The sequence below is a fragment of the Athene noctua genome, chromosome 11 (genome assembly GCF_965140245.1).
Source record: "Athene noctua chromosome 11, bAthNoc1.hap1.1, whole genome shotgun sequence".
NCBI lineage: Eukaryota > Metazoa > Chordata > Aves > Strigiformes > Strigidae > Athene > Athene noctua.
The window spans coordinates 13,168,168-13,239,175 of NC_134047.1; the positions used below are offsets into that span (position 1 = coordinate 13,168,168).

The 71,008-nt window shown below is 49.2% G+C and overlaps 1 protein-coding gene and 1 long non-coding RNA gene across 2 annotated transcripts; both read right to left on the reverse strand.

Moving 5' to 3' along the window:
* Positions 1 to 528: 528 nt before the first annotated feature.
* Positions 529 to 43,207, reverse strand: LOC141964419 (uncharacterized). Its single transcript, XR_012634332.1, has 3 exons — positions 43,140 to 43,207; positions 7,671 to 7,740; positions 529 to 725 (listed from the first exon to the last, which is right to left on the reverse strand). It is a non-coding gene; the product is annotated as an uncharacterized LOC141964419 (long non-coding RNA).
* Positions 43,208 to 46,081: 2,874 nt separating this feature from the next.
* On the reverse strand, positions 46,082 to 47,833 carry LOC141964558 (brain-specific homeobox/POU domain protein 3). The gene is made up of 2 exons (XM_074915116.1): positions 47,664 to 47,833; positions 46,082 to 47,091 (listed from the first exon to the last, which is right to left on the reverse strand). Exons 1-2 carry the CDS (start codon positions 47,781 to 47,783, stop codon positions 46,183 to 46,185), a joined length of 1,029 nt encoding a protein of 342 aa, XP_074771217.1. The 5' UTR covers positions 47,784 to 47,833; the 3' UTR covers positions 46,082 to 46,182.
* Positions 47,834 to 71,008: the final 23,175 nt, after the last annotated feature.

Consider the following 71,008-nt stretch of genomic DNA (forward strand, 5'->3'; position numbering starts at 1 on the left):
TTATTCCCAAGTGAGAATTTGCATACAACAAAATAACAAAATGTAAATAACAATATGAGTAGTTATTGGGGTAAATATATGCATCATCCAAGGATGGCCATGGCTACAGAACTGCCCTGCCCTTGAGGAGGAGATTTCTGCATTTTCATCTCTACGCACCGTAGATTGACGCCTTTGGCATTTTGTCAAGTAAAGACCAACCTCACTGAATCCTGTGAACCAAGGAATTTGTTGTTTATTTGTTAAAATTGTGCTTCAGCTAAACACAAACTGTTAGACTCAGCTCAGGAGCATCCTGATGAAACCCTATGGTTTGTGGTGCAGAAAAGACTGATGTATCTTCCAATTCCTGGGACGTCCAGATTTTTGTTACAATCAGTGGAAAAAGAACAGTCCCTTTGACAGGTGTTTTCTTCCATCTGTCTCAAACTTCAAATTCAGGGTGAGTGAATCAGCTTTGGGCAGCACTGCTGTCCCTCTCCACCAGTTGCAAACGGATGCTTAGACTCAGAAGCCTTATTTTTGGATGGGTGAAGCTGTGTGAGGTATATTTTGCCTGTGAGGCTCTGGGAAAGGCCTCTGGCCTGCAGCGTCAGTGTTTGAATTGAGTAGGAAGATGCCTGGTGACACCAGGATGCTCAATCTATCCCATCAGATGTTCTGCCAGCAGGAGAAGGCAAGTTGCTCCCTCTTGGCCATCCTGACTGCAGAAACAGCCTAGACATCTGTGCGGTGGTCAGAACAAGAAGTTTGGGTTATTGTCCTAAGTCAGATCCAGAAGGTCCTCCAATACTTCCCTCCAGTTATCTGTGAAGTTCAACCATTTCTCACATCAATCCCCTTTAACCACCTGTAAAACCCAGATATCCCTCACAACATTGGCTTTTTTTCTGTCATCTTCTGACACATCTGGTGATTCCTTCTGTGAAGACCGGTAGTTTGAGCTCCAGCCAGGAGCTCATCTGTGGCTAGTCATTTGCCTGGGCCACTCTCCAGAAAATGCAGTTAGGTGGCAAACAAATTGACCAAGCGCCATACCATGACAGACAAGGTCAGGTGTAGACTGTGCTGGTTTTCATCCTTCTTTTTACTGGTGCTGCAAAAGCAGATGAGGCAGATGGCTGACCCCATCCTTTTGAGATCTCCTACAGATCCTCACCGTGCAAAGGATCCCTACAGCAAACCTTGAATATCCCCTCCACCCTTCCCACCCTGGGCAAAACTGGAAGCCAGCATCCTGGCTCACGTGCCTGCCGAGCAGTAGCAATGCCACAACTAACGATGCACTCTCCTTCCAGACCTGGCTGGGGGCTGACCTGGCCCCCACACCAGTGACCAACTCTTCTGTTGAAAGCAGATGGATTTTGGCATGCTCCTGTAAGGGAAAGGAAATCTTTTTTTCTTTCCCCTTCTTCTTCTTCTTCTTCCCCTGCATTTTGATGGGGCTTGAGATCTCTCGGAGGAAGACGCTCTTCCCTTTTTATCAATTAGGAGCACACACGCACGCTCTCTCGCTCTCTCTCCCACCCCTACTCTGCTTTCCTCCCAGCTCCCCTTGGCTGCTGGTTTCAGACAAAGATGTGTGAGTTCTTTGATCTGCCTGGCAGCCACCGCTGGGGGATTGGCTTGGAGGTTAATTACACACAGGCCGTCTCCAGCTGTGGCAGGGAGCCATTCGGCTGGAGAGGGAGCTGTCCCTTCTCCCCCCCAGCTACAAACTTCAAGGGGACAGGAGGGCAAGGAAGGTACCACTGAAACCCCTTTTGATATGACAAACGGGCTCCTTGCTTGCCTCTCTGGTTCTTGTTTTGTTTGTCTAACTGGTATTTGAAATATGGATGAGCTCTCAGTCCTGAGGGTCCAGCCACTGTCTTAACAAAACCTGTTCTTCTTCTCCCCCCTTCCCCTTCCCTCCTGGGCAGAGCTGGAGTTTAGTTGTCCTGTCTGTCTGTCTTGCCTGTCTGTCTGTCCTTGCCTAGGAGCCCTCTGCCAACCTGCCCGTGACTCAGCCCATGTCGCAAGGAGATGCAGGAGCTGGACCCTGTCCTCAGCCCACGGTCAAGCAGCGCTCTGCAGCTGTGGCAGAAACGGGAAGCCTTGTCCAGCAGAGAAAAGTCATTTGAGCTGATGGCTGGCACCCAGGAGGTTTGCATTCAATCCCTCTCTCTGTAGCTGACTTACTCTGTGATTATCTTCTTTTTCTTTCTTTCTTTCTTTTAAAGCCACTTAAATCCCTATGTGCCTCAGTTTCCCAGTTTCCACAATAAAGGCAAGAAACATTTATCTGCTCCTGAGGGTTGGATTGAGGCTGATTGATTTGCTTGTCCAACATCCCAAACAAAGTAGTGCTGCAGAAGAGAGCTGTTGATGTAATCCCCCCTGCATTAACAAAATCCTTCCCAAAAGGAGCATACATAGATGCTTCAGGGCAGGGTGTGGTTGGATTTCAGCTGATTTTCAGTGGCTCATGGGCCCCTCTATTGTCTTCTGGGGTCCCCCACCATATCTAATTGTGCAGCTGGAGTCAAAGGATGCCATGCAGTGAGCAGAGGGAACTTCAGGCAGTGAGATCAACCCCTCAGTAAGATCAGAAGTGGGCAATAGTCTGTATCCTCAAGGGCATCACGCAGCCTAGACTACACCCATACCAGAGTGCAACCCTGTGCTCAGATCTGGGCCTTCTTCCAAGCAGATTTAGGGCAAGATCCAAGTTCCTCATGCAAAACGCTTTTCTACTGCAGTTGAGAACTACAGCCAGCTCTGCTGCCTGTCAGTGGAAAATATCAATGATTTGGGGCAAAACATGCCTGTCTTGAGAATTTGCATGAATCTAACCTGCTCATGTGCTTGTTGGGGACATGAGCAGAGCTCAGAGCCAAGAAAGCAGAGGGCACACATCTGCATACACATTTTTGCCAGCAAGCGGAAGTTCAAGTATGACCTGCACAGACCTATGGATGCATCCTGAGCCCTTGCACACCATAAAGGCATTTGAACAACTTCTTAGATGCAGGGGCTGCTGGTTTGGGCAGCAAAACAGTATTGAATCTGATATTGGTTATCTTGGTTAAACTAACAAGTGGCTGTAGTTCAGCCTCTTCCTCTGTTCCCTCTCCCTTCTCTCAGTACCCACAGACTGCCAGGTGAAAGAGAAAAAAAAAGCTCAGCTGCTTTCTCCATCCATCCATCCATCCATCCATCCATGCTAAGGAGTGACACCATGGGTGACGAAGAGCTGGGGAGCAGCACCCAGGGCAGTGTGCATGCTGGAGGGAAGGGACTTCATGCCCCTCGGATTGGACCAAGCTGCCTGTCTCAGCTGCCCAGACTGAGAAGCTGTTCCCATCACGCAGCAGCAAAGCGATTGTTCTGTGCTGCGGGCCTTTCACGGCTTCGTAATGAATAGGGACACGGCTAACATTTTACAAAACGCTCCTTCTCCCTGGGAGACAGCCAGCACTGACACTTTGAAGCTGTTCCAGAGTCAACAGATTCAAGAAATGAGACTAGTGGAAGGAGACGGGCACACAGCTTCCTAGCTGCAGGCAGAGGAGGAGGTGCCATCCTTCAGCCTCAAGTGCCACCCAGAGATGGTGACACTGGGGGATGCTTGGGTGAAGTGCAGAGCCCATTTCTGCCCTTGTTCACGTTTGTGGCAGGGCTTTCTCTGGATGGAAGCAAAGAGGGAGCTGCAGGTGATAGAGATGATGGCTTGCTGCCCCTGTCCGTACTGTCCAGACCTTCCTTATGGGCTGTACTGAGGCTGGTGTGATGTCCTCCCTAGCTCATCATGTCTGTTTGAAAAGTTGCTGTGTGGGCAGGGGACACATCTGGTGCTTGAAGGCCCACTGGAGACAGCACTGGAGAGGTAGCTCACACCAGCTCCCACCACCTTAGAGTCCTCACTGCTCTTTCTCGAAAGGCCAAATTACAAATGCATAGACCAGGTACCTCAGAGAAAGTCCCTTCCCTTTCTCAGCCCTGTCCCTGCTTGGGCTGTCACCTTGCTGCTGTCACCTTTTGCCTCCTGCCCTTCTCCTCCAGCCACCCCACTGAGTTTCTGCTCTGCCAAAGCAGGAGATGGAGGAGGGAGAGATGGGAACTCCCTCTTCTGCTGTCCAAATCTCAGCCCCTTGCAGTAAAGTTTGTAATAACAGGTATTGAAGGAGATAAGAGCACCAAGGGGAGACTGCTGCCTTGCTACCTGTAGAGGCTTTTCTGTCTCTTGCTACAGAAATTTGGATAGCAAAGGAATCAAAGCAACTCTCTTCTCCTGCCATCATACCCCAGTGAAGGGGCATGTGAAGGACACTGAGGCACACACAAGTACAGGCACTCTATTCTCTATACATCAATCAAAGTATGAATGAATGAGCATCCCAGGCCAGTGGCAGGAACCATTTGCCTGTGAATCCATTTTAGAAGATCACAGGACATATTTGTTGTTGTAATTTCCCCACTGGGGTTCTGACAGAAGCAGTGAGAGCTGTGGTTGGACCATGTCCTGCCACCCAGGCTTCAAATGAGCAACAAGTCACCTAGAAACTCAGAGACTTTGCGTCCCCATTACTGCCAATAAAAGGCAGCACGGTCCAACAGGTCAATCCGTTTTATGTGGGTGATCAATTCACAGAGACTGCCATGGTCTGGCAGGTCTGGGTGAGGAGATAGTCTGTATTGACCATTGCTTTATGGACACAGCCTGTCACTAGTGTTGAAGGTCTTCCAGATCCCTGTGTGATCCTCCAACTCTCTCCAGCTGCCTCCAGTGGATGAGTCACTGCTCATGTTGACTCTGCCAAGTGGTGTTATTCACCATTTGCTTGTTAAATGTTTCTCCTCAAGTTGTCTGCAAATGAGTGTATTAAATAACACATCTAAAAAGTTAATCCCCTTCTGTTTTACTTGGCCAGAGGACGTCTGTGACCCTGGGGGCAGGTGGGGCAGGAACGGAGAGGGGAGGATCTGAGGAGACAAGTTGGCTCAGAGAGTCTGTACTTGTGCTGAGATATGTGGGAGCAGGTCCCCAGGGCCTGCCCATGTCTGCATGGGAAGCCCTGGGTACAGAAATAGGCTTCGGGGGAGATGTGGAGGTCAGCAATGCCACAGCAGCAGCTGGTTTGTGCAGAAATAGCTGTGGAAGTTGTTCTTGTGTGAGGCCAGAAAGCTCTTACTGGAGCTGCCTTTCCTTTCTGGAGCTGAAGCCTTTCTCCTGATTGCCCAGGCTGTGGGCACCTCTTCCCTGCACTTTCCCGTAAGTCACATCCCTCAACCCATGCTAAGTAAGATCTCGCCTCCTGCAAGTACTGCTGCACCCCTCTGCTCTGTGATGGGGGAGGCAGGAGCTGGGGACCCCCCTGAGAGCAAGCACGCCCTGGGCAGGGTCCCAGCCAGGGAGGGAATGGTTAATCTCCTGAAGCGTTGAACCCTGGTGGGCTTTTTTTCTGCAATAATGAGAAGTGGAGTGTGCACATCGCAGTGTGATTATTACCTGTTTATTTTTTCATGAGGCTTCTCCACTGTGTGTCACTCTAGTGTCATCATCCGTAAACACATTGATTTAACCATTACTTTGGAACAGCACTCGCCTCCTCCACAGGCTGGATACTCGTCCCCCGGGAGGACCTGGAGTGACGAAGCGGGCTCAGAGCTCATCCTCAGGCTCTGCTTCACTCCTCCTGCAGTATTTGCCCCTCCTCTAGCTCCTCTTTTTCCGTTCACCTCTCTCTTTCCTCTTCCTCTTCTTTACTCCCTGCTCATCTCTTGCTCCACCTCCCACTCCCATTCAGCTTTCTGTCCCCTTCGTTTCTGCCACCTGCATTCAGCCGCAGGCAAAGGACAGCCACGTCTGCTGCCCCAGCCTCACGCTCTGCAGACTCGGCAGCAACTCCAGGGATCACCCCCTGCATTTGGCGAGCATCCCTGCCTCCCTTCCAGCACAGTCATGAGGGATGCTCCCAGGGGAGCTTTCCTGCTTTTTTTTTTTTTTCCATCATCTAAGGAGAGAACAGTTACCACAGGGACATCCTAAGGGGGTTCCCCAGGGAGGTCCCTGGTGCTCATTGTCCCTGGATAAGAAGGGAACTGGCTAGTTTAGATTTAGAACCCCTCACTATTAACCACTGGAGGTAGATAAACTCAAGCCACCCTGGGGGACCTGCTGTACTGGCTTCTGCTCACGCTTGCAGGTGCTGGCATATGGAGCACCTGGGCACTGGGCTGCTCTCGGAGGAATCAGACACGGTTTTAACGTGAATTCCACGCATCATGGGTTGGGGGAAGCTCTCAGAAACTGAGTATCACCACATAGGGTGTTAGCAGAGTTCTATCTATTCCGAGGGGTACCTTCCTCTCTTCTCCTATCCCTGTACCTGTAAAACATGTCCTTCCTAGAAAACTTTCCCCAGGCAGCCTGTAAGTCAGAGACCATAAAGGATGGCGGATTAGGAGGTTTACTATCTGGTGGGGTTGTCATACTATGGATGTTGTCATTATAAAGGACATAATCCAGACCTTTGCACCCGAAGAGGATAAAAAGGGTTTCATGTACAGGACCGTGGGACAGCCAAAACTGAAGACCAGCCATCTGGTGCCATTATTCTAGGTTCATGGGTGAGTTTCTTTCCACAGCTATTGCTCTCCCTCCTCTTTCTTTCACTCTGCAGTTCAGGTCTGTTAGGCTTGGAGCCAGTACTTGCTGTGGTACAAAGGGAAAGCCTCAGGGGAGGTGCATGAAGTATTTTATTTTTGAGAATTCTTCAAAAATATTTGGAATGAATTGAGAAAAAATAGGGAAGAATATTTGAACTTGAAGCTTTTCAACAAATCCATTCTTCTGATTCTTTTTCCCTGTTATGATCCCCAGAGCAGACAAGGGCCAGGGAGTCTGCTTGCCCCTCATTTCCACTCCATCAATGGACCAGTTTGCTCCCAGCCTACTGTCACTCTGGGAGGGGAAAGGGCCCAGGAGTACAACTAGTGTCATTTGGAAGCAGTGCAGTGCCCAAAGGGGATGTTAGGCAGAGCCAGGCACAGCATTTACCAAAATAATTCCCCTCCAGACACCTTTGTGCTTAATTCAGTCTGAGGAACTGGGGACACTGGGGACATGCCACAACATGTGCAGCCATGTCTTACTGCTCAGGTGCCACCAGAATCACTAGGAGGCACATCTGTGTTAATCATCAGAGAGCTGGGGACCACTGAGGTGGACCTGGCTTGGATGCTGCTCCACAGTGAGTCCCACCTGCTGAAAAAGTGTCCTCGGGTAGAGTGGTACCAGCTGCTGCTTTGGCCTTGAGTCATGCCAGGATACAGCCCTGGAGCTCTGCTCTTGAAGTTATTTAATCTGCTGCATGCTTCCTCTGCCTGTGCAAAACGGAGGCAGGTCCTACCCCACCTCTGCAGTGCTGCACGCATGAATCCATTAAAGTCTCCGCAGTGCTCTGATACTCTGGAGCTGAAGGACCTATCAGTACCTTGCTAAAATGGCTTTGCTAATCCCTGCTGCTCACGAAGGAATCAGCAACGGTCCCTGGGGGACGCTTTTGTTCTGCTGTCAAGGCCTGGGCTTCTTAGCTGAATCTAACAACCCTGAATGCTTTTGCAGGAAAGCTCCCTGTGCATTATTTATTATTGTCAGGATTGTTACACTTAATAGTCACACTCACCTGCCCACTGCATGCTGCAGGGTGATATGATGCCTTCACAGCTCTGGTGCTGCTGATGCACAGTCCTGTCCTGCAGTGATAGAAAGGTTAGTATGAGTGTGGCAAGGTCATGGTAGATCAGGGTCTTTCTTGGTCAAAGAGAAGGTCTACACAAGTGAGGGATGCTGCAGTCAGTGCTGCTTTAGGAGGTAAATGAAGGAAAGCATTCAGTGAGGCCATGGCCTGAAGGGAAACAATGAGGAGAGTTTACAGATGGAAGGGAAAGCATCTTCTCCTAAGCATCTTCCATAGCATGGCAGAAAGTCCTCTGTCTGAAGGCTAGTGAGGAATTCCTGTCTCCAGAGCAAGCTTGGGATGTTCAGGGAGAGAGGGTGAAGAGAATAAGAATGGAGATGGTTTTAAGGACTTCACTTGTGATGAAGACTGAGGAATTTCAAGGGGCACAGCCTCCCTCCCCCAGAATTCTTATGAATGTCAAAGGCTGATGGCAATGTCCTTCTGGGGACCTCTCAGCTTATGTGGAAACAGGACTTAGGGGCACAACAAGCTCACAAATCTCCTTCAGAAATGCACAGCCACATGAACCCATGGTATATTCAGGAAAAGTCCTGCCTGTCTCCTGTGTCAGAGGGGAAGGGGTTCTGGCCCTGGGGACTTCTCCTTTCTTGGAGACAAGCTGCAAGGCTGGGCTGCCCTTGGAGGATGGGTGGATTGAGGGATGCCTGGTGTGGATGCCTGTGACACTGGCCTCATGCAGTGCTGCAAGGGCAAGCCGGGTCCCACCAAAGTTTACATGCTGTGCACCAGGCAGTCACCATCTGGTCCCCACCACTCGATCTGGTCCCCACCACTTGCAATGGCCACAGCCAGCCAGGCAAGGGGCACCCTGGAGGGAAACATCAAGAGCAGAATGTGGGAAAGAGGAACAGGGAGGCAATGGAGAAGAGGAAAAGGATGCAGAAAAGAGGAGGAAGAAGGGAAAGCAGGGAGCAGAGTAAGAATACACACTGGAATCCAGAATTGTTTTTTCCCTCCCAGAAGCTGCCCAGTTTTAGCAAAGTCCTTTTCCGTCTTTAATGAATTCTGGCTCCCTTCCCCCTGCTGACCCTGGAGAAGATGGAACATATCCAAGAGCAGGAGGGAGGGAGCGGTGAGAGGGGTTTGGAAATAAAATTTAAAGGAGAAAAAAAAAAAAAAAAAAGACAAGACTCCTCTTTAAAAGTCACTTTGCATCCCCTCCCCGAGCGGGAAGGGAGCACGGGTCATGTCAGAGCCCTCCGCCGATGTGCCTTGCCTTTGCCGCTTTGCTAATGACACTGGAAATATGCTAAGGAGCTGGCTGCGAGGGGCTTTTCTAATGCGGTCACTTCCTGGGACCTCAAAGAAGCTTTAATTGCAGGGCCGCGGGGACGGCAGGTGTGCTTGTCATGGCTAATCAGCGCGCTGGGCGCACTGGGCCGCCCGCGCCAAGAAAGAGGGTTTCTGGCGCTCCCCCTCCCCACCTCGCCCTTGTACCCCCCAACTTTTCAACCATTGCACACCTGTCAAAATGATTATGGGAATGAGACTCCATCATGGGCAGAAAGAGCAGATTTGAAGGAAATCCTCTTTCTCACTCACTCTCGCCCTTTCTTTTTTGTGTGTGTTTTTTTATTCTTTTGCTCACGTTCGCTCAGCTCAAGAGGGATTAAGAGAAGGGGGGAAAAAATCCCCCTGGTAAATGGATCCTAAACACGCATTGTTGTCGGTAGGTTTTTTTCCCTGATACATTCTGGAGTCGTTAGCAAGGTTTCCACACCAGGAACTCATGGATAAAGCTGTAATGCACCAAATAAGAGGCAGCTCTTGTGAGAAACACCAGCCTCCTTGTACACTGCATCTCTTGCACACATACACATACCCACAACACACACATATTCCCCAACAGAGAAGCCCAGCACTTGCACACACACAAAAATATAGTGCACAGCTGAAATTGGTTGTGTCCTTGTTTCCCAGTGGCTTGGGAAGCAGCACTCAAAGGCACAACAACCTTCACACAAATGCACACACACTTACGCACACCAGCACACATGAATAAAGGACCACAAACCTGTATTCACATACATGCACCGAGGCTTTCCCCACCTATAAGTGCAAATACTCCAACTCAGCCCCACATGCATACACATATACCTGCCACTAAGCAGCTTTCCTCCACTTTGGTGATTTTAACTCAAGTGGATGACACTTTCTCATTAAATTCCTTGCTAAGTAACAATTAGCAGTGAACAAAGCATATAAACGCAGTGTTGGTCTGTGCAACCTGCAGCAGCGCTGGTGGTTGCAGAGGCAGGTCTGACTCAGAGGTTGGGTTGCTCCTTGTCACGCACGGGCATCAGAAAACCAGTGGGATGGTTTATAAATTAAAACATGTGTTAGAATAAATCACAGTCACCCACACAGGCCTTTTTACTGAATCAGTCTTTTTCTGCCCACCCTCATCGGACAGACTGAGAGACACCAGCCGAGGTGCAGCCATCCGTTGAGATGTCAGCCTGCTGCAGGCGGACAGCTGTCTCTGCAGATGAACGGAGAAGTGTCGAGCTCTTCTGACATGTCTCAGTGTGGGGGGGCTTATAAAAACCCCTCTTAGACTGTACCAGTCCTGGAGGTTGTTGCCACTCTGCTAACCTTTTAGCACAGGCTTTGAGCGATGCTTGGGCTGCCCAGGTGATGGGACCTGCTTCTAAACCTGCAAATAAAGAAATCCCACCAGGAAGCAAGGCAGAGGTTGGGAGGAGAAGCAGGAGTTGTTGTACAGGTTGTAATGTGGTGCCAAGTAAGGTGGGGGAGCTGCACTATATGTATATTTTATAGTACATGTAAAGTGACTTTTAAAGCATCTCCAGTGATGTTGTGATGCCAACTGAGCACAAAGCTGCTCTGAATCTCAGTCAGTCTTATCTTGGGTTGTTTGGAAATAAATTCATTTATTCTGCCTGCCTTCCCCTGACTTCTCCATCCCCTCCTCTCTGCCTCCCATGCCTCCACCACTTCTGTTTGCTGCTTCTTTCTTTCCAGCCTTCTGCTTTGCTTTGTGGAGTCATCTCTTCTGCTGCTCCAACCTGCTGGATCTTGTGTCTGGCCATTGTTCTTTCTCTGCACCTCCAACACAAACGTGCAACACTCAGTGAATCCCTAAGGCTTGGGAAGCATCAGCCAGTGGTGCTGCTCTTGCCATATGCCTACAGCTCCTGGATTCCAAGCCATGGCTGCTTTGAGGTAGAAGGAAGCCATCATCAGCAAGATTTAGCAGCAAGCCTCCAAATTATTCTTAATGGAGGAAATGTTCCCTGCTCCTCTCCCCTCTTGAAAGCTTGTCCCAACAGCTCCCTCCTTGTCCCATGCCAACACCGTAACTCACGCCTCCCCTACCTAATTACATTCCAGACCAAACACCAGCCTCTTCCTTTCTCTCCTTTTCCTCAGACCAAATCCTCCCCACAGAAGCTATGATCACTGCCACATTGACCAAGAACTGACCTTGCAGAGTATGACCTCAGTCTGTACACCAGCCATGCCACCAACCCACTGCCATTGTTGTGCACAGGGGCTTGACAGCTTTACTTCACAGGATCACAGAATAATTCAAGCTGGAAGGAACGTCACTGGGTCTCTAGTCCAAAGTCTTGTCTGAATTTGGGTCAGCTATGACCCTCAGGGCTTGATCTAGTCAGGTGTTGAGTGATTGCTCAGCTTCTCTGGGGAATTTTATGGTGATTTTTTTTTTTTTTTTAATTATATCCAGTCTGAGCTTCTCTTGTTTCATCTTGTGTCCACTGTCTCTCATCTTCCCACCATGTACCACTGTCAAGAGCCTGGCTTCATCTTTTTGGTGACCTCCCTGTAGGTATGAGAAAGCTGCTATCAGTAGGATGGCAGCAGCTGAGATGGCCAAAGCTGTCTCTTCTCCAGGCTGAACATGTCTTCAGAGAGCAAGTGCTCCAACCCCCCAGCCATCTTGGCGGTCTTCCACTGAACTTGATTCAGTTTGTTGTCTTTCCTGTCCTGGAGGGTCCAATGAGTGTTGAGTAGAAAGGATGAGCACTTCCCTTGATCTGATGGCCAAACTCCTTTGCTGACAGCCTGGGCACACTGGTGGCTCATGTCCACCTTGCCATCCACCAGGGCCCCAAGACATTTTCAGCAGAGGCAGTCACTCCCCAACCAGTGCTGCTTCAGGGGCTTCTTCCTCCTGGGGCAGGACTTCACATTTTTTCTTCTGACTTTTATACCAACACCAGGGCACAGAGTTATGTCCTGATGATGTGTCCTAGGATGCCAGCTGTCACTCACATTGGTGACCGAATATTTTGAATAATCTCTGCACCAGCCTTTACTTCCTTCTCAGTGCACACTCCACAGCTATAACTTATATCTCTTTACCAAGGCATTTCTTTTCTGCTGTGAGCGCTTGCTGTACCTGATCAGCTCATCTTTGCAATGTCACTTTGATGATCCAGACAGAATACTGGGAGTCCAGTTCTTATGGTTTCTAATCATTCCTGTGTTTTTTCTTGAGTGCCTTCCAGTGCAACAGCAGCTCCTGTTGCTTTTACACTCGCCTGTCAGCCACGGCTGTACCACTGCCAACTCAGTATCCCCCACCTTCTCAGGAGCAGCATCATGTAGCACATCCTTCTTTCCATCCTTCAGATGATGAGCTTGCTGCAGAGCAAGGGGAGGGGAGAATGTCACATTCAGATATTTATAATATGGGATCCTTCAATGGTCCAGAGCTCTACTGTGCTAGGTAACAAGATACACAGAAGAAGAAAAAAAATTCATCTCAAAAGTTTTTTTAAATCCAACATTTGTCTTAGGGGCCTTGGTCTCATTAAATTAGTGGGCAAGAAGCATAGGAGATAAGAGACAGAAAATCTCATTCACCACTATCAGGAGTAGGAAACAGTGGCTAATGGTCACCCAGAAGGTCTTCAGAAGGTGTGGAGAGCAGACCTTGCTTTCCCCAGCCTTATCTCTGCCAGTGGCTTTTTGTGTTGATCAGGGAAAACATTTCCAGAGACAAAGATTAGAAGGCTGTTGATAAGAAGCCATGACCATAGCTCTAGGCACATTTCAATGCTTGGCGGACCAGTAATAGCCTTAAACACATGTTCAGACATCTGGAGTCCAGGTCTCCATTTAACCTCGCACCTCTTACCAAATTCAAGAGTGTGAAAGAAAGGAAAAGCAGAATCTCCCCACATGGGAGGCACCAGTGGCAAGCAGAAATGGGTAAAGAAAGAGAAAACACAAGCGAATGAATGAGGACAGAAGAGCTCATTTTGTCTATTGAAAAGATTCTGTTTAATAAAAAATTGATGACATTTCAGTCTCTGAGATAGGCCTGTTCCCCTTTAAAATGAATCCCATCACTCTATTTTTCATTTCACTTAGTTCCTTTCTGATAATCAATCAGGTATTTTTTCCATTTCCCTCACATTGTGGGATCCACCAGAGACTCTTGCACGTGGCCCCTTTTGAAGTGGGCACTGCTCGATGTGGGAGGGAAGAGTTAGTCCTAAATAAATAAACTAAGTAAGTATACTCTTTTTTGTTTTATTCCTATAAGGAATAATGCAAAGGATTTCAAAGAAGTGGGGAAAGAATCGTTAAAGCAAAGAGAACAAACACTCCACGCTTCATCCTGAGAGCACAGGCACTTCAGAAATCACCCAGGTCAGCCAAGTCCGTTACGTACAGCACCTGACTTCTCCTTTTCCATGTTAACCCTCAGAGTCACTGGCTGGACATGGGAATGGTTGTTTACATCTCTCCTAAGATAAATCTGGGACCCTCCACATGCAGGTGGCAGGTTCAAAACAAGTAAGGGGACTTGGTAACACATGTGGCAGAGTGAAGCTGCAACACTTATGTCAAAGGTTTGCATGGGTTCAGAAGGTGATCAGAGAAATCAGGCAATAGACATCCACGGGGTGAATGAAATATAAAAATACCACTTTCTCTTGAGAAAGTCCCCAAGGCAAATGCTGATGCAGACAAGGAAAGTGCCATGGGCAGGTATCTCCCTGGGTCTTGGATTCAGTCCTGGACCCAGCAGACCAAAGGAGCTGCCTCTTAAGGCCTGACCATTGATGGGGCTCTGACATATCTTTCTGTAGAGCACTATGGCAGGTTTGAAGACCTTGTGAGATGGAGAGTCTACCACTTCCCATGGCTATTTAGATACCTTTCAAACTCAGCACTTTGGAGCTGGAGTCACTTTAGGCATTGGAATGAATGAGACACTCAAGAGAGTAGTAAGTGACTTTATGTCCTGGTAAGACACTTCTTAATGAATCATACTTCTCCAGTTAGGGCAGAATAAAAAGTTACTTTGGTCCAAAAAGACTAGGGCTTTGTACTGCCCATGGTGGGGCTGTGTATGTTGGTAAGGAAAGGGAGAAGTCACTCTAAATAGGTGGAAACACCAATTTCTCCACCAGTCCAGCTTGCACTATCACTGGAAGGTCTCCATCTCCTTCCATGGAGACCAGCTTAAACTTGTGTCCTTTCATTGGATGTACTAGGTGAACAACTGTGGGAATCAGGATTGAAAAAATCAGCCAGGATTATCATGGCTTTTTGGCAGTTTATCTCTTTTCTTCTAACTAATGGAAAAAATACCTTACCGTGCAAAGACTTTGGATTCTTCTCCAGATTCCCAGTAAAATTGTCCAAAATTTTTCATTGTATTTCACAGTGGTTTAAACTAATGTTCTTTATTTTCTTTTATTTTATCAGATCTTTCTTTTTATGTTTTCTGTTTATTCTAATGATACTTTCCTTTTCTCAAATCTGTTTTCAATAGGAAAATCAGAGGGGAAAAATTTACCAGAGATATTACTCAGAAGATTTTTTTGGTTTGTGTTCATCTGAAAAACTGCATCCCTCTTCTTCAGAGCCACACATGGCCATGGAAAGGGCAAGCACTTTGCAGAGGGTGATCCTAAAATTAACAATGTGAGATTTTGATGGAAAGGATGATGTTTGCAAAGCACAGCTGGCATTTTTCAGACTCACGTACTCACTATTCATTTTCTCAAGATAATCTCAGACTGTCTGTGCAAAAAACATCTCTCAGAGAATCCTTAATTAGCTCTTACTGGAGAAGAGATAATTTCTGGGTCCTTGTTCGGATTTGCAGGCAACATTAAAGTCCTTTGTTTAGTGTCTGGCTGTCTCCAAGACACCAAGGGGGTGTTAACAAATTAACAGCTCCTTCTCTCTATGGTTAGTCTGGACTATGTTCTTGTGTATTCCAGCAAACAGGATTTGAAACAGCAGTCCGCTGCTTTCCAGGCAGGGACTGAACCAGGCAGAGCAGATGCCTGTTTTGGGTTGCACATCTCAGCTATTGGTATGTCTCCTGCACAGACAACTGCACAACTCCAGGGGTAAGTGGTATCAAAATGAATATGAGTTTTGTGTGAAGCTTTCTGTAGAATACAGAGACACGTCAGTAGAGTTATGTTCCTTGGGAAGCACGAGAAATGGATAATAACATAAAGCATGGGGATATTCATCCTAGTAGATTACTGTGTCTGGCTGGTTTAGACTATTACTCCTCTGCCCATCAGATACAGGATAGCTTTGGCCTGTAGATATTCCAGGTTTTGCAAGGTAGCTAAATCGTAGGGAAACTAAGGAATACAGGCATATGTCCAGGTCACTCAGCAAGTCAGTGAGAAAGCTAAGAACTGAATCCACACCACCCAAATCCTGTTTCAGTGTGCTTTGTCAAAGTGAGCCAGCTGGTGCATCTTGATGGAAGCAAGCCCCCAATATAAATGAATGTGGACTCCACGATCCGGTCCTACAAATTGATTTATGTTGATATGCCATCCTCTTGATAACTTATGTCTTGTTCTTGCTATCCTGGCTGGATTAACTAGATCCCTCTGGTAAATCCTGTCTTCATTCGCTGGAGTAAAACTCAACAGGGTGTTACTGAACACGTTCAGCAAAGCACACACAAAAGCACACGAGGTGCTTCATCCAGTCCTCACCTCACTCTGTGCCATCTGATTTATTTAAAAGCAGCTTGGGAAATATCTTTAGCAAGTACTTTTCCCCAAACTATACCTCTCAGCCATTCAGCTGAAAGATAGTGTAGATCATGCGTGTCATTCTTTCCTTAAAATTTTAATCATAACTATCAAAAACCAGGAGCTTAGAGAACTAAAAAAAAAAATAAATATATATCAGCTCCAGTTAATTCCTTAGCTATGCCTCTAGCTCATCTGATCCTGTACTGAGTATGTTCACTTGGATGTTCTTCTTTGCAAACAGCATTGTTAAAATGCCAAAAGGCTGGATAAAGGTGTTCAGCAGAGCATGAGGCATTGCATGAAGTATCCCTTGCTCTGAGACTGTTCTGCTGGGAGTAGCTACTGGCTCCAGACAATTCAGTCTGTCTCTTGTTGAAGTATCAGATAGTGAAAGGACTGCAGGTTGATCATGAGACTCAGTGGGACATCCTGAAGGGATGGTCCTTGTGGCTGAAAAGCTGATGTTTGTGGAGGATCTCTTAGCCTGAAACAGCCCATGGGCAGAGGAGAGAGGTTGTGGCAAACTGCTTATTAGATGCAAGGGGAGAGGCAGAGGTAGTTTACTGTGGTACCACCAGCTGATAGAACCATTCGAGACACTGAGAATAGTTGGAGTTGTGAGCAGAGCAGCCCAAGCACTGTAGACTTTGTGATGTTTAAATTATACCATGAAATTACCTGGCCTATAAACTTCAAGCTACTACCCCTCACACTGCTCACATGTCCCAAGCTTGCACTCAGATCTATGGATGCAAGCCATAGGAGCATCCATGTCAAGGTGTGGAGCATTTCAGAAGGAAAAAATGTCTGGGAAGGACTTTCCATCTGCTCTGGGGGCAAAAGCAGGAAAAGGGCTAAGAGAAGAAGCTAGACACAGATGCAGAAGAGGACAGTCCATGAGGGCAAGGCCTGTTTTCTGCACCAAAAGGCAGTTCTGCAAGCTTAGCCTAATTGCACAGAGGTGTTGGCAGCATGTCAGTGCTGTAGAAAATCAGGAGAGGTTAAGATCATGTTAATTTGTACACACACAGGGGGATCGAGAGGACTGGAAGCAGGGGAGGGAGAGAGGGAGGGTGGATGAAAAGACGAGGAGGAGGAGAAGGAGGAGGAGGAGCAGGAGGAAGACGAGGAGGAGGAGGAGGAGGAGGGAGAAGACTTGCACACGAAAATGTTGGGTTTATGCGTGGGGGGGGGTCCATTTCCAAAGCAAGAATACAAATGATCCCAACAAAGCCCAAGCTGTCCTGAAACCCTGTAGCCAATTAGTGCACATCAATATTTAATCAGATCTCGCTATTGTGCAGCCTGGACTGTGCTACCCCAGCCCCTGCCACACTCACTCTTTCCCATCACAGACACACTGTTATGACACATAATGATATTGTCAATGAATAATTTAGAGCAGTTTTTCTCCTCTTCTCTCTCTGTCTCTCTCTCTCCCCGTGCCCTTATTAGCAGAAAATGTGGAACAACTTCTGGGAGGAGGCAAGGAAGGAGCTACTTCCATAATGTTGCTTAAGGACCAGCCCCTGCCTTCCTCAGGCATCTGTAATCCAGTGTTCAGTGCTCCCAGGATGGGTTGGAGGTGACCTGCCTTAGTAGGGTGACTGGGCAATAAACTAAGAGGGAAGTTTGACTTGGAAAAAAAGCCTGTTGAAGCTATGAACAGACTAAACTATCTTAAATGACAGGGGTCATGACCAGCAGGGAAAGAACCAGCCAGATGTGACAGAAGATGTCCAAGGAAGTGTCCCTGAAAGTAAAGGTTCAGTCTTCCCTATCTGCACCTTGGCTCTGGCACCACGGGAAAGCAAGGTCTGTCTAAGGATGCAGTAGGCAGCACTGTCAAAGATTAAATTGTAGTACAAGCTTTCATGGGTGTAGCCCCCTCATGCAGACACTTGTGTGCAAACTGTTGGTGATTTTTTTCAACATCTTTGTTATCCATTTGTATCTGGTGAAGCATAAAGGATGTCCATCCCATCTGATCCCCATCTGGTCAGCTGTGGCCAGGCACTCTCCACAAGCACTGTGGGATGGACCAGCAAAGCCCTATGGAATGTCAGGATCTCCATGGACGTTCATGGTCCTGTCTGTGTGGTCAGTGAGAGGTGTCCTCTTGCAGGGGCTGCAGGCAAGCAAAGCTCTTCCCTGAGTCATGATGGGGTCAGGGAGCGTTGAGCTGTACCTCCATTCCTATTAACCTAAGGGTTAATTTGTTACAGCTGACTGATCCTTGTGCTGATCCTTCAGTAAAATTATGGGGCAAAGGGTGGTGGAAGCACAGATCTTAGAAATTACTTTTTTTCTTAGATTAATCTGAATCTAATCAGGCAAGCCATTGAATCTGAACTATTTTCTGCTAGCTCCACTCTCTTTCCAATCCTGGCCTTCCATCAATAGCTGTTGACCTCATGTCTGCCAGGCTCTGCCTTTCTCATTAGTAACTTCTGAACCTGTTGGCTGAAGTCAGGCTGTTGGGGTGAGGAGTCTCAGGGATTATAATGTTCCTACAGAGTCTAAGTGAATATAGAACAGAGGGACTAAATTAACTCCTGCATTGTGGGAAATGCTGAATGGGATAGGTAATATAATTCCTGGTTGTCAAGTCCAATATGGATGACAAGGGAAGGAATAATTACCTCTATCAGTGTTTCTTCTAAAAATTGTAAAATGTATTTTTGTCACCAAAAAAAGAGATTCTCTTTGGCTAAAATTATTTTGGGGAAAGAAAGGCTTGTCCTGATTTCAAGCACTAGAGTGTAGGAAATTCAGTTTTCTTCTTACATGAGTCTCTGATATAGAGACCGAGCATCCATGGTCAATAACTCAGACGGAAGCCACGCTTACCTGATTTTTTGGTGCACTGTGAGCTCAAGTTAACTGTTCTGTCCTGCACATGTGGATTTACACTGGAGCGCTGCTCTCAATGGGACTGAAAACTCAGGATTGGAGCTGCAGAGATGTCTGTCCCATGATCTGCATGTTGGTGGTCCTCCAAAGTTTTCCCACAGTTTCACAATAGATGATGGACTCTTAGCTTCAGGTCTTGAGTTTCCAGATCTAAATAATGCTTTCTCAAGGAACTGAACTTGACCTGAGCTGCTCTCTTTGAAATGAAAAACCAGAACCAAGCTATTTTTCTGGAAGAAAGGTGGTCCTGAGACAGGTAAGCTCTCCCACATGTTACCTAGCAGGACTCTGGGGAGGTTTGATTTTCAAAGCCTGGAGAACTGAGAGGTTTCTTCCCCAAGCCCCAGGGAAGTGTGGTGGGCGCAACACGAGCCCAGAGCTGGCTGCTCATGGGAATTAACTGCTGGCTGTGGGGCAGAGCTGGGCAGTTCCCAGTGCTCTTGGAGTCAGGGATGACACAGATGGAGCAAGATCTCCAAAGACCTTGTGAAATTCTTCTGCTTGTGGAGACTTAGCACAGAAATGCTTGATAGGCATGAAAGTCTGGTTAAGCTTTCCAGGCAGAGCGTAGATGGAAATGATTAAGGATATCTCTTTCTGTGTGCTGTCCCAACATGCAGATGGTAAGTTCAGTCCCTGTGCCTCCGTTGGGCACTTTCTCATGTTTCATTTGCATGCTCTGAGCTAAGCAAAGCTAATGTCTGGTTACACCCGCAAGGTTTCATCTCCTTCTAGATTTGCATGCGGTGCTGGAACAAACCCAGCAACTCTCTGTCCACCCTTCCACGTCACCATCACAGCATCAAAGATCCTCCATCCTGTCTTGAAATCATTATTATTGGCAAAATAATTGCAACAACAAGACGACTAAAAGCCCTGTTTGCACTCCTTTCATCTCGGCTCAGCCAAGATCTAGCCAGCCTTCATAATATGTACTTTTAAAAGGAAGAGGAAGAAGGGGAAGAAATCTTATCCCTATCCTCATCTTTACAAGGGCATCATTGGCTATTCTCATGCTATAAAGCACAACATTATTTGAGTTTAGGGGGATTTTTTGTGTTTGTTTCTGAAGCAATGAGTGTCAAAGTTGATTATCGATTGAGACTGGGGGATCTGAGAACTGCATGAGGAGAACTGACTGATTATTCAAACCCCTTTCTCTCTTCTTTTCCTTTCTTTCCTTTGCACCGCGATTGGATTGATCGACCCTGTCTTCATTATCTTCCCTTCTCCTTTCTCTCTTCTGGCCCCTACTGGGGATTCCTGACTAAACTATGGCAGGGCTCAATTGATCCTCCGCAATTCACTCACTCCTCGCAAGGAGGAAAAACTGCACCGCTGCATAATTCAAAAAGCAAACACAGAGAGGAGAGGGAGAGAGGAAAAATCAATACGGCTACAACTGATCCTGCAGATAAATGAAGCGGCAAGCGCTGACGAGAGGGAGGATCCCTGGCACGGGCACGGCTGAGCCCAGAGAAAGTTCAGCAACTTGGAGAAGGGCTCAGGCAGAGACGGGCCAGCTCAAAGCCCTTTCGGAGGGGGGCGGGAAGGAAAGGGGACTCTTGCCTCACTCAGCAAACAACCCGGGGCACAGGAAAGCCTGGGGATGAGCAGGAGAGACCCTCTGCATGCACAGTGATGTGTCTGCAGCAGACGCCTTGCTCTCTGCTAGGGATGATTTAGTGAGTGCAGCTCTGGCTGCTCTTGGCAGAAATGTCCTTATGCTCCTCTCCCTTGTTAACCTTCAGGGCTCCTCCTGCCTTCTTCCCAGCCTGAGCTGGGCTGTTTCCATGTTGCACCCTACAACCATGGCAATTTTCTTGCCAGACTGCTTCTCCAGTGACAAAGCTTTGTCCTCTGTGAGCCAAGGAGGTTGCAGTGTGGGAAAAAAAAAAATGGAAACAGAGGGTCCCCTGCCTCTCCAGACTTGCAGGAGAGTCTCCGGGCTGTGAAATCTCAGTCAAGCCCTGAACCCTGAACCGGAGCATGGTTTCACATCTGAGGCAGCATGGCAGTCCTGCTCTGAGGGTCACTTGTTGCTCTGCACAGGCATCCTGACTCCTCAGGAAGCAGCAGCCTTGCAGGCTTGTCGCAGGAACCCAGAATATAAACCCACCAGGAACAGAGCAAAACATTGGGGAAAAAAAATAAAATAAAATCAAAGGCTACAGTTGCCCTCCTGCACAGGAAGGATGGGCTGACTCCAGGGCTGGTTGCTGGTTGTAGCCTAGTGGGAAAACAGCAAGAATTTCTTCTCATCTGGGTGGTGAGTAGGTAAAGGACTGGAATTCCCTGTAAGAGATGTGCTGGGCAGGCAAGCACCAGATGTGTGTGTTGCACTAGGAGCAGTCTCCTGTAGCTCGTCCCATGTATCTTGTGTAGTAGAAATAGGGGAAGGGAGTCAGGAAATCAGGGAGATGACATCTCTTGGATGGTCGGGCAAGGACAGCCACTAAGGGATGCCATCTAGAAGCACTGCTACCCTGACTGCACAGGCCAATGTCCTTCGTGACTCCTCCAGCCTCTTCCACACGTGTTATGCCTGCTGTTTAAATGGTTCAGGAACAGCTCCCAAACATGCTTACAACAAACCAGCAAAAAGTATATCCAGAATTCTCAAAATGTGTTTTTATTTCTGGTGGCTGAACTTTGACTCTACCTCTGGGGCTAAGAAGGGGTAGCTGACTCTCCTGGGGAGGACGATGCTGGCTTCTATATTGCTGAATGCTGCCAAATGATCAGGAAATGGCCAAGAGTTTCAGATATTGGCAAGGGGAAGGTGAAATAGGAGATGCATTCCCATCCCTGCATAGGGAGTACTGTCCTCTGAGTCTTCCTAGTGTCCCCAGTTTGCCACCCCGGTTCTTCTACCTGAGAGCGCATGACCATATATTGCACGAAAGATAAAGTGGGAGAATTGAATTGCCTGGGCTTGAAATCAAAGCCTGTGGGAGAACGGCAGGATAAAGGACATTACAGCCAAAGCCCTGCCTAAACAAGCAAGAATTTGGGTACAATCACTCCCCGAAGGTGGATTTTGTGGCTGAGCCATCCATCCCTGTCCTTAAACAGCTTAGCAAATGTAAAATGCTACCCTGAGCACAGAGATCTAATATATTAAATGACAAAAATAAGGAATGTCTGGGCTACATATGCAGTCCCATTGAATGTCTATGAATGACGTAGTGAGAAAATCTCTGCTTGTACCAATACAATGTCATTGTCAGGCAATGCCCAGCCATTTCCTGGCTTATAATGGATCCCCAGAAAGCCCCTGAGCTGGTGTCTCACAAGTGCAGGGAGCTTTGCTGAACTGCACTGAGGTTTCCTGCAGCCAGGAGAGAGAAAGGGCTTTTAAAACAATATTGCTCTGTATTTTAAAATGATTTAAGAACCCAAAGAACAGCCCAGCACTGGGCTTGCCAGCAAAGGGGATAGATTGTTGTTTTAAAAGCTTTTAAATGCATGTGATAGAAAGGGGAAATACAGCTGCCTCACTGAAAGATATTGCTGTGGTACCAGCTTCCAAGCTGCCCACACACTGCTTTAACTCTTCTTTTATTTGGATTTGAAAGACACCTTTGTTCCACAGTAGGATCTACAAGGACCCCAAGTGAATCAGGCACCCAGGAGAGGGATTTCAAAAGAATATGGATTATAAGAGAGGACGGGAAGATTTCAGTGCTCCTTAGTCATCTGGGTCCCTGAATGAATTCACCTGAAATGCTACAGCTATTCGGAGTCCCTTGCGCAAAACTTGCATTTACCATTGTCTTCTGATGGTTGCCAGGTGAGGTCCTCCATTCTGGAGTTTCTAGCAGAAACACAGAGCTACTTTTCTTTGCAGACACATTTGTGCTGACACACTGCACCCATCCAAGACATGAATCAAAGATGCTCACCCCTGTGCTGCTAAGAGAGCCTGGAGCCAGCTGAGCCCCAGAACACTGGAGAAAGGCACTGGCACCCAGTACAGGATGCCTTGGCCCTCTGCAAAGTTCAGACTTGGTTTCTCTTCATTCTCCACTTTGCCCTCAGAGCATTCATGGTTATGAAACACTGATTCAACACCTCCAAGACTGATTTTCTTCATTGCCCTGGAGCCGAGCTTGGATGAGTCTGTCTCCCAGCAATAAAATGATGAGGGCCATCCTGTGTACCCAGGACTTCGACTCCAGGTGCACCATCTGGTGCAGTCTGCAGTGCAGTCTGCAGTGCTACCCTGAAACATATTCCCGGTTACTCTGTCTGTGCCAAGCACTGTGCACTGAATAATGATCAATTTTCTGCTCTGCTCAAACTTGCAGCACAGATCTAGACACCCTCCATTCGGTTTTCCCCCCCGTCTCAGGAAAACCTGTGCACAACCCAGCTGTTCTCTCACATTAGACCCATCTGAATCTTGCATGCTGTTGACTTTAAGGCCATTTGCATTTCTCCTAGACCTAACAAAACAGCAGTTGCCCTCACCCTTCTGGTCTCAGAAAGTGTTGGATCTTTGGAAAGGGACAATCACAAGTCCTCAGCAAAGAGAAATAATCTAATTCCTAGACAAAGCCAAACTATTTCCCTCTGTACTTGTTGGTGCAGCTCAGATGCTGGGAAAGGCTCACTGAGCCTTGTAGTTTGGTTCACTACAAATTCCCATCCATCTCCAATTGACTCGGATGGTGTGGGCAGAGCAGAAAGAAGTGGTAGGCTTGGAGACAAGATACAAATTCCAACAATTATTTGTTTTCTTGGATACTGCTTGGCCACCTGCCCACGACCAGTAGTCATGAGAATTTAGTGTCAGGTCTGGAGCATAAATGGCTCTCAAGAATCCTGGTCAAGGCTCCTGTGAACCATTATGTGACTTTATGCACACAGGAGTGTGTCCTTTAAATGGCAGCAATCCTTGTGGCTTCTCCTACATTAAATTTCTTGTATGCTGTGCACTCCCCATGTCTTTCTGCCCTCCAGGGATGGCTTTTGTCTTCTACCGATGTGCTACATGTCTCAACTTTTGTCATCCCTCAGATTGCCTGAGGCAGTGGAGGTGACCTTGTTGCTGAGCTTTCGTTTTCCTTTTACATAGGAAGCTTCTTCCTCCTTTGAGCCTCTCATCACCGTGCTGTGAAGCTCGTTTTCCCGTCTTGTCAGAACAAGTCTCACGCAAGCAGAATTTGGCCATGAAAGACGTCCGTGAGAGGGTGTTGTAGCTCATGCAATCAGCATCCACCACCTGGTCTGCCTGCCTGGGATCTTTCTTGAAGATGGATAAAGGGACCCATAGCTCCAGGATCAGCACATATCCCTCTCCCAGACATCCATCTGCCTCCAGCTCACACACTTCTCATTGGGTCCTTTCTGCCCCAAAAGCCGCTGAGGTAGGCTACAAAGGGTAAAACAGGTGGATAAGGGTGAGTTGTTGCAGTAGAAGAAGGGTTGAGAGGTGTAGGGTATTGGACAGCTGCAGAAGAAAGGTGGGAGGATCTGTGGCCAGCATATGCCACAGAGTTGCTCATACTGATGGAAGAAGGGTGGCAGCTTACTTGCTCAAACAGGAGACCACTGTGTTCCTCTGGCCATCTTTATTACCTCTGTCTGTACCTCTCCTCATTATTCTAGGTCCTATTTGAGAACAGGGTTGAAGCACTGAAGTTGCTTCAAGGAAATAAAAGATCTGCACAAATGATCTGGTAATGACAGGTCCACCTAAGCCACAGACTTTCACAGTATTCTCTACCCCTGCATCTGTTGATGCATGCAAGGTGCCCAACAGAGCACTGGCCCACCCTCTGGCTATGCAAAGACTTGCCTTGTGGTCAGTGATGACAAATGGTTTGAACAGTGGCTCACCGATGCTCGTGGATGAGAGGAGTTCCTTTTTTTGCCGTGGACAATCTGGGCAGTGTCCTGACCTGAAGCTTTTCTAAACCACTCCTAGGATAATGCCACTTGTTCTTGGAGCACGGTGGCAACTTACTTGCTCCTTGATTTTGCATGAGTGTTGAGGCTGGAGAGGGGAGGCAGCTGTAATATACATGAGGACTGCTGGGACTAGGATGGTTGGGCAAACCCACAGAGTGCCCCAGAGAATTGCTAGACCTGTGTCACTAAAGGAGACTTTCACCGTTTCTAAGGACTCAAGTACCGATATTCTCCCTAGGCCTGAACCAACCTGAAGGGTCATGTAATTGCATTGTGTGGAGACTAAAGTTTTCCAGGACTTCTTGAATTTTAAAAACTGGTTTTGTGTACACATTTGCTCACGAAGGGTGCCACAGGATGCATGCACAAGTCTCACAACGCTATTTCGAAAGACATCAGTGCTTTTACCCCTCGGTGTAAATGTGGAGCCATGAGTATTCCTACAGGATCCCAGCTCAAGACTCCCCTAGTCTGCAGCATGTACTGGGCCACTACATGTTGCTAAAGAGAGAGGAAGATGCTCTGGAAATGGCAAAGGTCAATTAGAGATCTTTAATGGTGTCTACCACCTGTGCTGTGACACGGATTTGAAGATTTTGAGTGTTGGAGCCAGCTGAGCTCCCTGCTCTCCTGCTGTGAGCCCCAGTGCTGCTGGTTGCCTCCCACCAGGTCATGCTGGTCCAACAGACAGTCTCTCCAGCATAGCCACCCATAAGCACTTCAGCACTCACCGGGGCCACATTGCCCTGACCTTCGCTGGCCACATCTGATGACAGGCTGATCCAGACCCTACAGCCTGACCTGTGCTCTGCTCACTCTTTGTTGTGCACTTGAGAGCTGGCAGGATTTCAGGCAGGAACTGAGAGAAAAGTTAGCTCTCTCTCTTTGAAGAAAAGTGGAGATTTTTTCTGCCCTGACAAACCAGGACAGGCAACATGTGGGTGTCCTTTTCCACACTCTCCCCGTGGAGTAACATTTCACTGATAATTGACAGCGAGAGACAACCGTGGATTTTCTGCAGAGATCCTCAGTGCTATTTTCCCATTGGGATCTGTTCACTAATAGTGATAGATGAGAGGAAAGGAGAAGCAGGCTCAGCACACTGATAATTAATACTTCTCTCTAAAATATTTCACCTGAACTTTTTTCCAACACATTTCATGGGGAGGAAAAATGTAGAAATCTGAAAGTCTGCAAAACAGCTGGAAGGGCTCTTCCTCCTTCAGCCAGAGCCTGGCAGTTCAGATTTTCTAGGTACACAGCACTTTTCAGCTATTCTTTTTGATCCAGCAGCCAGGAGAGGGAGCTCGGCATCCTAGTCCCAGACTCCACTCGCCAAACATCACTGAAGACAATGTTGATGATCCTTTTGTTCAACAAATAAAAGAAGTGGCCCACGAGGGAGCCGTGTTGGCAGCTGCTTTATAAGGGCTTCGGGGAATTGTGGAAAATCAATGCTTGCCAAAGGCAAAATGAACAGTACCGGTGGAAGAAAACAAAAGTAACTATCAGGCTTCTGAGAGATTACTGCACGCAGAGGACCTGATTTTGGAAAACTGGGGTGTCTTCAGCCCCCACGGCCATCAGTGGGAGCATCAAGCACTTGGTATCTGTCAGGACAGGGAGCAGTAGAAAAGTGTGAGGCTGAACTTGAGACATTGGACATTTGACACCAAAACCCAGAGGAAAGTCCTCTTGGTAAAAATTCTAGGTTCCCTTCTCAGAGCACTGGGGACTCACAACCTCATCAGGAGCACTAGGATAGTCGGTGATTTTTGTATTTCAGTGTTTAAGCCCGGGGATAGTCACCTAGCTTTAGGTGTCAGAAAACAAACGTTCAAAACAGTAGAGAGGAAAGATATTCCCAAATGTACTGAATATGGATGGAAATAAGGCACTTTAAAAATGGGTAATTATTCAGTACCAACCTGCCACTGAGGCCAGGAATTTAGTAAGATGTGAAGGGAGACATTTGTATAGGTATAGAATCCTGTAGTCCTAGTGCAAAACTGTCTGAGTTTAATGATCTTGGTCTGATTAGCAGTGTTGTGATTCCTGGATTTATTGGAATTCTTATTTCTTTATCTCTTTTTGATGTTTAAGATCCTGAGAAGAGCAAATTGTGGACATGGCTTGGCCAACCACTTGGTGAATTAAAGATATCACCTCAAGGATTATTGAGATGCTCCTCAGTGCTCTTTCTGAAGGCCCCATAAACCTATAACTGGCTGATTTCAATACACGTAGTGCTGTTGTGGTCTCCCAATCCAGACATGCTGGCTCACCAGCAGCTGCTGATCTTGGGGATACCTTTTCATAATGCAATTTTTTTTTCTGTTGCTCTTGCAAGTGGTTGTATTTCTTTTTGTGCATCTTCCCTCTCATGTTCAGTGTACTGCCTCTGTCAGATGATTTGTAGTTGTAGGCACAGGAAAGGAAATGCTCGATGTTCAGGAAGCTGAGAGGAAGAGTACAACTCCCTGGTGATAGACTCATTCATGGACCGTGTCTCATCAGTCATTGCAGAGCTGCTGTAACCACACAGCACAGAGTGATCCATGCCCCAAATAGTGCTCATCTACTGCACCATAGAGAGTACTGAATGATGCATTTTAGACACAAAGATTGCAGTCACTACCATCAAGGAACAAGACTGTCCCCCTTTTTTACTCACCCTAACTGCCGTAGCCTTGCTGTGGTCAGTGGTGCCCCATATCATCCAATGGCCATCAAAGCTGATGAGTCTTTCTCTGTTTCCTTCCAAATCTTGTTTGGATAAGGACAGTGCCTGGAAGGAAACCACAGCCAGCCTTATCCTGACAGATACATTTTCCCTTGGGCTAGAGCGAAAAAAGTTATTTTGAGACTGCCAGATGGGCTATGGAGACATCTTAACAATACCTGCCATTAAAATATCTAGCTCCATTACATGATTGGTGGCACACAGCAGGCTGAAACTTGCACCTAAGCTGCAGACCCCTGCAAGGTCAAGCACTGCCTAAGCCAGCTTGATAGTGATAATAAAGGGTGTGGGCTTTGGTCATGGAGAGAGAGAGCTCTTGAGAGAGCTCTTGTTTTGGCTGGTGACTGGAAGTCTTGGGTCTGTTTTTAAGTGAGCCAGTCCCTTTGTTCTCTGTAAGTACTCTGTGCAGAGTGAGAACATGCTCTCTCACTAAGTTTATATAGAAAACCTACCATATTTTGTGTTTTAACTGTAGCTCTTCCTTTGTGTGGTCCCTGCTACGGATGGGCTGTTCTTGCTCTTAAAAGTTGCTCAGTGCTGTGACATCTAATAGTGTTTATCAGGTGATTTCTTCCCCAGGACCCCTCCTAGCCATCAAAAGATGGAGCCTTTTGACTGAGATCCTTCTGCAGGACAGATGTCTTCCATGAAGCTTTTGCATTCAGGCATCAATAAAGTGAATAAAGGAATCATGTACCACTAACTTTAAGATATTAGGCTCTGGGAGGATGGTCCTCCTGGTTCCTAATGTTATGTGTTATATATTTTTGAACTGCAAATATTGGTCAAGAAAGCATAATCACATCTTGTTCACTGACTTTCACCACTTTTTCTATGCTTGGGAAATGTCCCTCGCAGGTGAGCAATTTCCTTCTTTGTCACTTGTACTCAGTCTCATTATTAGATCTTTGGATCCATCATGAATATTCAAAATTGGAACTCATTTGCAATTGGTCAGCTATATCACATGGCACATCTCTGTCTCCTAGTTGGAAGGATGCCTTGGCTGCCCTGTTGCCCTTTCAAATATGTTGCCTGGGACTGTTCACACATTGACTTTGAAATTTGTTTCCAACAAACATTTGTCCTCAAAATCCAATTGCTTCCATGGCTAAAGAAAGCAGACATAAAAGAAACATGGGCATTTATAATTGAAAGGGAAAGTCCTTTGCTTTGTTGAATCTCCTACCGGAGGTGCCAATTAGAGATTGCTGGATCCTGGATGGAGACACCTGCCTATTCCTCCCCAGCTCATTTTGGACAGGAGCGCAGCAGGCGTTTGCAGGCACTGCCACATTGGGTCAGGATTAGACCTGCAGCCTCAAAGCGAAAGTTGCATGAATCCAGCTCCCCTGTCCTGAAGCCAGCTAGGCCCCAGAACTTTTAGAAACTGAAAGGCTGAATGAAAACATCAAATACCAAGACAGTTTGCAGGAATATCAACCAGAGGAAAAAAAAAACCCAAAACAAAACAAAACACAACTGTACCAATACCATCACCGGGCATAGACAGCTCCAGATTTTGTAGCTTCCAGACAAAGTCAGCAGCAACCGTCAGAATCTGTGTTTCAAGTCCGACCTTCTGCTTTTATCTATATTTTAAACCCCACACAACGTATACAAGGTGAATGTTGCTGTTACAGTCAGAAAAGCCTAAATAATGGATGAAGAACAGAGGCTGCAAAGGGGGGTGGGGGGGTAAGAAAAAAAGAGAAAAAGAAAAAAAAAAGAGGAAGAGAAAAGCTTGAGGGGGGAAAAAAAAAAGCAAGAGAAAAAGAAAGGAAAGAGCCCTCCAAAATCACAAGAGGCTGACACTGTCAGTGGGAGCATTTTTTCTTCCACTGCTGCAGTGAGGCACACAGAGAATTGATCAGGGGCTGTTGCTGGAGCGGTTGCCATTTGCTACTCTCCAACCAGAGTCAAAATTGAGCAGCTTCTGCACTGCCTTTGCCCATACTGTGAGCTCATCTTCCAGAGGACACGCAAATATTCTCGGTAGGAAAGAGCCAGGAGAGATCTGAAGCTGGGCATAGTAAGAGAAGATGTCCCTATTGGGCAGGGCTGTGCTATACTCAGAGGTGCTTAAATATTAGCAGGGTTGAGTCCTCTTACACCGAGCGGGGGGGTGGGGGGTGGGTGGGTGAAGGAAAGGTTTGTCCATCATGGAAGCACAGGTCCCCACCCTCTTCCAGGCAAGGGTGAAGACAGGAACCCTTCTTTTGCAGTGATCTGGGGATGCTTTTTGCCTTGCCTTGCCCAATTATCCATATCTTTTGAGGTTCATGATTAAGAAGGATAAACCAGGACTTCAGATTCTGGACCAGAAGCATCTCTGTGAAAAGGGCAAGTGAAAGAGCTTATTCACCAAGCTTGGACACAGCTAGCTCATCCACAAATCTCCTGCACTGGCCACCTCTGGGGCAGCCTCTATGACCATGCTTTTCTTCCTGACACCACAACCTCAGTCCCCACCTGGGCTCAGTCTTGGTAGTGGAAACTGGTCACAGTGGTGTAGACAAGCTGTCCTCCTCCAGAGCTGCAATGAGGACAGGAGGAGGATAGCAGGGTGATTTCAGGGGGCTGCTTTTACCCCAAAACTGCCTGGGACCAGCAAGTACCCTGATTTGGGACACCATCCAGTAAATAAACACAGCAGCTCAAATCCCCCAGAACTTCCCATGCCCAGCTCTCTTCACCTGATATCATAATCCTGAAGATCTCCTTTTATTCTTTGGAAGGTTTCAGAGCTGATGAATTAAGGCCACCAGGGAAAATTGCTATCTAATGAGGATTTTAGCAAAGGGAGCCATGAAGGCAGAATATCTTTGTATGGAAAAGTTTGGTGGATGCTTTATTATTTCCATAAAAAGTTAGTATGGAGTCAGTGGTTGTACTTTTGCAATGGGACTTGGAGCACTGGGACATATTTGGTTTTGGAAGCATTTAGCTTCACCTGGATCCCTACAAGGGCAATTAGCATCTATTGTTATGACAACCTACAGAAGAATTTAGACCCCTGAACAGGAGAGCTTTTTATTGAGTTAAATATTGGAGTGGCTTGCAGGAGGCCACCTTCCTCCATCTCCAGCCCTCAGGGGGAGGCTGGCTCCAGCCCACAGGAGCTAAGAGCCTTACGAAGCAGAATGAAGCCATCAAGGCTTGGCGCAGAGGCAAGCTGTATTTCCATTCCTGCAAAGTGCACAGTCACTTATTCACAACTCCCTCCCTGTTTGTTTTAAGTGGATTCTTGTATTCTCTGTATCCATGCTCGGTTTTTAGGGGCTTGTTGTTTTAAGGAGCAAGGTACCTTGCTGGAGTGGAAGGCTGCTTTAGGAGCAGAAAGCAACTCCTTGCCAATCAGCTCAAGTTCTCTCTCCTCCATGCATCCAACTTTGGAAAGATGCCCAGGAGCTGTTTTTTATCAAATCTTCTATGCTGGTGGTCATGGCTTATAACATGCAAGTGACTGCCTGACTCCAACCTTGTCCAGCAAAAAGAGTACTATATGCTGTGATCTGTCCCCAGTCACCAAATATTTGTGTGTCGTCAGTGCTTGAAAAAAAGGCAGACAAGCTGTTTCCCTTCCACCTCCACTCCTGGCAGGGTGACCTCCCTTCTCTCCTTGCCCTCCTGAAGCCACAGCCCACAACTCACAGGCAGTGAGTCGGACCCTGGCACCATCCCAGACTGATGCCACCGCATCACCTGCTCTCATTTGCGAGGGGAAGATTCACCCAAGCTGGCAGAGGAGCCAGAGCTCATCAGGCACCAGCAGCCTCGTGCCCTGCTGCTGACTGCAAACAAGGCAGAGGAGATGCCCTTGCATTATCCTGGGGAGTACTGCATGGACCTGCCAAATCAGGCAAGAGCTGAACTGGAAATGGGAGGGAGGGAGGGAGGGAGGGAGGGAGGGAGGGAGGGAGGGAGGGAGGGAGGGAGGGAGGGAGGGAGGGAGGAGTTAAAAAATAACTGAAGCAGAGCTAAACAGGTTTTCACAGAGATGGCCTGAAAACACCTGCTAGGGTCAGATAGATAAACCAAAGGGTCATCATTCTGCAACTGGTTTGTTTATATTTATGGACTGTCAGAAGAGACTCCACACCATCAGGCTATTTGAGATGAAAATACGGTGCCGTGCACAAGGGACTTCTTGCAGGAAGTGTGTAAACACCGATGAGGCAAAGGGAGCACGGATGATCTAGAAAGGCTCTTGTCTGAGAATGACTAGACTCATGACTGGTCTCAACACTGAGACCTCACCGCTGGGACCCACCCTGCCCATGCTTCTGGGGTTGTTACTCCCAGAAACTCAGTGCTCAGGCAGTTGAATGTTCAGCTGTATTGGACACTTTACCTATCTGGCCCTGGGCATCACAAAGCAGTCTGTTGATAACTATACACACCTCCTACAGGGATTTTTTTTTAGTCAGTAGCTGTGGTGAGGGTTGATGCTTTGGGTGCAAGTACTCTAGCAATAGCTGAAGCGATACCTTGTTTGAGTTTGCTCCTACTATGTCTGCAATTTCATATACTTCATAAACCAGGGATATCTGGGGTCAGCTTTCTAATTGATGATGGTGCCAGTATCAAATGGCACAACATGAAGTGGGGAAGGTAGCCATGTGGGCATTACTGTGGGATAGGGACACCAGCAGACACTGTAGTGGCTCCACGGGAAAGTTCACCACACCGCCCAATCTGTGATCTGTGTCTCTTGCAGATGTTCTTACCCACACAGAGGAGGCCTCATCTCATGGTGTAGACCCAAACCTTTACTAATCAAGGTTTTTCTTGGCAGTAAAAAGATCAGGGAAACATCAAGGTTGGCAGAAATTGTAGGTGTGAAAGTCGGTCTGGAAAGGCATTGATCCATCAGTCAAGGGAGGGAGATGCTCCCTCATTCATGAGTAGTATAGCAAGACATGTCGATATGATACATTAGTAATAAATGGTGGGAGAATGGGAAGAAACAGCATGGCCGAAGGGGATACAAAGATAAGAGTTCAAAATGTCTCTTCTGTCAGAGTTGTGTCAATCGGTTTCTTTAACAAGGCTTCAAAAAAAAGTCTGGCTAAGAATTGTTGCAGATTGCTGTAGCCATCACAGAAGATGCAGTACAGTTGGGGAGTTATTTCTGCACTTTTTAATACCACCTCTTGCTGAGGACCTGCAAGCACAAACACTGACAAGTCTACAATTGCAGACCTGGGTGTGCCAGGGCAGCGGCATCAGCCTTAGAAAGGTCTGACCTCTGGGGTCAAGAGATGACACTGCTGACAGATGCCTTTGGGAGCTGCTCCACCACTGCTTCATAGTAGGCTTGAGATTCTCCAAGGCTTGAAACAATTGGAGGAGTGTGAGACTGACCCAATGAAAGGGTGTTCTTTAGGATTCTTCTAACTCCACTTTATCTCCTTCCCTGCTCTCTAGCTGGGAACATAGCATGCTTTACTGGATTAAGTTCTGCTCCCATGGAAAACCCATGGCAAAGGATTCAAGACCTTGGGAACTCCATGGAGTGTAACCTGAAGCTGGAAAAAGCTGAGGATTTCAGCTGAGCAGAATGACATGCACAAGGAATGCTGCCATTCTGGGGACAGCTATAGGAAGAAATGGTCTTCTGTGGTGCTCCCTCATGAATCCAAGAAACTATCCTCTCTCCTTTTCAAAGTCTGGACTTCATCCCTTCATAAATCTGTGCCAGCCAGCATGGCTCTAATCGGACCAAGCCTCTCATAGCAATACAGGAGTTCATGTCTTGCTTTCACACTCCAACTTCCCTGTGTGCCAGTAAATCTCTTTCTATACAGGGAAGAAGTTGCAGGCAGACCCTGAAAATTAGCATTGTTTCGTCTGGTCAGCAGGGCAAAGGATAGTTCCAGAGTTGGACTGCACAAAGACAGAAATCATGGACTTGGACATCACCTCTGAAAGTACAAAAAAGGAGAGAAACATGAGAGGTGGTGGTTTGAGTTGTATCTCAGGGGTGGGAAAATGAGAGTTGATTCCTATCTGCTGTGGAAGACCTGAAAGCAGAGAGTGAATTCGCCAGTCCATGTCTTTCCAGTCTAAGGGTTCTCCTAAGGCCTGATTTTGCTGAGGAGTTACCACAGCAGGCCATTTCTCCCATTTTCATGCATGCACAGAGCAGAGGGTATTAAAATTTGATGCTGAATGACATGATTTTGTTTGATGCAACAAAGGAAATTCAAGGGTTGACACACACCTGACTTGTATAGTCAAGCTGAGCAGGGACATGTTGTTTGGAGGATGTGAGATTTGAATGGCAAGGGGCTTGTGAGTGGAAGGGACTAATTTAGATTGTTCAACGATACCCAAAGCAAGAAAAGCCTTTGATCTCCAAGTACTAGAAGCTTCACTCCTCCCTCCCACTCTCAGTGTCAGAGCTATGGTACTGGAGAAGTCTAATTTGATTTCAGAGTCAACCTTTTCCCAAAGTGAGGTACAAGAACCACCTTCATCTCCATCATAGTCTGTGGCCACACAAAGCCACCCACAAACACCTTGCACAGATGCACTCCCTGGCACCACATGATGTCAAAGACCCTCTAGAGGTTACTCTTCTCATCAGATGAGTTTATACGTAGATGTGGTCTGTAAGGAGAAGATGGGGGATGCAGGGAATTTGGGGCAGCAACCAGAGGGTCTCCTCTGTTTGAGCCTCACACAGCTGCACAGGTACAGAACATACAGCAGGACCAGGGGACAAACAGGGGGAAAAGCAAAATCTCATTAAGGTGCTTGTTATGGAAGGGACTGTGGGGGCTCAGGTAAGTTTTTGCAGTGCAGGTGGTTGCCCACTGAAGGCTTTAGGGTAGCTTAAGGACAAGGCTAGATATGATGCTCTCTGTTAGAGCAAATAGGTCAATGTGAAAATGTGTAGGGATTTGCAGAAGTAAAGCCCACCATGGGGTTTACTGCTGTTTTCATTTGCATCCCCATGGGCTTTCCAGTGAGGAGAGGGAGCACTTGTGCGTGGCCCAGCTTGCAAAGGGATCAATGCAAGGTGCATTCACCCAGGCACCCTGAGAGAATTTTGTGGCTTTGGCCCTTTTCCAGGCAGGGAGCTGGAACATCACAGTCTAAACCATCGGCCGGCACACAGAGCAAAACACCATTAACAAACGAATGGAGGTACAGGCCCTGCAGGCAGCTTCTTAACCATTTGCTGGGAAGCACTTGATCAGGTGAGAGGAAAATCCAGTCCATTTGCCCATGAATAAGGAAGAGAAAAGAATCTGGGAGTGAACTGGCCCGTCTATTCAGTCTGCAAAAGGCTGGTGAAGTCAGGAGTCACCCAGGTGTGATGCAACATGTTGTCCTGCCAAGTTATAGCCCCAGTAAAATCCCCCAAAAATGAAGTGAAGACAAGGGTGGAAGAGGGGAGCAGGCCTCAAGTCCCTGCTTAGGTTCAAGTTCCCCATGCAAACTAGGTGTGGAGGGTCCCATTAAACACTTAAGTGCTATGAAACCTCACTCTGAGGCATCTGGTTCTCAGACAGATCCTAAATGCACATTGGGCTCCTGAGTCTGTGCAGAGATTGAGGTGCTTGAGAAGGTTGTTCTGGCAAGGTGGGAGAATGAGTCCCAGTGGAGAAGAAACCCCATCCCAGAGTGGTATATGGACCCCATCTCCAGCAGAGCATCAATCAGGGACTCTGGTAAGCCTGCCCAGCTAGCACCTCTTACTGGATACATCCTGACCCATATTATCTGGCAAGGTTGAGCAGGACCTGTTACCTTTTAGAAAGCACAGCAGCTGTCCCCTGTTAGGGACTAGCACAGAAGTTAGGGCATGGCAGGGTGCTAGAGAGCTAAGCTTCATCATCCACTTTGTCTCAGGGGTCACACAAGCAGCAGCTCTGGTCCTTAAAACAGTTGGTGTGAGAGCTGTGCAGACCCTCAGGGACAAGGGGCAGCAGGGCCAGTGCGTGAATGAGGAAGCAATCTGAGTCGTTTGCAAGGGGATGAAAGCTGAGAGAGGGAGCCTGGAGAGGCTTGTGGAGACCTCACTTCAGACTGAGTAGGATGCCTTCACTCAGAGCTGTGCAGAGTCCTGGTCAAGAAAATTTGCCCTGGCAGAGCTGACTGATGCTCAGACCTCCCCAGCCGGCCCTCTCCTGCCCCATGCAAGTCACCGTGCAAGAAGGGCCAGGGCTGTCTGGGTGTTCAGGGTGCAAAGGTCATCCTTCTGTGAAAGGAAGGCTGTGGAGGGAGAACAGCCAGCCAGCCAGAACATCTCCTCCCTCTCTGAGGCTCCCATCCACCCTGCTCAGAGGTAGGGCCAAGCCATATTTAAAGAAAGCAGGCACTGAATTAAGAGCAGCCACCTCTGAGTGCAGAGTCTGGTCCCTGAGTGTTGTTTTTGATCACAGGTCTGGTTTCCCTGTTCTTTCAAGTTTCTTACAGTCAGAATAAAGTCCCTTCTGGGGGCTCAATAAGTGTCCTGTGAGCTGCTCGACACCAGCTCTTCGCCTGTGGGGTGGTGAAGGGAGGTCACATCTTGGCCTCTTTCACTTCTGAGGGGCTCCAAGTCACTTGAGGATTTTAATGAACAAATGTACCAGTTAAGCAGCTTCTCAGGTCTGGTGGAAGCATCATCTATTCCCACCTCTATGCAAGGACCACTGCATGCACCTGAGCGCTCCAGGGCCAAGCAGACCAAGTGCCTGCTCCCTAGCTTGGCAGCGGTGGCCCTGGGGAGATGCCTGGAGGACCCATGTCCCAAGAAGGGCAGGACAAGTCTTGGAGACCAGTTGCCTTTCGCAGCTAAGGGCAGAAAGGTTGTCCTTACTGGGGTGGCTCGGTTCTCTGCATCCACAGGGTGTATGATCAGCCAGAGCTCAGGCTGCCAGACTAGTCCATGTAGGAGACTGAGGTCAACTTGCTTGCCCAGAGCTGACCATGCAAAGGCACTGCGAGATCTGTGAGACCACTGTCCCCAGAGCAGCACCCTCAGGCATGCTGAAGCACGGCTGTGTGGCCATGTGGTGTGTGCACAGGCAAGCCCAAGATCAGGAGACACCACAGCCAGTGTTTCAGACTCTCTGCAGATTCAAGGAGATGCTGCAGACCCAGATTTCTTGATAAACCACCTAGAATTTCACTGTTGGGAATGACAATGTTGAGCTATTGAATTGTTCTCCACACTCCAATGATTTCAATAATCGTAGGCCATAGACAGAGGCCACAATGCCTAAGCTTTAATTGAACCTTTGCTCTCAGCAAGGCCCAAAGAACAAGCCCTACAGAGGGAGCTTTAAGGTTTCCTTAATTTAACCAAAATATCCTGCAGCCCATTTAACAGCACATTATGAAGTTTTATCATAAATAATTAACACTGAACTACAACTGACATTATGAAGCATGAGGCTGGCTCAGTTAGTATCTTACAACAGCCAGTCATTCACAGGGGAGATGCACAGCCATCATGGCAAAAATCAGCCACTTTCCCCAGCAAGAGGAGTGCTTAATGCAGCTGCTTCTGGTGCAGAGCATGGCAGCTGCTTAACAGCACTCTTCCAGACACAGAGCAAAGGAAAACATTATGTCTAAACTGGATTGCAGGGTCGATTTGGGGTGGCAGAAGGTCAAGAGCCTTTGGCCAGGACTTGAGTGTTGGTACATCACAAGGATAGTCCATAATTGTGTCTGAGTCTCTGCCCTCCTCTGGGCTGGTACAACACCATGCTGGTCAGCACGCTGTTTTGATGGGACTCCAGCTCTCGGGTGAAAAGCCAGTCTGCCTTTCTCAAATTTGCAGTCACTAACAGTTCTTGACAACTTCTGCGAGAAGTCAAGGCTGGAGATCCATGCCCAGACATTGGGATCCTACTCACTCCCACCTCCCAGGGGCCAGGAAGCACTGGGTACTCCTGCCTACACTCCAGAGGTGACTGCACATCTCAGGCAGAGGGACTCCTAGAGACTTGGGTTTTGGCAATGTCAGTACCATCTGGAATGATTGACTTGATTTCAAGGTATCTGAGAACAAAATTTGAGCCAGGGCTAAAATTTTCCTAAGGGAAACCTATACCTCATAAGCTGGTGTCATGAATAAACTGACCACTTTTCACCCCCTGTCTCACAACAAATCTGGGCTCCTCCACAAACCATAGGGAATACAAACTCAGCATCTTTATCAGCTTGCCCACCACCCCCCTCACTCCCCCGGCTGGTTCGCACCCCTTGGGGACATGTCCCTGTCTGTCCACCTGCCTTTACAACAGAGGAGACAGCAGCACAAAGGTAACAAGCAGAGGGGCTGCACTTTGTGATGAATTAGTCACGGCCAAAGAACTGACCCCGTGTCCTGCTGATCCGGCTGGTTGTACTGCGCAGCTGTTGGGGACTGTGAACAGTTGTAGAGCAGAAGATTCCCATGGTTTTGGCTGCAGAGTGCATCTAGAGCCAATCCATCCCCCCTGCAAACCCTTCCTTAAGCTGTGCTTTTTAATAAAGACATACAGGCAGCACGCTTGAAAAGCTCACTTAGATCTGAACCAAACAGCACAGCAAGGGTAAGAAAAAATCCATGCGAGAACCCGGAGGTAGTCAGCACTCCCGTATGCTGGCTGCAGGAGAGAGGCACAGTGCTGAAGCAGTGCATGAGAGGCGCTGAGCGGAGCAGCCTGTGAGGGAGAAACCCGGGCAAAGACAATTGAAGCATCTCCGGGAAGCATCATCAGAGGCCATTAGGCCATGGACAGGAGGCTGGGCTGCCTCCCTGGCTCCCTGCGGGGAGGTTTGGGTCTCTAATAGGAGAGGCTGGAGCCTGGGACTCCCTCGGTGCCCCTTTGCTGTTGGTTTGGTCCCAGTTTGTCTGCCCAAGCAGACCTGCTTAACTCCTGCTGTGGGAGATGGGAGAGCAGAGCAGAGGCCAGGCACGTCCATCATCCGCTGCCTCCATGCAGGGAGGTGTGAAGGAGCAAGTGGTCCTCCCAGCAGAAGGGAAAGCCCCCAGGTATGAGTGTCACCCATGCCAGGAAGGCTGGGTGGGTTTGGGAGGGAAACAGCTCTTCCCTCTTGGCTCAGCCGGCACAGACTGTGACAGGGCAGGAGCCATGCTCAGCCTGGGACACCATTTCCCAGGGGTAGGCTAGTCAAGAGCCTGGGTGGGCTGGACCACGTGTGAGCGGGCAGGCAGCCAGGACTGAGAGTCCTGCCTGGGAAAGAGGGAGGAGAAAATTACAGAAGAGACAATAAAGGGGGTGGAAGGATAAGGTGAAGGGGGAAGAAAGAAAGTCAAAGGACGGGTATGACAGGGAAGAGACTACGTAGTATGACTTAGAGTAAGGAACAGGGCCTCCAAAATTACATTAACTGATTTTGGTGCCTTCATGAAAGCCACACTCCTGCCCTGAACTTCCACTACCACCAGTGGGAACCTGACCCAGCCCTACACTCATGTTCTATCACAGTATCAGCAGCACATGGCTAAAAATGGGACAATGAATTCGCCATTCCTAATCTGAGGATCCTGAATGCTGATCTCACTTGGGACCCCAAGGTATGTAGTGCAAATATCGATAAACAACAGGAAAAATGCTGCACTAAATGTTAATCTTGGTGTTAGGAACTAGTTCAAAGTCTGGATAGATCACAAGATCTGGAGCGGGCAAACATGTTTCCCCCTTGAGTTGGGCACTCTGTTTTATGGAAGAGACAAATGTGGCTTTGCTCCATGATTTAGCCAACAGTAATGTGCAGTGAGGCTGGGAAGTGCTTTCCTGGAGCTGGTGATGAATGAGGCAGTTTCTGCTGACTAGCTTGAGACAAGGGTTATGTTTTACATTGCTGAAAACACACTCTGTGAAATAAACTCCCTCTGATTCGCAGGTAGCAGTTGGGTACAGGATAGTTGAGCAAGATTTTATACAAATACACATGCTTTTTTTCTTGTGTGAAACAACAAACCTTCCTTGCCTGGCATAAATAAAACATCATCCTTAGTTGACATTTTCATATTTCTCAGAGAGCTCTTATTTTCCTATAGCTGCTGGAAATGTTGGTGAGATGCTGCAGATGAAATATAGATTTTATCTCTGATCTCTCTGTCTCCAGGATCCCAAATTTTCTGAAATTCCCTGTAAGCTTCCCTACACTCTGATGCACCCAATGATCCAAAGCCAAATCCCATAGCACTTCCTTAGAGCTTATGGCTAAAAATGAGGGACTTGTGCCCACAGGGCTTCAGCAGGACTGCTGGTAAGCAGAGGGTTATTCCTGTAGGTGAGGGTTAGTGCGATCAAGACCTTGGTCTTTGAATGGGAAACGCATGAGATTAAATTTCTGGAACTATTTATTTAACACAGATTTTTTTTTTTTTTCTTAAAAAAAAAGTAACTTTATTAGGATCCCTTATTGTCATTGTCATTGGGATGGGTCTACGGAGCATGGAGCTCTATTTTTGCACACTACAATCAAGTGTTAAAGCTGCTCATAGTGCAGGCAGATTCAGCATCCCAAGTCCTGATTTTGGTAGCAAGAAGAGGAAAATCAGATTTTGGTCCTTGGAAATGCAAACTGGGAGGTATCTCAAAGGTGAGTGTCAACCAGCTTTTTCTGCTGCTTTCTGGAATTCTGACATTGTTCTGACCAGACTGGGTGGAAAGGTGGCCCGATTTCTGCAGTGCAGAATGCAATACCCAGGTGTCCAAAAGCTGAGGGCCATGAGTATTCACCCCCATTTGTGTGTCAGGCTGTGGTAACACAGACCAGCCCATCCATCTTCGCATTCCCTCACTCAGTGAGTTCTCCCTAGGCTTTCCCTGTGCATCTCTTCTGCCCACCAAAAGGTTTCCTCTTCTCTTCTGCTCAGAGCAAGTCAACAACCTACCCCTGCCACTGATCTGACAACGCAGAAAGACCTTTCTTCACCTGGTGTAGTTGAGCTCCCATAGGAACATACAATATGGGGCCTGATCCTGCATTCCATTCTCAGTCAAAATCCCCAGCAACTTCTTGGAGCTGGGGGAAGGATTTGGTAGCAGAGAGTGAAGAGCACAGATGGGAAACCTATGGCCTGACCAAGGACTTATTACTTCCGAAAAGCAACGGATCAGCTGGGGAAAGGGGTAATGGTCCTGCCTGCTCCCCCTCCCTGCAGTCAGCCATGGAGTTTGCCTCATGCAATACCCTGCCCCATTTCCCAAACTCTTTCCAAAGACCGCTAATTGCTAGCCTTCTTCCTGGGTTCCCCCTCAAGCCCGGCTGTCCTTCTCCCCACTTGGACACCTCTGAAGCCTTTAATTACTGCTTTACTCCTTTTTCCCCTGTAGTGAAACAGAGCCTACTTCAAGCATCGGCCTTTTTAAAAATACATCTGCTCTGTGCTGCACTAAAACACATAGAATAATAGAAGAGAGTCCGTCAGCAGGGGCACCCTTTACCTGTATGGCTTTCAAAGGCAGGAATCTTTTAAAGAACATGGAGCATTTTCTCTCCTCTAGACCCAAAGCTGAGTGCAAAGCTGTGACGTGCTAGTAATATTTGAACGAGGGGGTTCACGTATCCCTCCTCTGGAGTACAGGCTGGTTGCAGCAACAGACATGTTAGTCCAGAGTTATGCCTCTGGGATCAGGCAGTGCCCTATTGCTGTTACTGGGGATGGCTGGTAGTGGTGGCCACCTTGCTGATTCCCCACATCCTTTAAAGCTCTTCATGAAGATTAGAGTTACAAGCTCCATGGATGGAGAGATGGGACACTGATGGTCCCCAGACAGTTCAATGATCAACAGCCTTCCTTGCCTTGTTTCCCTTGCTGGTGGGGAAATCAGCCCCTCAGCCATGTGATTTGGTACTGACACAAGAGCTGTGCTGGCACCATTTTCTATCACCCTGTCACTCAGGAACCACAGTCAGTCCCTGTGCCTGTGAAACAAAGTGGAGTGAAAGGAATCTGGTGCAGTGTTACAGCCATACTCCATCCTGAATTACTTTATTCTAAAACATAAAGGAGGGACAGTGCTTCCCTCAAGATTTCTTCAAACACGTTTGCATTTGCCTGGAGTTACCAAACTCAAGTTCAGCAGAACATGAATTACACATTCCTGCACACTTTTGTGAATGGTGGCATGGACACACTGACCTGGATCATTTATCTATATGCTCAAGGGGCTTAGATGCCCAAATTCTTGGAGGGTCCTGGATTTTATAGCATGGAAAAAAAAAAAAAAAATAAAGAGCATGGCATGGAGGTAAACAGCTGGGAGGCGAGCACTGTATTGCAAGAGAGATCCTTGGTACAGGGTCACGCACCAGGTCCTAAGGCTCACTGGGCAGAGCTCCAAGAACTGACGTCTGAGAGCTTCAGCAGCCCAGAACTGGTGGGCAACTTTCCACAGGAAGCCTTTGCAACACCAGGGGTAGGACTCATCACTGCTAAGATGTCATGTCCCCGTTTATAGATGTCTCCATCTGAGCTGGTCATTCAGCATCCTTACAGGATTTAAGGTGAGTAAGATGCCTCTAGAGTATCATTCATCTGCCCCACTTCAGAAGTCAATGGTAGAAAGAGAGGAACTGCCCTATCGGCTCCTTGGTTCCTCTCCATTGACCATAACTGGAGCTCAGAGGTCTACACCTGCCTGTGCACCCCTGCTTTGAAGACCCCAAACACATCTCTATCAAGGCTCAGATCCCTGGTGTTTAGCTGTGTGATGCCTTTGAATTCCCAGGATGCCCCATCTCCTGGGTAGAGTGTTGGGGAAGGGAGAAAGCCTGGCTCACCCCATCCATTTCACCAGTTTGGAGGTAGATTAGGAACCAAGTCCCCTAAGGTGGCTGTCAACTTCTCATTGAGCTCTGGGCTCAGTGGTGGGGTTAACAGGTACCCTTTGAGGTCAACCTGCCACCAAAGCGATAGGTTTGATAAATCTTAAGGCTCATTCATATATCAAATCTCAAATGAAAAAAAAAAAAAATATGGTGAGAGCTGAGTGTCCAGTCCAATCAATATTTCTTTCATTTAATGCTATTTTGGCTATAGGGTCATGGTTCAGGTGTGTCCTTTGCACTCCAGGAACAGGGAGTGTGCCTGTGCCCATGACACTTCTGTCTGTGTATTTTTCCTTCTTCCAAAACTCTCCCCGCTGCCCTTGCCTTGGCCTTTCCCCAGTCTCACCCATGAAAAGTGCACTGCAAAGAGGCTGAATTCGGAGGGGTTTGGGTTCTGTTTACATTTCCAGTCGGGGCCTGAGTGCTCAAGGTGAAACCTGGAGGTGTTGTCCCTCTTTGGGGGGAAGCCCCGCAGCCTCTGGGGTGGGCCCCCCTCCCCCCCCCACCCCTGTCCCCCAACCTTTCCTCAACCATGGCACCTTGGTGAGCAGCCAGCAGGAGCCAGACACAGAAACCGAGATGCAGGACCAAGGCTGGGACCCGGCCCCAGGCTGTCCTGGCCCCCTGCCAGGTCCTCTTGTGTGAAAGGACCAGCAGCTTGTCCCTGGCCTGTGCCCAGGAGGGGCTATTCAGGAGCAGGGGGTGGGATGCAAAAGGGACCCTTCTCGACCTCCTCCCGGACCACCCCACCATGCGTCTTGGAGCACCGCACCCGACATGGGCACAGCGGGCGCTGCTGGAGCAGGAGCAGGACCAGTCCCCGGGCTGCCTCCTGCCCAGTCCGCTGTGTGTGATGAGTTTGCCAGGCCTCAACACTGCTCCCAGAGCCACTGCCCACCCTTCCCAGCCACCAGAGCTGCGGGCCATGGCACCTGCTGCTCGTTGTCCAGGGTTGCCCCATCCTTCGTGCTAGTCCCCGGCCAGACTCCCCCTGCCCCTTACCTGGCGGCCGGCAGCACCGTCCGGGGACCAGGACTTTGCTCCCCCAGCCCTGCTCCGGCTCCCGAGCCGAGTGCTTTGCATTTGTGCCTGGGAAATACCGACCCGCCTTTTTATGATCGCGGGTGATAAATATTGCATTGCTCGCTTTTGCAAACTTTTAAGAGCGGGGACAGAGCGGCACCTGCGAGCTGCCGGCACCGGGCATTGACCCCAAGTCCATGCAGCGAGCCCGGTGCCCCTCACCACATCTCAGGCAGGGCTCGGGCTCTCGGCTTTGAGGAGGGGGTGGCCGGGGGGGCTGCTGCGAGGCAGGAGCAGCAGCAGACGGGAGTGTGTTATGTCTGCGAGGGAGAGCTGGGGAAAGCAGGGGGGGGGGGGGGTAGGAAAGCGAATAGGGCCCTGCTAATGCTGCGCGGAGCTGATTCTCTAAGGCCCCCCCGGGCAGCACTCAGCATCCAGCCTTCATTAAAATTTCATCGCCAGCACTTGGCCAAGGTCTATTTATGAAAATGCGCTTTTCGCTTCATGGAAAAAACAAGAACGGAGCGAAAGAACAAAGGCGGGGATGGGGTTTGCGGAGAGCCCCAGGAATAGAGCCGGGCGGCCGCGGGAGTGCGGGCCGAGGGGGCCGGGACGCGGTGCTGCTCCCGTTCCCACGGTGCAGGCAGGGCAGGCAGGGTTCTGCCGGCCACCGCCGAGCCTGCCCCGCTCGCTCAGGTGAAGCAGCTCCTCCGACAGTTATTTCGGGCGCTGCACAATTTTCCTTCTTTTCTTTTTTTTTTTTTTGTTTGTTTGTTTGTTTTGTTTTGTTTTATTTTTGTTGCTGGGGTTTTTTTCCTGCAAAATCTGAGGATTCGGGAGCTGCTTCGTCCCGCAGCAAGGCTCCGACTGTCGGGGTGCAGCATGACACCCCCGCTCCCCCCGGCTCCATGCCTTTGGATATTTTTTCCGCCCGAATAAGTTACCAAAAAAAAAAAAAATCCCAACCACAAACTACCCCCCCTCCCCCAAATTACTTCTTTTTTTCCACTCACCCCCCCCGGGACAGAGAGGACACCCCGCGGGACCGCTCCCCCCGCTCCCCCCACTGCCGAGCGGCTTCACTTCGTTTCGGAAGAGGTTTCCATGCGATCGGCTGCGGGAGACGAAACTCGAGGATGAGCAGAGCGGGGAGTTAAAATATTCCTTTCTCAGCCGTCTCGAGTGGCAGCCCGGTCAGGGCCGGGCAGGTGGCAGAGGCTGCCTGGGGGGACTCCGCCGAGGAAGTAGGAGTGGGGGGCGAGGGGCTCAGCCCGTGCCCGCAGTCGTTTGCGGGAGCGCCCGGGCGATGCGGGCAGCGCTCCGCTCGCCCCCGGCCAACGGATTTAGCCCGTGGGAGCATCGTCCCGGCTTCAAGGCAAAACCCACCCGGGGAGCGACACGTGGGGCTTCAAAATACGCCGAGTCTGGGCTGGTGTCGGGTGGGGAAGGGACCAAAACACCCCTCGGCCCCAGACCCGACTTGAGCGGCCGGCGGGGCTGAAACCCGGCGGGATGGCCCGGGGCGAGCCCCCCCGGCTCCGTCCCGGATGGGGAACGGCAGCTCTGCCCCGCATTTCGTTGCTTTTCGTTGCGTTTCTTTTCTTTCCCCACGGAGGAAGGACCGAGCCCCTTTACCCCAACAGGAACCGGCGGCCGGAGGCGGCGGGGATGGGTGGGAGAAGCCACCCCGGGAAAGGGGCTCCCCGGGCCGGGGCGGAGGGTCCCCAGAGCCGTGCCCGGCGGCCGCAATAACTCCAGGAGGCAGGAGAGTGAGGTAAAACGTGCATGATTTATTTGAAATGCTGCAGCGTACACAGACACCAAATTTCATTCAGCACACACACAGCGAAACGAAATCTCGTTTAATTTAAAAAAAAGAAAAAAAAGAAAAGAAAAAAAGAAAACGAAGGCAAATTTCTCCTCTATTAAATATGCAAAGCAAAAAAAAAAAAAAGCAAAAAAAAGAAAAAAGAGTATTCTTGCCTTAGAAAGTGCAGAGTTCACTATTTGCAAAGACAGCCACCCCTGTGGAGGGCCGGGCCGGGGCCGGGGCTGCCCGGCCACCTCCGCTGTCCCGGGCCGCTCCTGTGAGCCCGAATGACTTGATTGTCGAAGCGTAGGATATTTTTTATAGAGAAATCATACGGATATCGAACAGTTTGAGTGAAACCAAAGCAAAATAAATCTCCATTTTCCCCGAACAAACCGCGACTCCAGGGATGTGCCAAATTTTTTTTCTTTTTTTTTTTATTCTTTTCTCTTTTTTTTAATCCTTCCCTCCCCCCTCCCCTTTTTTTTTTTTTTAATTTAGCCGATGAGGTAGAAACAGAAACGTTATTGCAAAAATGCGATGGGTTTGCTGGGGACAGGGGAGAGCGAACAAAACCATGCAAGTGCGTGTGTGTGCGTGTGTGTGCGTGGGGACCCTGGCAGCGAGCGCGGGGAGCACAGGCCGGCACCTCCATATTTACAGCTGTCCGGGGCGGCATCGAGCTCATTTTCTTTCTTATTTGTTTTCTTCTTTTTTTTTTTTTTAATTTTTTAAAAGAAGAGGACTGGGCACCGAGGAGAGAGTGGTGCCACAGCCCCCGCCTGCCCGGCTGAGCCGGGAAGGGGCAAGGAGCTGCAACAAAGACCCGCTAGGTTTTCCCTGCTGCTGCCCTGACTCTGGGCACCCCAAAACTTCCCCCTAGGCCATTCGTTCTGTCTTTTCCTTTTTCTCCATCCTTTTTCCAGTTTTATCTACAAAAGCAGTCTGTACCAGTCATAACAGTGGGGCCACTTTGCCCGTGAATGAGGAGCAGGCACCAAACTGTTCGCTTCACTTTGGGCAGGTTTCCCTTTTTTAGGTTTATTTTTCCTTTTTTTGTCGTTGTTTTCCAATTATTTTTTTTTAAACAAAACAAAAAAAAAAAGCCAACAACCCCAAACCCTGCCCATTTTGGTGGGGCTAGGGGCCAGGACTGTAGTGGGCTGATTGCGGGTGCAGGCACTACCCACCACTGCCCTCCCAGCCCCTTCTTCAGTAGGTGGCAGAAAATTTCATCCTTTTCTGCTTCTGTCTCTGATTGCAAAACCAGACCCTCACCACATTCTTCTTCAAGTCTAGCTTCTCGGCGATGGCGGCAATTTTCTCCGAGGAGGGCCGCGGCTGCACGGCAAAATAGGCCTCTAGCGACCGCTTTTCGGGGGCTGCGATGGAGGTGCGCTTGCGTTTCTTGTCACCCCCCGTGTAGATTTCAGGTTTGGTCATTTTCTCCCTCTGGGCCCGCTCAGCTTCCTCCAGCCACGCTTCTAAGATGGGCTTGAGGGCCACCATGTTGTTGTGGGACAAGGTGAGGGACTCAAACCTGCAGATCGTGCTTTGGCTAAGGCAGCCCACCCCCGGGATCTTCAGGTTGGCCAATGCAGAGCCCACATCTGCCTGGGTCACCCCCAGCTTGATCCTCCGCTGCTTGAACCGCTCGGCAAAGGACTCCAGCTCCCGGGGGTCCGTCTCCGTCTCGGGGCCGGAGATGACAGTGTGGGAAGCGAGGCCGTGGGGGTGGGACATGTTCATAGGCTGGGAGTGGTGGGCCATGTGGTTGATGGCCGACATGTGGGAGTGAGGGTGCGAAGGTGTGGAGCCCACGTCGGGGCCCGGCACCCCTCCGAGCGGGAGGGCAGAGTTGAGGTGGTCCAGGAGCTCGCCATCCAGGCCCTGGGAGGGCTGGTGGTGGTGGTGGTGGTGGGGGTGGTGTGTGGTCAGCACAGACGGGTGGTGCAGGTGGACGGAGGACGAGGTAGGAGTGCAGGATACGCTGCTCATGGTGTGGTAGGTGGCATCCGGCTTGAAGGGATGGGTTTTCTGCGATACTATATCCACAGCGGCCAAAGCCTCAGCACCCCGCAGCAAGGTCTCGTCAAAGCCCGCAAAAATGTTGCCCTGGATCTGGATGGGGGATAAAAGTGGGAGCAAAAACAAACCAAAAGAGCAGGAGAGGATTAAAAGGAAAGCAAGGTTACAGAGATCCACTCTGCCCCTCCAGCAGTGCCTGGGACAGGTAAGATGAACGGAGTCCAACTCACCCCCCAAATAACAGGACCAGGAGGAGGGTGCCGGACCCTGGGCACCCACCCTTTCCTCCGGGGAGGCCTCCCCAGAAAAAAGAGCAGCCGCCAAGGGGGCCGGAGCCGGCGGGTGTCCCGCAGAAGCTCTGCTCTACCGGGTGGCACGGCCGAGCTGGGCAAGACGGCTGCTCCCTCCCAGCCCGGGACGGACCCACCAGCCCTTCTCCAGCCCCTCTCCCCGCTCCCCACACCCCCAGCGGCAGGGACGGCCCCCAGCCCGCCGGACCAGCCGCCCTGGAGGATGGAGGGCACCCCCCGTCTAAAACCCAACCGAAACCCAAACCCAGAGGGAAACCGTCGGCTGCCGAAGTGAGTTGGGGAAGGCGCAGCGCGGTCCGCGGACCCATCCGGAGGGGGGGAGTGGGGAGCCCCGCCGAGGTGCTCCGGACTTACCTGGGGGGCGGGCAGGCAGGCTCTGCGGATGGCTTCGGAGCTGGTGTGCAGGTGGGGGTACTTGGGCTCGTGCAGGATGGGGTGCATGCTGAACGCCTGCTTGCTGTTCATGGACATCATGGTGGGAGAGGAGCGGGGCAGGGGCGCTCCGGGCAGCCCGGCTCCGGGGGCGCGGTATTGTCTGTCTCCGCCGCCCGGCATCAATGGCATTATAGCCCGGCCCCCCCGCCCCCCCGCCCGCTCATTGGACGGGTCTCGGGAGGCACCTCCCACCGCCCGCCCCCGGGCAGTGAGCTCACCCCCCCCTCCCCGTTGTACACCCCCCCCCCCAAAACCGGGGCTCACCCCCCGGCACCCCCCCGGCCCGGCGCTGCGTATCCCCGGGTCCTGGCAGCTGCGCCGCTCTCCCTCCCGGTGCCCCCGCCCCGGTCTCGGGGATCGGGGGTTGCGTCTCTCAGGGCTCCCTTCAGCCCGCACCGGCGGCGGGGGGAGGCGAGCGGCACCGGGCTGGTGCTGCTGCCGCCGGGCCCCGCTCCTGCCCCGGGACGCGGCCGTCGAGCAGCCCCGCGGCGATGCGCCCCGGCGGCATCCTCCGGCCCGGCTCTGCCGAGCCCTGCCTGACACCTGCCCGGCCCCTGCCCGCGGCTCCGGGCTGGGTTTCCCGCGGGGACATTTGCGGAGCGGAGCAGACCCGAGCCCAGGTGTGAACAGGAACCTTCCCGACCTCCCTCCTCTCTCTCTGAAGGGAAGGAGTGAGTAACTTGGGTTACAAACTGTAAGAACAATGAAATAAGGAAAAGTTTCACCAACTTTTCGTTACCTGTTTCGATGAAGCTGCCTGTCTCAATTACCCAAATCCTCCTGTCAGTACAATGTCCCACGGGTTCCACATCTGTCTGTCTCTCTGCAACCTCTCCATCCTCCCCTCTCCAGCCCGTCACTGCCTGTCTCTGTCTGACAGTCTTTCTGCCTTCGAACTTACCCATCTATATGAATCCATGCAGCCCGCTGCCCGTGATGCTTCCCTGCTTCTCCCCCCTGCCTGCCACCAAGCTCAGATCCTGTCACTGCAAAAAAGTGTGGAGGTGAAGTTTGGGGGGGGGCTTTACATCCCCCCAGCTACTCCAGCTGCTTCTCAACCCTGCTGAAAGGCCATGAGAAGTGTGACAGGCAGCAGCACTGCCAGCCCATAGCAGGGGGACTGAGGGAGGGGGAACCCCAGCGCCTGCTGGAGAGGGCAGTGGCAGCTATGGAGTTGATGGAAGATAGGAGGGAGCTTGGTCATGCTCAAGAGAAAACATCTTCTCAAGGGGACAGTGTGTGCTTATCCAGCCCAGAAAATCCAGCCCCAGCAATGCTTGTAAGGATGATTATACATGGTGCAGGTGGTTTAGGAGTCAGGGTTCAGTCAGTCATCAGTTTTCTTGGCCCCCTTCCCACTCACCCTCTCCTCTATAGAGCCTGCACTCATCCTCTGAGATGTCCCATCTTGTGAGGACCCTGCCAGGGACTTTGGGCCAGACAGGGTCAACAAGAGTCACAAGGAAAGGAAAATCCTGACCTAACCGCAGCCTTACCTGAGAGGCTGAAGTGTCCCCCAAAAGATGGGTCTTTGGCTCTGGACATGCACGGGGAAAGGTCAGATCCAGCGACAGAAGACTGAAAGCAACCATCACCATGTGTGCCACTGCCCAGATTCAGGCACAGTCACCAAACAGTGACGCTTCTGCAGTGAGAAGGTCCCTAAACCAGACCCGTGTAGCACATCACTTGTGCAGAGGGATAGAGGGGGCTGAATCCCATTTTTGGAGTTGTCTGCCTGGGGAAAGAACTGCATCAGCACTATGGTGCTGCCAGGAAAGCCCTGTCATTGGTGGCCCAAGAGATGGGAGAGGATCAGTGGGCTGTCCCTACGCACCACGGTCCAGGCAGACTTTCCTGTTCATTAAAGCTTCCTACATGTGCCAGAGGCCACCAGACCCAGCAGTGTGGCCTGTCAACATGCTGACGCCCTATCTTTCCCCAGGCAAGAGCAGGCAGGAGCTCTGAAGCCTCTTCCCCTTCTGCTTTCTCTCAGCGCAGCTCTCTGAGTCACGGTCTCCCCTCTGCTGCTTGCGGAGAGATTGCAGCATCAGGTGATGGGCAGAGGAGAGCGGCTGCCAGGGAAGTTCAATGGAAGCTTTCTGTGCAACGGAGACTCAGGCAGAATTATTGCAAAGGGGAATTGTCCCTCCTGGGTGCTCTGTGGTGGGCCCAGGCGCTTTCTCTCCGCTTCAGCTGACAGCCCCTGGATTTCTTAACTCTCTCTTGACAGCCAGAAGCTTTTGTCAGTGTATTTAAAAATCTCTTTTGCTGGGCTCTTTTTGGTGACTCCGCTACCTCCTTTCTCCTCACTCTCCACATTTCAGCAGCTCAAAGAAGGAAGGTTGGAGAGAGCAGTTCACTTCCTAGCCCTGGATTTAAATCTCCCCAAGGAAGCAAATCTTGTGCCAAGCTGCCTTTTGCTGTAAGGAACTCTCTCCAGACTCTGCCCCAGAACGTGCCCAGGAAGTTGGGGACTCTGGGATTAGACCTGAGTACGTTCCTCTTCTGCATGTCGCTCAAAGCTGGAGCAGGGGGAAATCGGTGAGAGTCTCCTCTTTGAGGGGCTCAGCAGCTGGTTTTTCACACCTCCAGGAAGCTCAGGAACTGAATGAACCCAGACCCTGAGCACAGCACAAGACTAGCGAGCTCAGCAGGAAGCACAGAAAAACCTTTTCCACTGCACAAAGACATTTCTGATCTCATTTTCCACACTTGCAACTACTGAAACAATTGCTGGAGCAGCAGAACAGCTAGCCTTGGGTCTTGGGTGTTCATCTAGGAAAATTAGATAAGAAACAGGTGAAGTAAATGGCATTCCCTCCCTTTCATTCCCCTGTGTATCGGTTTAGCAGACCTCTTTTCCAAACAGTCAAGCCTCTACCCTTTGAGTCTCTCCTTGTCACATCCCTGAGTAACCTGCCCTGGATTTGCTTTATCTTGGCAATGAACTTCTTGAGCAAGAGATATTCAGGGTGGGATCCACGAACGCACCTCTGCACCCACTGACACTGACACTGGAGCACAGACACGTGAGCATGCACATGTAGGGACATAGCGGGGCACCACGGTGACAGCAGGAATCCCCTTCCAACTCTTCCATGGATGAACCTGTCCCGCTACCAGCTCCTGCATGGGTCTGTGGGCTGGCCCCATCAGGGAAGAGATGTGTGCCCTCCATTTCAACTGTTTCAAAGTTTCTGAATTTATTCAGGAATTACCAGGTTCCTCCTGAGTAGGGAAAACCAGCTGTCTTACAGCGAGGATGTGCAAAAATGTGCAAAGCACCAAACAAAGAAGAAAGCTTCTACATCAGTGATGATAACTAACGTCTAAACCACTTTCACAGTGATGGTGTTCTGGCTGTTTCTTTAGCCTTCTGCACTTCTGAATCTTGATAGCATACTTTGCAAGGAATGGGCCAAACTCTCAGGTGATTGCCAATGCTCGTCTACAGCTTTCTCAAGTAACGTGGAGCAACTCTGCTGCAACCCTTGCTGTAGTCTCTTCACGGATATACCAGCTTTCCTCCCTAATTGCTCCATAAATGCAATAGTCCAGACCTCTCTCTCTTACCCAGTCATATCAGTAACTCCTGTGAAGCAGGAGGTATTTCACTAGAACCAGGATAAAAGAGAGGAAAATCAGGTTTTCCCCTATTAAGACCAAATAAAAGCACTGAATTAAGAGCCTCATGATCTGGATCTTTTGAAAACAAATTATTTTCCGGGGTAGTCCAGCTTCCAAGCCAAGAGCTGACAGCCCAGCCTGGTTGGTGGCTTTGGGAATCCTTTCTGAGATAAAGGTATATGCAGAAATGAAGAACCAGAAAACTCTTCACATTATTGTTGCTCCTTGTGATGGTCAGATGTTGTGGTTACCTGCTGTGGCATGAAAAATTAGCAAAAGGGACCAGGGCTATTTTGGGCATCATGACACCTACAGCCAGTGCATTAGGTGCTCTTGCTTGTCATTCCCACTGGAAAAATAATCTTGGAGACACTCTCCAGCAAGGTCTGTGTTTAAGAAACTCCATTTCTCTGTTGCTTTTTGAAGATGACCCATAATTTTTTGGTCTGGCTTCCTGCCTCTAACCAATAAAATCTTGCAACACTCCACCTAATCCCCATGTTTTCAATCAAAGGATAACTCAATGCAGACTTTTTAGAGGGTTGTCCTGCCTGCCATGTGGTTTGGTGCCTCAGGCAGTTGCCTCCAGACTCCAGCTGTTTTTATTACCTAAGTGGGTTTGATTGCTCCTTCATTTGTGCCTGAATGAGAGCCCTTGGCACCCTCGTGGGCTTTAATGGGGTCTGTGTGTTCTAGCTACCAATTAAACCCACTGGCAGCGATTAACAGCTTCCAGCATAACACTAACACAGAGCAGAGGGGACACGGCTTTCCAGGTCTCTGGGAGCAGATCTGGTGGAGAAAGGACACGACTTTCCACAGAACGGTGGAGCACAGGGGCCCTTCCTGAGCAGACAGCTGTGTTGGCTGGAAATGGCTCTGTCCCCAAGTGACCGCTGCCACTTTCTTCTCATCAGTGGAGGTCCAGCTCAGCTGTCCCAGGCTCACTCTGCGCAAGCTCAGACATGTTTTTCAGCAGTGGGGCTGGTAAACGTGGTGATGCTGGTGGGCAGCCAAGAGTGAGTGTCACCCCAGTGTGTGGGTAGGGACATCAGGGGGTAGCTGCTCACTTGTATGGATGGGTTTTCAGGACTGCTCCTGAAACACGTTGTGTGGGGTGATGTAGAGATCAGGAAATCTATGTATGGAGGGTCTCCCCATACCTGGTCAGTGTGACAAGTAAGGGGACCCTTCTTTCCCACTCCCATTTCCTTGTGGTCCTTCCCAGGACCTGAGCAGGTGGAAGCAGTCAAAAATGGTGAAATGCTAGAGCACTGGAGATTTTAGGCTTATGCTTCATTTCAGCCAATAGTTCTTGCTACTGGCAGCCGTTGCAGTCCCTGTCCACACTCTGCCTGGCCCCTGGCAGCATCCTCACTGTCCCAGGGCCACGGCTCCTGTTAGCACATCTCCACCACCCTGCTCGGACGCTTGGCAGGTCTGACACAACCTGCCATCATCTGTGGAAACCCTGGGGAGGATCCATCCATCAAAGTTAAGATGTTTGGGGATTAAATGCTTCGATCTCATCAGAATTGATGTTTTCTGATGAAAATTGGTCTTGTCAGAAACTGTGTAAATGGCTCTACCTGCCAGAGGTCCGTACACTGCAACTGGGTGATGGTTTAAATTGCCCGATTGAATGCAAGAATGGAAAATCAAGCCTCAAGCGCTTTTTAACTAAACTAAGATCTATAAGATGTCTCACTTCTGAGAGAGGCCCGTGGCAGCAAGGAGAATGTTTCTCCTGCACAGGGTACTTGTGCTGATTTAAACTTGGTGTGAGATCCAAAACACAATCGCAATATGCTGAAGTGTTACCCCATGCTACTCTGTGACACAGTGGCATTAGAGAAGGCTCAACAGAGACCAAATTCTGCGCTGGCATTAGAACAAGACATCAAGTCATGGTGCAAAATATCATGCTTTCAAAATGCCTGTTTTTCTAGAGGCTGGGAGAAGAATACAGAAGTAGCTCCTGATGACAGGATCTCTTCCTTAGCTTGAATAGCACAGCGTATTTAATGCACAGGTCCAGCACTTTAGGTGTAAGAGAAAGACTATCTGTGCAGACCAATGCTATAAGCCAGCTTGTAAAAATCCTTATTAAAACCCCACTGAGCCTAATCATGAAAGATAGCTCTTAATTAAAAAGTGCAACCATTTAGCCAACTTCTATAGGAGATTGCTACGACCCCAGGAGATGCCAACCAGCAATAGACTAAACTCCTTCCGGAGGGAGGGATTTTTCCCATCCCTTGTTAGCTGGCAGGGAACATCTCTGACTGTTTTAAATGGGCAACTTCACAAGTTTCCTGAGTGTGGTTTCTTCCATTAGGAAATGGGAATCTTTTAACAGCTCACCCAGGCAGCAAAATTCCTCCACTCCATCTATTGCATTAGGAGCCCGGAGTCCATGCTGCTCAACTCCGTGGAGCAGGAGAGAGCAACAGAAAAGAAAATCCAGATGGGGCAAAGTGTAGCTCGACTTTTTAATACTAAATTATTTACAATAAGTAAAATCGTGTGTGTCAATTGTGAAAAGAGTCCAATTTGTTTGATTTACATTGCAGGGGGGTGCCCTAGGGTAGGGGGTGTTTAACTATCTCCTCTAATGTAATTGCCTATGGCAGCCCGTTAAATATTTGATAGGCTGCCTGAGCAAAGTAGGGAACTTCGTCTGATAGGCTCCCGCAACCCTTTCAGTGTATCAAATGTATTTGCAGCCAGAGAGTACCTGAGCCCTTTCTATTGTGTAACTGGTGCTAAGCACACTCACTTTAAGCCCACACAGACTGTAAATGGCATGTTTTAGCCCTTTTTTAGTGTGCGTTTGAGTTCTCTGGGAACGTGTACTTTCCACTGGAAAATAGAGGCTCTTCCCCTGTACCAACAGTTTTATTTTACTGAAGAACCACAAGTTTCTCTTTCTATGCCTCAAAGGGACCATTTTCTTCAGCTGTCCATCAGGAAAAGCAGTTTTTGCTATTGCCAAGGCTATGCCCGTGGCTTGGAGGTGTTGGCCCCCAGGCAGCTCCCTGCCCTAGATCACGGTGTCTGTGCAAAGGTGTCCTTTAGTCTAACCTTGGCTCAAGCCTTGGCTGCAGGACAGTGAGCAGGATGGGTATACACGGGATGTGGGAAGGAAGTGGAGAGGCCTGTGAGCATCAGTGGCAGAGGTGGACTGCAAAAAAATCAAGGGTCCCAACTTGTGCAGCCCAGCCCCAAACTGGCCTTTTACAGCCCAAGAAAAGAGGAGAACAGCAAAGTGGTTGAGTGATTTGCCCCTGGGAGATGCTCAGCTACTTACAAAGCCTGTTTCTTGACCTGGGGATCTGCCTCAGCTCACACTGTTTCCTTTGCACAGTTCAGCAACTAAGTTCAGTGGGAAAAGTAAAGGCAAACATGTACAAGGCTTCCCTGGTTGTAAGGGGACCTCTCTTTTAAGGACTCTGCTGCCACAGGAGATGAATCCTGCTGTCTGATGACATGCTGAAGGAGCAGGCAACATCACCTCACATGATCCCCTTTGAGGAACATTTTGTTTCTGGGAATATTTGCACTCTTCCTCTTTTAGTGTGTATTTGTAGCACAATTACTTTGGCAGAGCCTCTGGGAAAGGACAGAGAGCACCTCTTCCTCTGCAATATGCCACTCTCTCAGGTACATTTGCACCCTCAGGAAAATCCAGGGGATGAATGAGATTTGCCTGCCCTCCTCCCTCCTGGAGCAGGGAGCTGGTTCGGTGACACCTGCATTGCAAATGGTTGGACAACCTGTCAGCTGGGGAGCCTGGCTCCCACCACCTCCCTTCTGTTTTCTCAGTAAATGTCCTCCCTGAATTAGTCAGAAAGCAGTTCAACAGCCCAGCATGTCAACCAGAACCTTCACATGCTGGCCCTCTTCCTGAAGTCACTGCTGGGGACTAGCAGCAAAGACCTCAAAACATTACCTCCACAAAATATCATGAAGTTAGGAGCTGGAAAAAAGAGACACAGCAGCCAGGAAAAGACTACTGAAGATGAGACAAGCCTTGTGTAGTGCCAGAAAGAGTCCTCTAGCAACAAAGAAGCTAATGAGCGTTTCTATTCTGTTTGGGAAGCTTCTCAATGTTTTTTTCCTGGCCAGTCTGACCTGGATATTACAGATGAAGTGATGTCCTGATGCCCCTCTACCAAGCCAAGCCACTGACTGAAGCATTTCTGGTCATGAGCTGAGTCTGCCAACTGGACTGTCCTTATGACTGTGGGTTTTGGGGAATTTGGTACTGCTCATTGGGAAATCATTGTGAGCACAGTTAACTACATCAAGGTCAACAAAGAGCAACTAAGACCTACAGTAACTGACCCAGGTCCTGACACAAAGAAAGAATATAGTGGGTAGCATTGTTTTCCTAAAAATGATATGCTAGTAGTACTTTACTTGCATGCGCACCAAGAATGATTCACGCACCACATGTCTGGGCAGCTCCAGTTGTAACTCCAGCTCTGCTCAGGTACAGGAACGAAAGGTAGATGTTGGTACACAGAGTTTGGTGGTCACTGGAGGATGCCGATGAAGAAAAGGAAAGAAGTGGTTAACCTCCTCCTTCAACGAAAGAAGAAATAGCTCCCAGAAGACAGTCCACAATGGCTGCCGTAGCTATTTGGTTGCAAAAAGAGGAGGGAAAGGGGGAAGGTGAATTCATAAACTCTGCCTCAGACTTTCTTCCACAAGGAATAAAGCACTTCTCTCCCTCTCCCAGCTGGGAGGAAATCCCAGGTCCCTGCTTTGGCCAGCTCTGCTAGAGCCTGTCCAAGCCCACCCCAGCATCACCAGCTGCCTCGACAAGCAAAGGATTACCTGCCTTCATGCCCCATCTGAAAGGTCAGGCCTTTCCAGGAACAGTGCTGCCCCCAAGACCTCAGACATCTCTGGCATGGGGACAAGGTTTTGCCGCTCAGATAAGGCTGGGAGAAAGCCTCCTGTTCCTCTCTGGTCAACCTTGCCAGTCCGTAGGAATTCCTAGAGGGTAGCAAATATCACATCACCCACCTGGGATGGTAAATATTTAAAAAGGGGAACACCCCCTTCCTTCCTCCCTCCCCTCTTCATACATATTCAACTCCTGCATCTTTCATCTGGCAGCACTGCCCCTCTCCTGCTCTCCTCCATTGCAGTGCCACAGCAGTGCAGCCAAGCCCTGCAGCAACATGCACACTCACGGGCCATGGGGAATTAACTGAGGTGGCCACAGATCAGGTGCAGTGAGAGCTTGGTAGGAGTGAATAGCATTCAATATGCCTGTGAAGATTGTTTGGTCTAGAGATAGAAGAATGGGTAATAGCCAGTGTCCCCACTACCGGACACCCCTGACTTGTGCAGGCTGTTTTCTGGGACTTGCACTGCGCCTGAGTGCACCCCCAGTTTGCTGCGGCGGGGAACCAGTTGATTCAGGTCAAACCACACCAGGGAACGCACTGATAGTGTAAGATGTTGCCGAGTTTTGGCACCCACGAGGGCTGATCCCCAGCACCCTTCCCCTTGCTGACACAGGCAGACACACAGCCCTGCTCTGAGGATTACTCCTCGGATGTCTCTCAAGGGGAGGGAGATGGGGCAAGGTGGAGCTGTGCCACCCTCTGGAAAAGGATGTTCAAGTCATGTCCCAGGAGGGATGGAGTCTGCAGATCCTCTGCCCTTTGAAGGGGTATGAAGTCCCAGATTTGGAAGAGATATATGGAGGTCTCCAGTCCAATACCCTGTTTGAAGCAGGGCCAGTTAAAACAGGTTGGTCAGGGCTTTGCATAGTGAGGTTTGAATGACTCCAAGAATGGAGATACCACAGTATCTCTGGGTCCCTGTGAAGTGACCAGGAAGAGGTTGTCTAGGATCTTAATTTACAAAAGCAACCAAAACTTGCCTGGGGGTGTTGCATCTGCCTGTTTTAGCATGCAAACACTGCGGGCTGCGGATGGAGGGAACTGGGCTCAGATGGCACCAGAAGCTGGACGGACAGGAGCAAGCGGGACCCACACAAAACCCTATGCTGGTCCCCACGAACCCACTGGGGTTTCTCAGGGTGGTAGTTGCTATGGCTGGGAGGCGGGCTCAGGATGGCATGGAGGGGGGATGGAAGACCACTAGGTGAGGAGAGACCTGATGCAGAGGGAGGTTTTGCGTGGCCATGCAGGAATCCAGGCTGATGCTCCCGGGCCCCTGGGGGCTCCCAGGCAGCTCTGGCACATACACGCCTGCCGACACGGAGGCTCTCTGTGGTTCTCCATCCCTTGCTGCTCTCTCCAGCTCTTACAGAAACCAGCTCTATTAATATCCCCATCTCTTCCTCTCGGCCCATTATTCTCCTGATGGCCCAAATTTCCAGTTAGCTCCTCTCCAAATTTAAACGATTGCTTCCCCCTCTCCTCTCAACCACCTCCCCCCCCCCCCCCCCCTTTCCGAGAGATGATGTCACTGATGACCTATATTCTCCTTCCTCTTAAATGGCTGGCGCCGGGGCTATTAGATCCCTGCTGCTGGGCTGTGATTGGCTGACAGCCAGTCCCAACCTCACAAGTAACCACGGCCATTCACCAGGAGCGGGGAAATTCCAGCATTGCCAGCCGGGTTGGAGAAAGGGAGAGGAAGAAAGGATGGAACTGTCTGGAGCCTACTCCCACCCACGGGGGATGTTACCAGGGAAGGGAGGAAGGGGAGACGTAAAATAGTTATCAGCTTGGACCAGATGAAAGCAGACATGGAAAGCATCTTCTCTGTCCTACCTGTTACCAGAGTCTGCCAGGACCTGGTGGCTGAGACCCCAGCAGATGGGACTGCTTTTCCTCTGACCCATCTTGCAGCCCTGTGGCTCCCAAAGCACTGGAGATGCCGATGGGGACAGCATTGCTATGTGTGTCTGCACACCTCAAAGCCTGTAACAGCCCAGGAGTGCCATTTTGAACAGTCCTTTGTGTACCTGAAGGGTTCAAGCATGTTGTATTTCTTTGTAAGCCAAAGCACCAAATCAAAACCCATTGTGTTTCTGTGCAGAGACAAACGTTTTCAGTTCTTTTTCATGCTGTGATTCAGTGGAGAAACTCAGGCCACATCTGAGCAGATAGCACTCCCTGGCACCAAGTCATTAGTCAGCAGAGAGGCCAAAGCTCAATCTGTCAGTGGAAAAGAAGTCCATGAACAGCTGGAAAGAGTCTTTCCAGATGGTGGGAGGAAACAGGACAATGACCCCTCTGCTGCTCATGACTCTGGTCAAGGCATCCCATTTCTAAAGCCTTCCCAACAGTTACCTCTGGCTCTTCTCAGTAAACAATAGGGCTTCGATGTCCTGCTTAGTCCCAGGCTAGGGAATAGCTGCCATGAGCCAGTAATGCCTTTGGTACCACCTGGTGCTGATCAGCTCGAGGTCACATTTCTAAGAAATGAGAGAGGGGGAGGAAGGAGAAGGGAGATTATGAGTAGAGGTAGGAAGAGATGTCCCTTCCTTTCCTATAGCCTTGGATATCACTACCATTTCTACTTGTGGATCCATTCTGCATTCTTTTAGCTCTTCAGCCTGCTGCTGCTGCCTGGTTTCATGAGTCCAGCTCAGGTCCTTCTAGAGCAGGGGTCCCCAGGCAGCTCTGCCCATGCAACCCCAGCATCCCAGACCACTCATGCCATAAACCCACTCCATCCTGACCAACTCCCACAACTGGCAGGAGACTTACTTGAGCAGAGTAAAGGTCCAGTCATGCAGGAAAGGCATCCCAAAGGCCAGTTGTGACATCCTGCTTCTCTCAAACAAGTCCCATTTGACTAAGATGTGAGTTTTTTGGCTGGATGATCCAATGTCTAGCTGCAATGGAACCTCCATGGCACCCAGCCACAGGGGTCCCACTGCTCATGAACTCTAGCCAAAGGGAACAAACACGCAGGTTATCTCCTCATCCAAAGGAGATTCATTCTCATCCTCAGCTTGGTTTATTTAACAAAGCAAATTCCCTAGAAATTAATGCAGTTAGGATTTCCAGTAAGAGAGAGATGGAAAAAAAAAAAGAACAAGAAAAAAATTGTAAGAAGAGAGAAAGAGAGAAAGAAAGAAAGAGAGAAAGAAAGAAAGAAAGAAAGAAAGAAAGAAAGAAAGAAAGAAAGAAAGAAAGAAGGAAAGAAAGAAAGAAAGAAAGAAAGAAAGAAAGAAAGAAAGAAAGAAAGAAAGAAAGAAAGAAAGAAAGAAAGAAAGAAAGAAAAGAAAAAGAAAAAGAAGAAAATTTGGAGAGGAAGAGAGGAAAAATAAGGACGGAAAGAGAGAGTCTTGGTTTTCTGAGTTAGAAGCAAAATTATCTTGATTTCCATTTGAATAATTCATGTTTGCCACGGGCCATGTATTCCTGAGCTTGGGTGTCAAGTGTTTATTGAATATATCTCTTGACAGGGTACTTGTGTGATATTCAGCCATTGCCAGAGTGTTAGAAAAACACACACAACAAATGTAAAAAGAGGAAAAAAAAAAAAAGGAAACACTGAAATGACGGCTTCCTCCACCTCAGTTTGAGAATAATTGGTCCAAATGAAGCCCCTTTCTTTTCAATAGTCTCCCCCTGCCCCCTCCCCTACATGGGGAACCAGCTGGGAGCCCAGCGTGAGTAGCTGGGACATTGTCCTTACACCCAGAGGGACAAGCTCTGTGATCATCCTAGAAGATTAGCCTGACAGGTGCTGTAGGAACTGGAGCCTCTTTTACCTCCTCAGTTTTTGACAGGACACAGAGATGTGATCTTGAAAACTAGAGATGTCCCATCCCAAATGTTTCCACTCTGGAGGGAATCCCAGTTATGCTGTAAGCCAGGTGGTCCAGGGTTGGTTCCTGGATGTCTTGGATCACTCGCCTCCGTCTCATAGTCCGCATGGCCATGGCACCACCAGCTAGTGAGTTTAAGTGTATATCACATGTATTCAAGTAGAGGGGTTCATTGCTGCCCAGACAGTGGTGGAGCAAGGGTGGAGGTGGTGAAACACCACATCACCTTTCCCAGGTTAAGCCACTTGAGCAACAAGGAAGACCCAGCCTCCCTGGTTCTCAGTCCCGGGGGACAGGAAGAGAAAGGAGAGACAGAAGCTTTAAGAAGGACATCTCCTCTGCCTAGGGAAACCCAGACCTGACCAGGAAGATGAAGCCATTACCAGAGGCTAGGTGGAAGGCTGTGGTAGCCTTGAAAACAGAAGGAAGGGTGAGTCCCTCCATCAAAGGTAGTGTTGGCAATGTACTCAGTGTAGGATAGAAAGAGACAGCAGAGCCTGTTTTCAGGGCAATGAGTGGGGAAAGATTTGGTCTCTATCCTGGATGATACAATTACAAATTCTTTGGAGGATTCATGGAAAAACTCTTACCTTCCTACCCCAGCACTCACACAGGCCTTACTCTTCATGCAGCTCTTGAAGACAGTGATGGAGGGGATCTAGGGTGGTAACATCCATCCCGAACACCTCCTCAGATCAGGTGCATCTCCTAGGGATAGCTCGTAAGCATCTGTGGTTGAATGGTGTTGGCTATCAGAACTCAAAACAGACATGGCAACTGTGAGCAGGTACCTCACTGTGTCACCCTGGGAAACCCTATGAACCTTTTACTCCTTGTCACAGGAGTGGGACAGACAAGCACTCAGTGCTTTACAGTATTTTCTTGTTCAGACACAGAGATAGGAGGTAGGGGTGGTGTCAGTGCCCAGCAGAGCCTCCATGGACTCCCCAAGGGGTGAGGTGGGCAGGGAGCAGCAGGATACAGGTGGAGATGGTTATACATGTCAGGGCGGGTGCCACAAGCACCATGGGGAGCCAGAGGAGCCCTAACACTGCCCAGCCACCTGTAAGCATCCTAGATTTCAAAGCCAGATCCACTGCAAGGGGAACCACCACCATCCCCAACTCCACATACAAATATATCCCATCTCAGGATGGGACCAACCAACCCACAGTACCATCATAGTCATACAGAAAGATGAGTTAAGTCAAGACCTGCCTCTCTGGTCTGGAAGGTAGTCTAATACCCCCAAAATGCTCTGTGGTCACAAGTCCTCTCCAGCTAAGTTTGCTGGGGTCTGCAAGGCTGGATGGGAGCCAGTGTTGACAGACCTGAGGTCCGGGAGTGTCTAGCTTCACCCATTCCCCATCTTCCCCATGATTTTTCAAATCATCTCACATGTTGATGGTAAAATGTCACCCACTGGTAACCCTTGTGGTTTTTCAAGGCTGAATGGTGGTTGGATCTAGACAGAACAGTGGCACTGAGTTGCTGTTCCCTCCCAGTGTCACAGCCACACCTGAGAAGGGACACCAGAGAGCCAGCTGGCCCCTGCAGGGACAGCATGATCTCCCTTCTCGGGCAGGCAGGAGGGCAGGTGTTCTCTCCACCCATTGTCCTAGTCTGACCCCATTGCAGTAAGTGGGGGCTGCTGTCCTTCAAACCTCTATGAACACAGAGATCTCAGTGCACCCCCTCCATGCATGGAGGACTGCCATCTTCCTTGTCCTGAGGATTTGCTGTTGGCTGCTCTTCTTCCATGGCTCCTTGCCTAAGGCAGGGGTGAAGCCTTGAAGACAAAAGGGTGTTTGGGGAGTTGGGCAGAGGACAGGGGAGGATGCTGGAGGGTAGCTATCTCCCAAGCTCCTCCATGCAGAAACAGAACCCATATTCTTCAGATATCCCTGAAATGGTAAATTTGGTGCCAGAGCTCCCACCATCTCTGAAAATCTCTTGTGCTGCCAAAACTGATTCTGAGATAACAGATTTTGCCATGTCTGAGGTGGCCCCATGGGAATGTTTCTGACTGATGTTTCCCAGTGTGTTCTGAAAAGCTTGTACTATCCATGCGTCCCTTTTACTCAGGTCTCCCTCTCTCTGTCAGCCCACATCACAGAGAGATGACTGCAGGGTTGCACAGACTGGGGAGGAAGGCTGCGAGTAGAGTGATTTCTCATTCAGTCTTTTCTATACAGGACCTTTGAGGATACACACAAGAGGATACACGATATGTATGTGACTCATGGTAGGTAGCTGCCTCATGGGACACATCACGTGGAAAATAGGAAATGAAGGCTCTAGTCCTGCAGCAGGCTAGAAAGTGGGAAAAAAAAAAAAATCCATGCAAAGAAAAGAAAGGTGAGAATGGGCTTGTGATCAGATCTCTGCCTGGTCAATACCTGTTGGAGTCTGTGCCTAAGGACAAGACATCTCCTCAGCGTTGTCTGGCTCATCCCAAAACTGAGATGCAGAATGGAGGCATCGCAGCAGCTGTTGGACTTGATCTGAACCCCAGTGCCAGCCTGAGTTACCTTGTGGGTTGGTGCAACATGCATGCTGAAAGGTTGTTCCACTTCTTGTCCAAGGGGTGATGTGGAACAAGGGTGGATCACTGTATCACCACTTAAGCTGGTCTCTGAGACACGGAGCTGTTGAGTTATACCACAGCAGTGAAGCGGCTGAGAACTCATCCAGCCAGGAGAGTCCCACAGCTGACTTGAGAAGAAATGCGAGGGCACTAGGGAAATTTGGACATCTCCTATGGCTTCTTCTTCCATGTCATGTGAAAACACTTTATGGAGGACCACCACCTCAGCCCATGTGGCAGGAGGGGAGTGACTTGAGCTGCAGCAGCAGGACTATCCTTGGAGGAACACATCTCATACCGCAGAGCAATGCCACCCCAGCTTCTGCCCTGAGACCCTGCACCCCATAGAGGCTCAGCGATTCTTGGGGTGGCAAAGGACACAACTTTGGGGAGACCAAGACCCAGCTGTGAGGGAAGAGGAGGGGGTCTGCGGCAGCTGGAGTGAGTTCACTTGCAAGGTCAGGGTCTTCTGATGGGAAACAGCCTGGTGCAGGGGGACCCACTCCTGCATGGCTGCTGGCAGGTGACCATCAAACACACAAGCTGCCCCACAGCACTGCTTGGGACCCTGAATCCCATAGCAGAGCTGGTACATTGCAGGAGGGGGGACAGAATGGCTGGGCGGGGGGGGGAGTGGGGGGTGAGGTTTGAAACGCAGTCAAAGGGGACCTGAGATTGAGGGGAAGAGGGCAATGCAGGGATGCCCAGGATGAAACCTTGACCACTGCCAGCCCCCCCAGCACCCAGGCAGCCAGTGAGACCCCAAAAAGCAGACCTCCTTAAGAGGTGTCGTTTGAGTAACCGCTTGGGCAGAGGGAGGCAGCCAGACAGGGAGACGGGAGCCTCACGCCGCCTGCTCTCTCCCAGCACCCAGTTCACAGCTGGTGCACCAGCAGGGATCCCTGCTTGGCCATATGCTCTACGTGCTGCTTCAATTACCCCTCGGAGGAGCCGGGACTTGTACAGCTCCTGGGAGGGGAGAGGAGAGGAGGGGGCCGCGGGGGAAGGGAGGCAAAGCCAGTGGGGAGGATGGGGAAGATGCCAAAAATGGGAGCAGGGCTGATGGGTTTAAATCAGAGCACCTTTGCTCTGGTCCATGTGGGACACCCCTGGTGAACCCCCAGGGCATCCTGGCCTACAAGAGCATCCCTGGCATATGAGAGCATCTGCTGACACCATTTCAGAGCTGGGTTTAATCACCCCACGCAAACCAGGAATCACACCAGGGTGGGGAGCCCCTCTGAACCCTTTGGGAGTGGATCTGGCTCAGAAACCTCCCAGACAGGACTCAGGGCCTGGCTCCTGGCATTAGGGATCCATACCCAGCTGTAATAGCGCCAAAACATCCCCAGTACTCCCTTTAGAAAGCTGATTCTTTCCAAACTCAGCCCCTGAAGAAATTGTGTAAGTGGGAAACGAAAAATTTTCCACTACTGTTTTCATTTTCATAGAAATACCCTTGTGATTAAACAGAGTGTTCATAGGAAAAACTCTGATTCCTTCAAAAAAATTCCTTTCTTTACTGGAAAACCAAAACCCTAAAAACTAATATTTTTTGACCTCCAGCCCACATTTTCTAACCTCCTTTTAGCTTTCTTCTGAAATTGCTTGTGTTTGTGTTTTTAATTACCAAAAAACCTTCAGTCTGTGATTATCTGCTGAAAGTAAAAACTATTTCATTGTCCTGAGTAATTCTAATATTTGGTTATTCAATACACCTTTCAACCAGACCAGAGGAAAAATCTTTACATGAGCAATACTCATTGCTCTGGTGCTCACTAGACAGATCACTCTGGTACTTTTCATGCCAAAAATATCTCAGGCTTACACACACACACACACAATTCATGTTCCTCTGAACTGGAATCAGATTCTTTATTCTTTAGGAAAACGGGTAGGTTTGGGTTTCTTTGGTTTCTAAACAGAATAAAAAAGAAAAGCCAAATGTGCATGAAAAAACTTAAACACAAAATAAATCATCAGGGATTGACTTGAAGCTTATCAGATAATTTTTGAAACTCACCACCTTTGTTTCCACTTTTTCCAGCTACTGGAAATATTTTTATGATCAGAAACAGCAGCGTTCATTTCAAGTACTCATTGTGAGATAAAAAACACGTCAACATGTGCTATTGAGAAAAGCATCAAACCAGGACATGTCAGCATTCAAGGCAGCATTTTGAGTTGGCAAAGATTCATACAGAGGGTTTTGCTGTACTTGTTTTGATCTTTCTGCACCATTTCTGCCTGGCTGCAAAAAGCGTTGCTCTGCTGTGACTCCAGAGCACTTCCAGGTCCACAGCCCTGGTAGCCACTCCCGGATTCAGGCAAGATTTGGGAACAATCTCCCAGTTTCTACAGAGACAACTGTGCCTTAATGTTCACAAGATGTAAACCCAGGGCAGAAAGAGGTTGTGTGGTTAAACTGGTGTTAAACGATGGAGCCAGGCTGCGTCCTGAGCATCCGCAGGTGAAGAGCCATTTCCCCACAGCTCTGACTGCAAATCCTGTCTCACTGCATCTCTTCCCCTTGCTCTGCTCTTGCCCTCTCAGCCCCTGATCAATGCCAAACCCACACCAGTATCACCAAGACCACCTAAAATAGGGATGTCTTTCCTGTTTGGGTAGGACCATTTTTCCATTCACCTGAACAGCATTGGCTGTGGCTCACAGGATGCCTCCAGCGAGTATTGTCAGCGTGAGCTGAAGCTGAATTCCTCTGATGCCAGTGGGACTCATCACAGTAAAGCCTAGAGGAGCTGCCAGCATTGGGCTGGGCTGGGAGCAGAGGCTGGTGTCGATCTGAGACAGCCCCACTGAAACAAACAGGCATCTTGAATCCTGACCCTCCTGGAGCAGGGAAGGGAAATTAGCAAAAACAAATCAAGGACTAATTCCAAGTGTCAAAGCCACTTGAGGAAATTGCTGTGCTTCTGGGAGACCCGCAGGCAGAAAAGCTTGCCTGAATAAATGAGTCTCTCGTCCACCAGTCCCAGATACTTCCATGACTCATTCATGTACTGTCACTGCTGTCCCAGAGACTTGGGACCCCCCCTCCCCAGCACCCCTCAACTGACCCCTGCTCCCCCTCCTCTTACACCAGCAGAGGTCACGGTGAAGGAAAATCCCAGCCTGATGCTCTGCGAGCCAGCTTGAGGGATGGAGTGGTCCAAACAGACCACTCCGGAGGTGCAGGGACAGTGCCAACAGCCGTGGGTGGGAAACAAGAGGGATTTTAGCCCAGAGCCCCTCTGTGGGTGACAATGGCCCATGAACACGCGGCAGCAGCTGTACGGTACGGGCTGGTTTTGTTCTGGGGACAAAAGAGGGCTGAACCGAAATTGCACTTGGGCAGCAGTTCAGCTGGGCTTTCCAGGCGGTAAGTGCCCGTCTGCAAACAAACCCTCACCAGCGTCTCCGGCCGCGTGGGACGAGGCCAGGCAGGTTGCCCATGCGGGCAGCCGGGAGTCCTCGCAAGGCTATCTGGTGACAGGAGCCTGCTTTTGTCCCCACTCCTCCGGGGAAAGCAAGCACAGGATGCCAGCAAAGCAGAGGGGAGGCATCTAAAGGGGGGAAAGTTTATCCCTTTGGCAGGTTTCTTTCCTTTCAGAGGAGACAAAGCTGTCTGCCCTTTCACAGGCCTGTGTATCTGCACCTCCTGGGGAATAGGATCAAAGCAGCCCTGTGACTCAGGTACTGTATTCACACTGCACTTACCCCCCCCATTTTTAACCCCATGTTTCTGGTCCTAGCAGGCACCAGCACTCCCAGTGCCCTCCCTGGTGCTTTGGTGGCTCAGAGGCTGGTGTTTGGCATTTTTCCTCGCCATCTCTGGTCATCCTTGTAGAAGTCAGATGAGCATCCCAGATGTGACAACCTGGCATAGGAGCATCTCTCCCCAGGGTGTGCCTGGAGGAGCTCACGCACCATGCCAGGACAGTTTGCTTCACTGAAGAGCAATGCAGTTTGGAAGAAAACCCTCTGAAACGGGTTCAGTTCTTGCACTTAACATGCAAGTTACTTCTGAGCTGTCCTGTTCAGCAACCACATGATGGTAACCAGAATTCTCACACCAGGTGAGGCTGGCTTCACCCGAAGTCCACAGCCATCTCCATGACAGTGGTAGGCATTTAGACTTGGACACACAACAGACACGGATTTCTAACTTCCCACCAGAACAGCAAGAACAATAAGGTGTAAAAATGTCTTTGGATCCCCTGAGATCTTCTGCAGCCATAGGAGAGGAAAGTGTCTAACAAGCCCTACAGGAGAGAGTATTTTTCAGAGAGAAGGAAGAAGGACATGGTAGGGGCAATATCTGAGTGGGATGGTTTATTTGCCCTCCATGCATAAATCTTTATTGTTCTTTCTGACAGGCAGAATTCTTCCAGGCAGGACCTGCAGAACTCAGGGGAGGAAAGGGTTAAGAGCCCTCCAGGCCATGGGCTGACCCACAGACCTTCCCATATTGTCCCTTTTCTTATCCCCTGTCACTAGGGAGATTAGCAGCCAGCAGATTAACCTGGTCTATGCCCTGCAGGCACTCTGGAGATGAAGGGCAGAGGAGAGAGAGACTGATCTTTGAATTCCAAAATGCTTGGATGTCCATGTAGGAGGCAGAAAAGGGCTGGAGGGACAATAGGTCCAGAGGGATGGGAGGGGAAAGGATGTGCAGGGACAGTGGAGAATATTAACCAGGTACATCAGCTTTCTGCTCTGAGGGGGCCTTCAGCCCTTGGAGCCTGTGTGTTCCCAAAGGGCAACAGCAACTTAAGAGCAGAAAGGTCCCCATGAGGAGGTGTAGAAGTCTCTGGGATGGGACTTTGTGAACAAGCCTAGAGCTGTGCAAGCCAGGCGGCCAGCAAGGAGCTCAGTGGCAGGCTGAGGTAGGGGAAAAGCTGCTGCCCGTGGGTCAGGGGGGGTTCATGCAAAGTCTTGTGTGTGCTCTGGCCTTGCCCAGCAGACATGTGATGGGCTGAACCTGCTGTGCACTAGTTCTTGGGAGCCCTAATTAGTGCCCTCAGCAATGCATTAGCAGGATGGGTGCAGCTGAGCCACAGACCTGTTGTGAGAGCAGGGGTCTACAGATAGTGCTTGGCTGAACTAAGAAACTGCAGGAGAGCAGAAGGGAGATTTCAGAAATTATCTTCTTTGGGATTTTCTTGCCTAAACCTGAAAACCTCCCAAGTCAAGTAAAAACAGCATGGCCAAGAAAAGCAGATGAGTTTCGCAAAAGCAAAGGAGGGGTGATGGATGGCAGGACTTAGGTATATGCTGTTCACAGGGGCAACGATGAGAAAAGATAATCTTTTCACGATGGAAATCTTCAGTATCCCAGGGGAAGCCTTGAACATGATTCCCATCACTTCCTGAAGGGGCTTAAACTCAGGTCACTCATGATAGAGCTAAATCCTGACCTCAGGCTATTCTGGGACTCACAGCTCTCCACTCCCATGAAACCCCTTCCACTTGGCTGGGAACAATTCAATATCCACACAGGGGTGCATGCGGTCAGGACTTGAGTCCAGTGGTTAAGACATCTCCACTTCAGTCCTTATTCTTGTGAGTTTTCAAGTGATTGATGCAAAATAAATCAGAGCTCTCAGGAAAGTGCATCACCATGACCTCCTGCAATGTTAGGAGGAATGTGGATTCAGATGCCCACAGGCAGCAGCTCCTGTTGTCTGAGTGAGAACTTTTACCTGTCCATGGTGAGAAGGGACCGACCTCTTTCTATTCGGTTTGGTGGTATTGGCTCCCAGAAGATGTTTCTTTCCTTTTTCCCCAGCTGACACTATCCAGTTTCCTTCTCTCATATTTCATGCAACATCTTCACCATTTGACAAACTGAGTGAAATTTGCAGTCATCTCTAGACAGGGGAAAAAATTCCAGGTTGCCTTGCAATTTGATTTTTATTTCAAATCCAAGGAAAAATCTCTACGATGTCTCTCTTAGCTCAGACAGCTCTTCCCCAAAACCATCCAAAAAAACCACTGATGTTTCTGTGGACCTCATCCATTTCATTACAGGGTTCACCTACACTCAGCCAGGTTGGAGGGAACCAGAGACAGAAAAGGGAAATCGATGGACATGGAGCTGAATGAGCTGATACTGATGGGAGAAGCTGTCAAGCTTCATATCTATCCATCAGTTCTGGGCATAGCCACTACAATACGTAAGTGCTGCTGAGCTAGCACTAGTGCTAGCACAAGGCTTTCAGAGGTATTTAGGAGAATAACCATGATTTGAACGCAGATAAAACACCCAGCAGCCTGGGACTGAATCAACTTGAGCAGAAGAAGAGGCACAGGTCTGCTGATTGCCCTCTCTGTAGCAGAGCTGCTTTGAGGATAATTAATTGTTGTTATCCCAGAAGCTGCAGGAGCACAAGGTAAGAGGAGAGTGGTGCAAGGCCAATATCTAGGATTACCTCGCACTAACCTTAGTATGAGCTGTGAGCATGAATTTAGCCATGCTTCATCTAGGAAAGAACGCTTTACCCCCAGATCCAGCTTCTCTTTTGCATCTCAATGTATTTAAGCTGAAACCTTGTTTCATTGATCAAGGCCTGAAATCGATGGGCATCAGAGTGCTAAGACACCATCCAAATAAAGATAATACAAACAGCAATAAAATAGCACCATTGATTTTAAAATTCCCCATCTAAGGCTTTATAAAGTATTCATTAAATGTCTATTAGGATAAATTGAAAGCATTAGGAACATGGGTAACTGGTTATGCAGATTTGCAAGTGTTTTTGGTTAATTTATAAATGCTATATCCACATAGATAGAGAAGTAGACATTGATAATAATTATTCCAATCCGTTTTGTTATTCTCTATATAACTCAAAGTTGTGAATATCACGCTATTAGAGACAGGAAGGGATCCATTTCATTCTCTCCTGTATTTGTACGAGGTCAATAAGCTAAGGAAGACGACTGAATTTTTCATCTGTTAAAAGGAACAAAGACACATTTAGCGAACACTTTATGTGGCTTGGGGAGAATGGCACGACTTCATTAGAAAGGCCCTGATGCTTGCTGATTACACGGTTGTTAATATGGTTGAGAGGGTCACAATTTTCAAGCACATGGTGAGTTGTATCATTTTCATCCCTTGCAAAGAGAAGCTGCTTTGGTAACAGTGGGGTGTGTGTCATGTATCTATAGGGCTATCAAGGACGATGGCAACCCGTGCTCATTTAATGGTTGTCAATCAACCACAGAGAGAGGACGGGTTTATTACTCAACAGCAGAGACTGGGGTACTGTAAAATGGGATCATAAAACATACATAAGGGTCTGCTCTCTGCCGGTGATGCAATTATTACTCACTGCAATTGAGAGCGATGAAAGCTGTCCTATGCTTCCTGTTGCGTAGTCAGAGGTGGGATTCCCCTTCAGTAACGTCAGTGCCTACAGGTAAGTCCAAACTCACTGCCTGGACCTTCTGTAGCTATGGAGCGATCTCAGCACTGCCAGAGCACCATTCGTGCCTCACCGAGGCAGCTGCGACAAATCCTCTCCCCAGCAGCCGTGGAGGGAGACCCAGTGATCGCCTCTGAGACACGGGGCTCACAGACAGTTACAGGAGGTGAAATATCTCTGCCTCAGAGACCTCACCAGCTACAGCCAGAAGCCAGTCCATGAATGGGGTCATTAGTCACACTCTCCTGCACAAACAAACTGACACACAAAGATGCCCAGCTCGAGGAGGCAGAGAGGAGGCCTCCGTCGTCTGCCGTGCATGTTCAGTGCTGAAGCCCTCGGTCTTACTTGAGGCTCAAACTGTCTGTAATTAAGAATTACAGTTATTAAGGGCAAATATGCTATGTTGATCCATTACCAGGTCCTGCAAAGTACATGCATGTATTCACAGAGCATCATCTTCCTCAGCGCGGCCTCCAGAGTGAGTGTTTGAAACATCTTGCAGGAGGGGGAAAGTGAGGGCACAAATAAAAATCTCCTTCCTGCTTCTGGACTGGTTTCTTTTGCAGTGCAGGTTTTTGAGACAGCACCTCTGCCAGAGATATTTTTCAGAGCGCCATGGTGCAAAACACCTGAGATGCAGCTGTGGGAGAGTGTGCCAGGACTTCTGGTTGTCTTCCTAAGTCTGCTTTTGGGGGACACTCAGCCTCCCTGTGACTCAGTTTCTCCACTGCAAATTGCAGAGGAAATCCCCTCCCCAGTAGCTGGACATTATGGTGATGCATAATACTGAGAAAGCCTTGGAAGAACAACACCAAACAGCCCATAATGCTTCATCTCTCCT

Coding starts and splice junctions, on each gene's coding strand:
- LOC141964558 (XM_074915116.1), bottom strand. CDS start 47,783: ATGATGTCCATGAACAGCAAGCAGGCGTTCAGCATGCACCCCATCCTG. Junction 47,092..47,663: donor CCTGCCTGCCCGCCCCCCAG/GTAAGTCCGGAG, acceptor TCCCCCATCCAG/ATCCAGGGCAACATTTTTGC.